The 71,288-nt window shown below is 31.7% G+C and overlaps 9 protein-coding genes across 9 annotated transcripts in view; 7 read left to right on the top strand and 2 right to left on the bottom strand.

Annotated features, from left to right (window-relative positions):
- Window positions 1-15,776: 15,776 nt before the first annotated feature.
- LOC11419358 (ATP-dependent Clp protease proteolytic subunit-related protein 1, chloroplastic) lies at window positions 15,777-20,386 on the top strand. Its single transcript, XM_003592441.4, has 9 exons — window positions 15,777-16,027; window positions 17,162-17,277; window positions 17,887-18,087; window positions 18,213-18,317; window positions 18,415-18,477; window positions 18,772-18,883; window positions 19,456-19,517; window positions 19,620-19,808; window positions 19,892-20,386. The coding sequence occupies exons 1-9, from the start codon at window positions 15,832-15,834 to the stop codon at window positions 19,967-19,969; spliced, it is 1,122 nt and encodes a 373-aa protein (XP_003592489.1). The 5' UTR covers window positions 15,777-15,831; the 3' UTR covers window positions 19,970-20,386.
- Window positions 20,387-24,065: 3,679 nt separating this feature from the next.
- On the top strand, window positions 24,066-29,540 carry LOC11413192 (zinc finger protein-like 1 homolog). Its single transcript, XM_003592439.4, has 10 exons — window positions 24,066-24,384; window positions 24,619-24,699; window positions 25,041-25,161; window positions 25,287-25,381; window positions 26,935-27,006; window positions 27,748-27,978; window positions 28,145-28,253; window positions 28,410-28,596; window positions 29,017-29,126; window positions 29,212-29,540. Exons 1-9 carry the CDS (start codon window positions 24,361-24,363, stop codon window positions 29,114-29,116), a joined length of 1,020 nt encoding a protein of 339 aa, XP_003592487.1. The 5' UTR covers window positions 24,066-24,360; the 3' UTR covers window positions 29,117-29,126; window positions 29,212-29,540.
- A 5,007-nt stretch (window positions 29,541-34,547) lies between these two features.
- LOC120577908 (uncharacterized) lies at window positions 34,548-36,067 on the top strand. The gene is made up of 2 exons (XM_039829834.1): window positions 34,548-34,660; window positions 35,426-36,067. The coding sequence occupies exon 2, from the start codon at window positions 35,445-35,447 to the stop codon at window positions 35,796-35,798; it is 354 nt and encodes a 117-aa protein (XP_039685768.1). The 5' UTR covers window positions 34,548-34,660; window positions 35,426-35,444; the 3' UTR covers window positions 35,799-36,067.
- A 5,930-nt stretch (window positions 36,068-41,997) lies between these two features.
- LOC11414108 (transcription factor bHLH84) lies at window positions 41,998-43,846 on the top strand. Its single transcript, XM_003592433.4, has 5 exons — window positions 41,998-42,492; window positions 42,631-42,861; window positions 43,156-43,221; window positions 43,310-43,375; window positions 43,469-43,846. Exons 1-5 carry the CDS (start codon window positions 42,088-42,090, stop codon window positions 43,562-43,564), a joined length of 864 nt encoding a protein of 287 aa, XP_003592481.1. The 5' UTR covers window positions 41,998-42,087; the 3' UTR covers window positions 43,565-43,846.
- Window positions 43,847-46,822: 2,976 nt separating this feature from the next.
- LOC11416220 (transcription factor bHLH139) lies at window positions 46,823-48,687 on the top strand. The gene is made up of 5 exons (XM_003592432.4): window positions 46,823-47,376; window positions 47,649-47,906; window positions 48,041-48,106; window positions 48,193-48,258; window positions 48,425-48,687. The coding sequence occupies exons 1-5, from the start codon at window positions 46,873-46,875 to the stop codon at window positions 48,521-48,523; spliced, it is 993 nt and encodes a 330-aa protein (XP_003592480.1). The 5' UTR covers window positions 46,823-46,872; the 3' UTR covers window positions 48,524-48,687.
- Window positions 48,688-50,551: 1,864 nt separating this feature from the next.
- On the bottom strand, window positions 50,552-57,168 carry LOC11412722 (vacuolar-sorting receptor 1). The gene is made up of 12 exons (XM_003592475.3): window positions 56,517-57,168; window positions 55,107-55,799; window positions 54,936-55,024; window positions 54,766-54,835; window positions 54,600-54,683; window positions 54,423-54,499; window positions 54,247-54,328; window positions 53,249-53,331; window positions 53,061-53,127; window positions 51,445-51,573; window positions 51,248-51,363; window positions 50,552-50,985 (listed from the first exon to the last, which is right to left on the bottom strand). Exons 1-12 carry the CDS (start codon window positions 56,824-56,826, stop codon window positions 50,887-50,889), a joined length of 1,899 nt encoding a protein of 632 aa, XP_003592523.2. The 5' UTR covers window positions 56,827-57,168; the 3' UTR covers window positions 50,552-50,886.
- A 7,721-nt stretch (window positions 57,169-64,889) lies between these two features.
- LOC11416223 (probable beta-D-xylosidase 5) lies at window positions 64,890-68,829 on the top strand. The gene is made up of 5 exons (XM_003592464.4): window positions 64,890-65,602; window positions 65,773-65,942; window positions 66,381-66,478; window positions 66,598-67,362; window positions 68,011-68,829. Exons 1-5 carry the CDS (start codon window positions 64,919-64,921, stop codon window positions 68,637-68,639), a joined length of 2,346 nt encoding a protein of 781 aa, XP_003592512.1. The 5' UTR covers window positions 64,890-64,918; the 3' UTR covers window positions 68,640-68,829.
- A 1,190-nt stretch (window positions 68,830-70,019) lies between these two features.
- LOC25485348 (uncharacterized) lies at window positions 70,020-70,761 on the top strand. Its single transcript, XM_013614529.3, has one exon. It carries the CDS (start codon window positions 70,121-70,123, stop codon window positions 70,460-70,462), a length of 342 nt encoding a protein of 113 aa, XP_013469983.1. The 5' UTR covers window positions 70,020-70,120; the 3' UTR covers window positions 70,463-70,761.
- Window positions 70,762-71,020: 259 nt separating this feature from the next.
- The window catches only part of LOC25485347 (uncharacterized), a 3,470-nt gene continuing 3,202 nt past the window's right edge, over window positions 71,021-71,288 (bottom strand). Inside the window, exon 5 of the mRNA XM_039829989.1 lies at window positions 71,021-71,288. This exon is cut by the window's right edge and continues 193 nt beyond it. The gene's annotated coding sequence lies outside the window, so the exon portion shown is untranslated.

Below are 71,288 nucleotides of genomic sequence, written 5' to 3'. Positions count from 1 at the left end.
AAACAGCATATTACGACCTCATTTTCAATAATCACTTATTCAAAACAACTTAATTATACAAAACAGGCTTAATATGACCTCATTTTGAAAAACAACTTATTCAAAACAACTTATTTAAGCAAAACAGGTTAACACGATCTCTTTTTCAAAAACAACTTATTCAAAATAGCTTATTTATACAAAACAGCTTAATACGACCTCATTTTCTAAAATCGCATATTCAAAACAGCTTATTTATACAAAACAGCTTATTACGACCTCTTTTTCAAGAACCACTTATTCAAAACAACTTATTTATAAAAAAACAGCTTATTACGACCTTATTTTCAAAAACAGTTTAATCAAAACAGCTTATTTATATAAAACAGCTTCATACGACCTCATTTTCAAAAACCTCTTATTCAAAACAGCTTATTTAATCAAAACAGCTTATTACGACCTCATTTTCAAAAATCGCTTATTCACAACAACTTATTTATACAAAACAGCTTACTACGACCTCATTTTCAAAAACCTCTTATTCAAAACAACTTATTTATGCAAAACAACTTATTACGTCCTCTTTTTAAAAAAACTAAATTATTCAAAACAGCTTATTTATGCAAAACCGCTTATTACGATCTCTTGTTTAAAAACAATTTATTCAAAACAACTTATTTATGCAAAACAACTTATTAAGATATCTTTTTTCAAAAACAACTTATTTGAAACAACTTATTTATCCAAAACTGTTTTGTATAAATAAGTTGTTTTGAATAAGCTGCTTTTTGAAAAGTGATCGTAATAAGTTGTTTTGCATAAATAAGCTTTTTTTTTTTATAAAAAAGAGGTGATAATAAACTGTTTTGGATAAATAAGTTGTTTTGAATAAGCAGTTTTTGAAAATGAGGTCGTAATAAGTTTTTTTTTATAAATAAGCTGTTTTGAATAAGCTGTTTTTGAAAAAGAGATCGTATTAAGCTGTTTTGCATAAATAAGTTGTTTTGAATAAGCGATTTTTGAAAATGAGGGCGTAATAAGCTGTTTTGTATAAATAAGCTATTTTTGAAAAAGATATCGTATTAAGCTGTTTTGCATAAATAAGTTGTTTTGAATAAGCTGTTTTTGAAAATGAGGTCGTAATAAGCTGTTTTGTATAAATAAGTTGTTTTGAATGAGCGGTTTTTGAAAATGAGGTCGTAATAAGCTGTTTTGTATATATAAGTTGTTTTGAATAAGTTGTTCTTAAAAAAGATTGTAATAATTTTAGTAATGTCTAAAATTGGAATTTTGAATTATTAAGAGGGCAAAATTGTTAATTTGTATGTTTAACCCCCCCAATTTGGGGGAATCTTAAAATTGAACAAATGAAGCCATTCAAAACCCCCAAAACATTTCCCTTGGTTTTTTAAAACTCGCAAATAAGGGTTTACACTTCATAAGCCTTTCCTTCCCCTCCCCTCCCCTCCAAAACACAACTCGCAAACAAAGCCTAAGGCTTTGTTTGCGAGTTTTGAGGGGAAGGAAAGGAAAGGCTAAGGAGGGGAAGGGAAGGAAAGGGAGGGAAGGGAGAAAGGAGGGAAAACCTTCCCCTTGTTTGGGAGTTAAAAAGCCAACAAGGAAAGGAGATGGAGGGCTTATGTTATAATTTTACTATTTTACCCTTTTTCCTCTTAAAATCAATACATTGTTATACTTCGTAATTTAACTTCTAATTTATTCAAAACAACTTATCGCATGAAAAACAAATTATTAAGATCTATTTTAAAAAACAACTTATTTATAATATAAAAAAAAAAATATTACAATCACTTTTTAAAAACAACTTACTTATACAAAACAACTTATTACGACCTCTTTTTAAAAAATAGTTTATCTTATGAAAAACAAATTATTACGATCTTTTTTTAAAAAATAACTTATTCAAAATAGCTTATTTATACAAAACAGCTTATTATGACCTCTTTTCAGAAAAACAGCTTAATCAAAACAGCTTAATACAATCTCTTTTTCAAAAACAACTTATCCAAAATAGTTTATCTATACAAAACAGCTTATTACGACCTCTTTTCAAAAAACAACTTGTTCAAAACAGCTTATTAATACAAAAACAACTTATTTATGCAAAACAGCTTAATACGATCTCTTTTTCAAAATCAGCTTATTCAAAACAGCTTATTTATACAAAATAGCTTATTACGACCTCATTTTCAAAAACCGCTTATTCAAAACAACTTATTTATACAAAACAGCTTATTACGACATCATTTTCAAAAACAGTTTATTCAAAACAGCTTATTTATACAAAACAGCTTATTATGACCTCATTTTTAAAAATCGCTTATTCAAAACAACTTATTTATACAAAACAGCTTAATATGACCTCATTTTCAAAAACAGCTTATTCAAAACAACTTATTATGCAAAACAGCTTAATACAATCTCTTTTACTAAAATAGCTTATTCAAAACAGCTTATTTATATAAAATAGTTTATTACGACCTCATTTTCAAAAACCGCTTATTCAAAACAACTTATTTATACAAAACAGCTTATTACGACCTCTTTTTCAAAAACAGCTTATTTATACAAAACAGCTTAATACGATTGCTTTTTCAAAAACAGCTTATTCAAAATAGCTTATTTATACAAAATAGCTTAATACGACATCATTTTCAAAAACCGCTTATTCAAAACAACTTATTTATACAAAACAGCTTATTACGACCTCATTTTCAAAAATCGCTTATTCAAAACAACTTATTTATACAAAACTGTTTATAACGACCTCATTTCAAAAACCTCTTATTCAAAACAATTTATTTATGCAAAACAACTTATTATGTCCTCTTTTCAAAAAATAACTTATTCAAAACAGCTTATTTATGCAAAACCGCTTATTACGATCTCTTTTTTAAAAACAACTTATTCAAAAAAACTTATTTATGCAAAACAACTTATTACGATCTCTTTTTCAAAAACAACTTATTTATCCAAAACTTTTTTTGTAAAAATAAGTTATTTTGAATAAGCTGTTTTGCATTAATAAGTTGTTTTGAATAAGCTGTTTTTTGAAAATAGGTGATAATAAGCTGTTTTGGATAAATAAGTTGTTTAGAATAAGTTGTGTTTTAAAAATAGATTGTATTAAGCGATTTTTGACTAAGCAGTTTTTGAAAATGAGGTCATAATAAGCAGTTTTGTATAAATGAGTTGTTTCGAATAAGCGGAGTTTGAAAATGAGGTCGTAATAAGATGTTTTATATAAATAAGCTGTTTTGAATAAGCTGTTTTTGAAAGAAAAAAATCGTATTAAGTTGTTTTGCATAAATAAGTTGTTTTGACTAAGCTATTTTTTGAAATGAAGTCATATTAAGCTGTTTTGTATAAATAAGTTGTTTTAAATATGCGATTTTTGAAATTGAGGTCGTAATAAGCTGTTTTGTATAAATAAGCTGTTTTTGAAAAAGAGATCGTATTAAGCTGTTTTGCATAAATAAGCTGTTTTGAGTAAGCCGTTTTTGAAAATGAGGTCGTATTAAGCTGTTTTGCATAAATAAGTTGTTTTGAATAAGTTGTTTTTGAAAAAGAGGTCGTAATAAGCTGTTTTGTATAAATAAGTTGTTTTGAATAAGCGATTTTTGAAAATGAGGTTGTAATAAGCTGTTTTGCATAAATAAGCTGTTTTGAATAAGCTGTTTTGCATAAATAAGCTGTATTATTATCATATATCTATCTTTTGAATACTTCTTTTAATCGTATATATGTATATTGTCTACCATATTCAGGTCCTTAATCGAGATTTCAAGGAGTTCCTTTGGCAATATGATTTTGACCACTTGGTTCTTTGCGGAAAACTCGGCAATCCGAGAACAACATGTGAGGTCAAATTTCATAGGATGATGTCAGCGGCGGAGCCAGACCTAAAATTTTGGGGTGGCAGCTTTAAAAATAAACTAAAATATATAAATCATATAATATACAATACGACCCATTTTGGTGTAGTTCATAAAAAATTTCAACAAAATAATACTAAAAACCGATCATCATATTCAAAGTGATGTTTTACGCATCCCGACTTTTCATCTTAACTTTTCCTGTTGAAACAGTTTCAAAATCAACTAACAATACATGGTTTCAATGTTACATCAATTCTAATAACTTTCAAATTTCATAACAATAGCCGGTTTCAATTTCATTGAAATAACATAAATGATTTCAAAATGAACCAATTTCACTTGATTTTCATAAACAGAAGACGATGATGGCTGAATTCAAAAGTTGAGCCAGGTTTGATAGATCTTTCTGATGGAAAATGCCATGAATGTTGCTACTTTTCATGACAAGTTGCTAGAACATGCTAGTCATATACAGAAAAACCAAACACTATCAAAAATAGAGGAAGATTAGCTCATCTAGACATGCTAGAAGTTGAAGATATGCTTACATTTTTTTGAATCAAATAAGCTTACATTTTCCATCTTTTCCACCTCTACTATTTAGGATTATTGATTACGTCCTCCTCTCAAAGTCATTGCCATACATGATTAAAATTGGCAAAGGAAGTAAGTTAAATTAACTCTAAAACAATTATTTAAAACCGAGGCTTTCAATTGGAATTCGTCTCTCACACTCAATACAATTATTTAAACACAAGTAACAGTTCAGTAGCAATCAGAGTTCATGTTCTAAACCATAATAATAAGCAGAACATTCATGTCTTCTGTAGTAATCAGTAGCAATCGAAAACTAAAAAAATTCAATTTCACATTACTAAAGAACATGTAATCATCAAATCAGAATTGAAGGAAATTACATTCAATTTCACATTACCTTACAAGTTACAACAATTAGGGTTTGTGGAGAGAGATGGATGGAGATAGCTCTCTAAACTAAAGAATCAATACAGAAGATTGAGGGGGGTGCGGCGGTGATGGATGGAGAAGAAGAAGAGTGGTCGCGGCTTGCCGGCAGTGGTGTGGTGGTGGATGTTGTTCGGTGGTTTTGCTTTGGCTGGGAGAAGAAAAAAGAGGAACGCGCATCAGATGAAAGAGAAAGGGGAAGAGGAAATGAAATTGAATTGGTAATATTCATATTAGTTAAGGGCATTATAGTAATTTCCAGTGTATAAATATTTATTTATTTATTTATTTATTTATTTTTAGAGATGTGGTGGCGGTGGCTCCCCCTTGCCACCCCAGTTCCGCCACTAGATGATGTCTTTGTTATCGCAACGCTGGAGTAGGGATAGGAACCTTTCTGCATTGAAAATGAGTTTGAATCCGGTGACACAATACGATTCAAGCTTTTTGATGGACCTTTCAGCCACCACGTTTACGTTTTCAAAATCGATAAATAAGTCATGATGTTGCGAATGTTTATGTTTTGTTATAACTAGGAACTCTGCATTATGGTTGCTTACTTTTCGTATCTATGAACAATGCTTCTACTTTGTTATTTCCCTTGATTTGCTCATTTGTGGCCAATGCTTCGATTATGTTATTTCTCTTAATTTGTTCAAGTGTGAAGGATGCTTCTATTTCTTTATGTTGAAGTATAATTAAAAAATGTATTTTATTTGCTATTCTATTCTTTTTTGTTTATAAGCCTGTGAATTTGACAGTTTAACATTTTAGTAGCGATTCAAGTTCAAATACTAATAAGTTTTAGCAATAAACAATTTTTTTAAAATATAACTCATTTAAACATATAACAAAGAATTTCAAAAACGCAAATGGCTGCAGTACACTATCTATATAATGACAATGGCTGCTATGTTAGTTTCTATGTAATACCTTAGCCTACAAGTTACAAGTTGTCAATTTAGACGACCTTCGTTTTCAGATTTAAGAAGGACATCAATGTTCCATGATTTAAACAATTCTCCTTTAGAAATTTTTTTTAAGAACATGTAATTCAACCCGTGCGAAGCACGGGTTTGTAACTAGTTTTGTTTCAAAATGTTTCTGTGCATGTTGGACTTTCAATTTATATTGGGATATTTTTGGACCTAAGCTTTATGCGTAGAAATTAAAGCGTTTGAAAATGGAGAACAGAGTCAATAATATATGAATTTAATTTAATCAAGTATCGTGATTGTTTGTGTACATGATAAACCACTTAATTGTATAACTTATATTAAAATTTTGGGTATGGTTTATTACATTTTGTGTTATTATTAGTTAAATACTTACCTATTTTTATTTTATTATGTAGAATATAAAAAAAATAAACATATAAAGGTGAAAAGGCTATCAAAGGCATACTTTTTTTTTCTATCTAGTATTACATTTAAGTTGGATTAAATAAAAACAAGAGCATTATTTTTCCACCCTATCTTATTCTCGTACGTTCTATTTTTTATTTACTTTTAAATACCATATGTTTTGATTATATAATCCAAATCAGATTGAAAGGTATTTTCGAATTTTAGAATAAAAAAAAAAACAAAATATAAAGAATTTGTGTCGTATTTAATATCAAATGTCTCTCCTGACAATCATATAATCCCGGCATAAACTACAAAGCAATTGCAAAGATTGTATAAGTGGTTAATAGTGACCATGACATCATAAACACTCCTATATTACTATAAAAAGAAAGAAAAAGTAAGAAATGATGGAAACTGAAGAATGAATGAAATTGTTGAAGCATGCAAAACTATTTAAAACCTTAAACCTATCCTAGACTGTAAATACAATCAAACATAACGTTTTCAATGCTCCAACCGACCAAAAATACATTAAACACACCACAAACAGTCAAACCTTGGGTGAAATGTCACAGTCCACACAGTCCGGGATGTTTCAAATTACATAATCTGAAACTGTCTAAATATTTACGGGTTGTTTAATCATAACAACCCCAGACTGTGTTTAAGTTTGATTTTTAGAGGGTTATCATGGCGAATGACATAAGAAAGAAAGAAAAAAAGGTCTTGCTAATTAAGGATTTAAAAATGGAAATAATTGGTAAGTTCTATGTGAAAAAGTTACTTTTTAAAGTTTCAATGTGTTAGCATTTCCCAAATAAAAAAGGTACAAAACACATTTAAATGACTTAAAACAACTTAATAACAGAAGTGATGAAACTTATGTAAAGGCGTTCGAAGTATTCCTTTGTACTTCATCCAGATGGTCTACCAACTGACATATTTCGATCGGCAGGTCAACTAGATCAAGTTCACAACAACCTCTTCGTAATCAGATATGCGACATATCTTGCGGAAGATTTTTCAAAGTTTTTTGTTGTGTTTTAAAGCAGATGAACCGAGCACACTAATTTATAGAAGTTTATGTGCGTCAGGGACCATAGAAACTGTCAGTGCAATTTGCACCGCACAAAAATTATGTGTTGAACCGGTTCGGAATATATAATGTAAACTTGACTTGCACCCTATAAACAACACAAAGTGTTGGACGGTTGCAGGTAAGACATTGATCTTCTTCTGCAATGAACGGACATAAACACCTTACATAAACTGAAATGTGTGATGAAGAAAAATTTAACACAGAGTGTTTAATTTTAGCGTTGTACATTAAATATATCAATTTCAAATACATCATAGACATAATTCAAGAACGTAAAACACGTAATAAAACAAAACATAACATATCACATATCAGCTAAACTAATTTCTTCGTCTGGTTCATTCAGCAGAGCCCTGATCTCTTCGTAATTCATGGGTCAGATCAAACTTTTCTGAATTTCTTCAATAAATCTGACAACCGTAGCGTCCAACTCGATCGATCCTTTAGTATTGTACTAACCAAATATCGAGAACATGGTTCTTACGTCATCGGCGTTCCTAAGCTTCATCCAATTGAACCACACGGTCCTGGCTGAGTCTGTTGATGAACCTCAATACTCAACATCATCCCCTCTCCTTATGTCTTCGTTGTTGAGTTGACGGTAGATTTGATCCAACTGATCCTTCAACCTAGAGAGCATGACATCAGTGCAAATCTTGAACAAATGGGGTGGTTTTTCCCCGTTGTAGTAAATTGCAGCTGGCTTGGTGTTTGGATCAATGACAGACATTTCAATGTTTTTTTTTTGGTTTACTGCTTATGATAATAGGCACACTAATTTATAGAAGTTTTAGGACAATGCGAACCACAAAAACTGTCGGTGCAATGTGGACCGCATAAAAAAATCATGTACATAAAAGTTTCAGATTGTCTAATTCGAAATATCTCTCAGCCTACAAACTACGATATTTGACTCATTATTAAAGCATTTTGGATTGTATTGGATTGTATTATCCGAAAATATCTGCAATATTTTTGGATTGTATAATCCGAACTAACTCAGAGTGTTGGACAATTACTTGCTCAGCCAGAGTACCTCACGAAACATGTTTTTCAAAGGGTTTTATCAGTTTAATGGTTGATCAGGTCATTCGAACACGTTTTTTGACCCATAATTATGAATCGTTGCACTCTATTCAACCCATTCTTCACAAATTTCCCATATAAATATCATTCAATCATTAACAATTTCTCACATCATCATGTCACACTCCATCCTCCTCCTTTCTTCTACAACAATGTGTTTTCATCTTTGAAATTTTTTTTATACAAAAAGGTTACTCTAGAATTTCAGAGATTGTATGAACGATCAACAATGATGGTGCCATGCTGCAAAGAAATGCGATCATGTTTGTGTTTGAGGTTGGTCTGTCTGGATACAAGGCTGCAAAAAAAAAAATGAATTGAACCTTAATTGCAGTCTTCCAATCATTCAACCTTTTTACTATATGCTTTTCTTGAATTTGAACTCTTTGCATGATCAAACAAAGTGTTAATTCAGGAAAAAGAAGATTAATCACAAATAACCAAACATATTAATAGTTTTAGTAAAGGGATTGATGATTGAATAAAAATAAAGGAATTTAAGTAGAAGACATAAGTAAATCAAAATTGCAAGTGAAACCATAACCCTAGGTCTCTATTGATTTACAACTCCGTATTTTTATCCTTCTTTGTCATTACTTTTACTCAGTTATCGAAATCATTCTAATGCTTGTTCGTTTGAATAATAAATAATCTTAATTAGTTTGATATTTGTTAATTAATCAATGTGGATACGATAATCTTTTATACTACTTTTATGATAGAGTACACTTACTGTAAGTTTCTTTTTTGGGCAACAATACCAAACAATAACAAATAAAGTTGTTTAGAGTGATTCTAAGAACGGTAATATGATTCTTAAATATATTACGTGATCAAGTCATAGTTGAAATTAATTGAGTAAAAAGTAACATAATGATTTTCAAAGCACATTTCTAATATTTATTTTATCAGTAAAAGTGAAAACATAAAACACCAAAAGTAAACAACCTTTTAATAACCAACACATTCAATTTTGATACATATCTAAATTATTCCCAATATTAATTAATCAACGCATTCTTTTCTTGCAATACTTGTCTAATATGTAAACTACAAACCATTGCAAGCTTTTTCTACTCTAGTCAAATTATTGGCTAGCAAAAAGGATATTGGTCGGAACACAGAGACCACAGGTTAAACGGTGTACAATAAGCAAATTTTTTGTTTTAGGAAAAATAACACGTTGTACAATAAGCAAGTTACTCAACTAGAGAATAATCTACTTCATATTGTTGATGCCTAAAACACCAATCGTACATGTGGGAACTTGTTCCATGAAGAGCTGGAAGCGTAATGCATTTTTGCAATTTTTTATCATCTCCTGAATACACACTGCATACTGCAGATAAAATACCGATGACATACACAGAGTTTCTCTCATATCCCCACAAGTTTGGGTTGTTCAATGCATAACAGTTTCTCTCGAAACCATTTGAAACATAAAATAATGCAATGTTGCCCAAAGTTTCTAGTTTGACATAATTCATGGTTGAGAAATCTATCTTGTATACATTCCTTATTTCCCCACATGTTGAATCAACCACTAAAAGTTGTTCATCACAATTAACCAACCTTGGGTATAAGGAAAAGGGTACATCAGGAGTACTCTTCAGCTTTAGAAATTTAATATTTGCATAATTCAAGTCGAGGACCCCTATGTTGGCATTGTTAGTGACAACATATATTATATTATGCAAAACTACAAAGTCAACAACCCTCCCTGCATCTCTCGTTGTCGAATAAGTAACCCAACCACAATTTCGAGATTGATAGACATGCAAACGATATTCGCATAAAATCAACAAGACAAATTCCTCGGAGCATTTGCCAAAAGCAAGCAAGGCACGTTCAGGTAAATAAGACGAGATAACTTCAAAGGTAGGGGTACTTATTACCTTCTTCATTCTGGTAAATAGGTTGATTAGCATAAATGAATTACTGATGTCCCCGGCCATGATTAAATATCCTCTAGAAGATGTAACATATGTATAGCGGAAGCAATGCTCCATCATCTTCAAGCAATAAACTTTTTGGTTAGGTATGCTAATAAAGGAAAATGATCCCCCGTCACGATACGAAATTTGAAGAAGTAATGGTTCTTGGGATTCCAAGAAGGATGCCAAGAAATTTCTCCGGCAAATTTTATAAAAAGCCCTCCAATTTTTGCTCACACCGGAAAATTCAAAGAGATCGTCAAAATCTAGTGTTTTGGATATGATATCAAGCACATCCCAAGGAAGTTCACCATTCTCTTCTACCTTCTTCACCTTTTTTCCTTTGTATTTATTTCTAATAAACATATGCCTTTTATTTATTTCTGAAACACAAGATATTTTATTGTTTATATGATAACATCATGGAAAATGAAGAGATGAAGGAATATTTACAACTCCTTTTTCTCCAAACAAAAATTGAGACCATAAAATACAAATATATGTGATCCTCGTCTTTTTTTAATAAAATGTGAATGCTAGCTTTTTTTTTTTTGTTATAAGTAAAGAAAAAAGAAAAACAAAGCCTGGTAGTATAAATCGAGAAAACGGTTGGACATCAAAAGTCATAGAACTAAAAGGCGAGAAACAAGGGAAATTGAGAAAGTTTGTTACTCTAAAAAGATATATATAAAATTACAACAAGTCAAATAATTTTAAAACAAAAAACATCGGTTTTTTTAGTAAAAAACAAGTGGGTGTACCTTATTAAGTTACACCTAGTATTTTTAAGTGGGCGTAAGTTAGCAGCTCTCACGCGCGCGCGCACATATATATATATATATATATATATATATATATATATATATATATATATATATATATATATATATATATATATATATATATATGTTCTTTTGGGCTGGTTTTCTCTATTTTCAAAAAATGCCCTCAATAGGGGTAGCTACCAAAATAAGTCAAATATGATTAGGACCAAGGGCAGATCCAGAATTATATTTTCAATATGGTTGAACAAGAAGCGACCAATATTCAGTTGCGAGACCTCTTAGGGGAATGTATTGGATTAAGATTCTATGGGATTTTAAAATGTTTTTTAATTATGAAAAAGTCTTGTGGTATTCAATCAAGACTTTTTGCAACTTAAAAAAAATCTTGTGGTATTCAATCAATACTCTTTGTCATTTTAAAAAAGTCTTGAGGTATTCAATCAAAATTTTTCATCACTTAAAAAAAGTCTTGTGGTATTCAAAATCATTCAAATTTCGAATGATTGTTTAATAAATTGGATTTTGATGGATTTTGTGGGATTTTGTAGTGTAATTTTAACAAGAAAAAGTCTTTCATGAAAAGATGAGATTTCTTGAGATTGTTTTTCTTTTAAAAGATACTCTCTCTCTCTCTCTCTCTCTCTATATATATATATATATATATATATATATATATATATATATATATCATTTCTCTCTTCGTTTCTCTATCTCTCCATTCTCTCTCTCTCTCTCTCTCTCATCCCCCCTCTCTCCCTCTCCCTCTCTCTATCTCATAAAAAAATAAAAAATTGTATTGATAATATTATGATAGAGAGTATGTCGTAATCAATGTTTCGCAAATCGAGTATTAACTCTCTGAGATTACTGAGTTTACGTTTTTAGGTAGAAAAATCGTGTTAACTCTGAGGTAAAATCGGTTTTCTGGTAAAATTGGAAGGTTTAACGAGTTTGACTGAGTTAACACTCAGTAAACTCGTGTAACTCGACCGATTTATAATGGCTGACACAATATTTTTTTTTGAAAGATTTGTAAGTGCTAACATAATTTTAAATATGTACAATTGAATTTTGTGGGAATAACATTTTTAACATATAAAAAATGTGTATTGAGAATAATGTGTTAAGAGTGTTTTTTAGTCCCTTAAAATCTTATAAAATCCATAAAATTCTTAAAATTTGAAAATCAACAGTAAAAGAATTTTTTATTAGTTTTATTTTTCTTTATTCAAACGCTAGAATTTATTTGTTCATTATTTTTATCATATTCACGCTTGTAAGTTTGTTCTTTTTTCCCAAAAATTCATTGAATCCTTTGAAATTTTAGAATCACATAAAATCCTTAAAAGTCTTTTACAAACTTAAAGAATTTTTTTTATTAAAATAGTCTTTTAAAATCCTAATCCAATACACCCCTTGGTGGCTGATTTTTATACTTTAGAGACCAAATTTCTGTTGCTAAATAAGAAATTTCTAATTTAAAAAAAAAAAAAATCTTGTGCCATATGGTGGCCGCCCCTGATTAGGACAGACATCAACCCTAATTATATCATAATAGATGCTCGGAAAGAATTAGCATCCATCCTTCCTAATGGTTAGGTAAAAAAGAAGTGCAGAAAAGCATTGACACACGAGACGTGCAACAAATAATGATAGACTACTAACCAGTGGTCTCAAGTTGAAACGGAAGTGTGATTGTATGCCCTTTGAACAGCTCTTTCGCTCTTGTCGTGACACCTCTTGTGTCAATTCTTTGAGCCTGGAAATCCATCATGACTTTTAAAAACTCATCATATGCACCATCATCGCCAACTCTAGAAGAATCACCAGAGAACTTCATCTTATCGTAACAGCGCAGTTTGTTATCAGTTGGTCTTTTATTCATACGTAAGTAATCCTTATATATATATATATATATATATATATATATATATATATATATATATATATATATATATATATATATATATATATATATATATTAAATTAGCAACTATCTATTCAAAATAATAAAACAAAAAGAAAAATAAACAGTGAACAGATGATTCTAACGAAGGAGGAGGAGGCGCATACCATTGGATTCAAAAAACAAAGGGAACGAGAAAACACAGACAGGGTTAACCGTGTTTCAGACTAAGTATATATAATTATATTAAAAAAAAATAAAAGAGTAAATATATAATTATATAACAATTTTCTAATTCTCCTTTTAAAAAACAAAAACAATTTTCTAATTCTAATTTATTTGCTTTGATTGTTTCAAAAAATAAATTTAAACCTAAAGGTCCGTTTGGTTCGAAAGTTTTGAAGGGAGGGGAGGGAATATTTTTAATTTAAAGTGTTTGGTTCAATTTACATAAGGGGAGAGAAGGAAAGCAAATTTTATTGTGCAGCCAAAATTGCCAAAATTATTCTTATATTAATTTAAAATCTCAATATTATTCTTATAACAACATTTGTTTTATTATTAGATTATATGTAATATTATCTTGTAACAACTTTTATTCCATATTATTAACAACTTTTATTATTACTTGTTGTAACAACCCTTTCACTAATGCATTAATCCATCGTTTATGTTGTTATTGATTACATCGTTTTATTTCGTTACTTTATTATCTTTATTGAAATAAATTTAAGGATAAAATAATAAAATAATTTTAAAATCCCTCTTATACCCTAGCGAACCAAACATAATCTTAATTAAAGTATCTTCCATCAATTAAAATGCCTCCCCTCTTACTTCTCGAATCAAACTGACCCAAAAAAAAATTAAATATGATTAAGTGTAATCCAATTTTTTTTTTTTTTTTTGTAGATGAAAAAAAACAAAGTGATGATAAGTTTGGGATTTAGATATGAAGGAGAAAAAATCGAATATGTGCAGTTATGATTAAAAAAAAATAATATATAAAAAGTTAGTTTTGTTTGAGATAAATGGAAAGGGGTTCAAAAAAAAAAAATGAAAAGGGGATTAGGGTTCTTGACTTGGAAAAACATCCGTGAAGGAATGAATAAAAACATCCGTGAATGATTCAAGTTAGTCTTTAATTTAAACAAATGTTAAATTAGTACCTTGAATGAAGTTGGAAGCGCAATCAGCTTCCGTAATTATGCCTTAGAACATACTCCTCCGTTCCTTTTTAATTGTTATTTTTAGAGAAATTTTTTGTTTTTATTTAACTGTCACTTTTAAAGTTCAATGCATAGTTAAATGCTCTTTTATGAATATTACCCTTAAATATTTATTGCGGAGAGAGAAACATATGAAATGAAATGTTAAATTAACAAGGTCATTATAGTAAAAGTAATTACAATTGTATCAAAATAGTATCATTTATTGATTGTCTTGATTTGTGTAAAATATCAAAAAGTGATAATTAAAAAGGAACGGAGGTAACAGTAGTTAGTAACTCATTCGTCCAATCATCTAGCAGGTTAATCCCCAAAATCGAAGAAACTAGTTCTGATTTATTACTCCAAACTTGATTGTTTATGTTTCAAGCACTACCAAAAACAATGAAGCTTTGATTTTGAGTTTAAGTATGCAATGGATCGAGTTTGTAAGTTTAGAAACTGATGATTTAAATAAAACAGATCCTGTCTCAGGAATCAGACAAAATAAATTATGAATTTTGTTCTATATTGTTATTTTCTTATGTAAAGAGGGGAGGGGAGAAGCTAAATTGTACTGACCTCATCTTTGTTTGGTGGTGAGTACTGACCTCATCTATTTTATAGATAAAATTACATTTTTACTCCTTTAACTTAACTTAATTTTAAATAGGCTAAATTACACTATTGATTTTCGTATTTTGATCAGCTCACGAAAACGGTTCTGTCTCTTTTAAATCAAACAAAACCGTCCCTAAACTATCATGTTTTTTTTTTTGTGCAGTTTTAGTCCCACCCCCTATTTTCAACTCCAGAAACGCAAAAAAAATAACAGTTTTAGTCGTACCGCATATTCTCAATCATAAAATAAACAAAGAATAAAACACGTGTGTACAAGAAAAAAAACATGTTACCTGAAATTAGGGTCTTAGAAATTATGATTTTTTGGTTAGTTTGCTCAATAAAGTAGATTACTTGTACCCAAGTGCTTTATTTTTTGTTTATTTTACGATTGAGCATATGTGATATGACTAAAACTGTCATTTATGAGAGTTTTTGGAGTTGAAAATAGGGGGTATGACTAAAAGTGCAAAAAAACATGATAATTTAGGGTCGATTTTGTTCGATTTGAAAGAGGCAGAACCATTTTTGTGAACTGGTCAAAATGCGTGGACCAAAGGTACAATTAAGCCTTTTAAATAATAATTTAGTTATTAATCTTTTGTTTCATTTCAATTTTGTCTTTTTTGACCAATTATATATGAATTTTCAAGCTTAAAATTTATGCTTTTATTTTTTTATGACCTCTCAATTTTTAAAAATTTATGATCTTTCATCTATGTTGACATATCATACAATATACTCTCTCCGTTTCAAAATGAATATCATTTTAAAAAAAAAATATTTTAAAATGAATATTACTTTACATATTTTTCAAAATAACTTTAAGTTTATATTTTTCTTATAAAATAAGAGGTGTTTAATAAAAATGTTATGTGTAATGATTATTTCAAACCACTCTTTTAATTGAGTAAGAAGATTTCCTAAAAAAAGAAAAAAGAAAAATTAGTGTAAGAAGATAATAGCTGGTGGACACATCATACCCTAACCAGTTTGGTTGCAATGTCTTCTTCGCTCTCACCATCACTCTCTTCACCATTCATCCACGATTCTTCAACTACTCGCCATGGAACTAAGCTTCTTCCTTTTCCTCACGCCACTGCCACACGAAAACCGCGATGCTTCAAGTCCTTTTCTTTCAACTGCTCCCTCGACCGCATCCCCAAGCAGTTCAGACAGGAAAATCTCAAAGATGGATGTCAGTTTTCACTCTCTCTCTTTTCTATTCCATTTTTTCTAATTCTAGTTTACTCTTTTGGATTATGTCTCGATTAGTATAGTGATTTCTGAGATAAATTAAATGAAAAAAAAATGCAACTTTTAATCTGGGTCTGAATTATTTTAGGGATTTTGTTTATGTGTGTTGCAAAACGAATTTAGTTATGATGTTGTTATTAGTGTTTAATTTTATCATAATTTTCGTTTTTGCCTCCATCAATTTTATTGGGGAATTGATTTTTTGTTTATGGATTTATTAATTAAGTAGAATCCTACAGTTTACATCTGTTAAGTTTCAAAAGTAAAAATTGGACTAGTATCCTCTTTATACCAGTAGCAGATTTTACTGAATTATGTAGATAAGATTACCGTTTCCTTGTGGAAATCAGTAGTGCAGAAGATAAGATTATTTCCTCCTCTGTGCATCCTTGTACCTTAGATGAGTGGCGGGTGGAACTTGTCCTGTGTTGGGGTCGATAGTGACGTATGAGAGGGATTGTGCTAGGTCTTGCAGCGTTGTGGGGTGTGTGTGTGGGGGGGGGGTTGTCTGGCTACCGTTTTCCTCCTCCCCTTGTGAGTGCTTTGGTTGTCGATGTAGTTTTTGGAACTTTGCTTGGCCCGTCTTTGTTTCCTGTTTAGTTTATGTTGATGTTCTTTTCTTGATGTTATTTTGTTTTAGCTTTGGCCTTTTGTTTTTAGTTTCGTCAAAAAGAAGTTTGTGAATTATCAGCATAAGTTGCAGAAAGGGAAAATAGTGAAACATCATGAATTTTGCTTGTAAACAAAATATAGCCATATAGGGCAGAGTTATGTGAAGTTTAGGCTAATCTAATCACACTTTCAGTGTTTCTAAGATCTACAACGCGAACAAGGGGGATTAAACGTTAAAGTTTACTTAAGAAGATTTGGGAATAGGAATTGGGTAATTGTTATTATGTAAGGCTTGAAATTGGTGCATTGCAATTAACTTAGATGAGAAAATCAGGAAGGTAGAGGAAAACTAACCCAAATGATAAATATATTCAAACAAGTTATTTTTAAAGTTCAATTGAATAGTTTGAAACTTGGGTGCCTAGCCCTAACCTTGACATTTTATCTTATGTATCATATGCAGTGATGGACAATTACAAGAATGCACCACAATTTCTATATGGTCTTAATCCCTCGCAAATGGACATGTTCATAAATGCAGACAATCCTATGCATCAGATGTCTGAAAGAGTTACAGAGGTTCTCATCATTTATATCCGACTTAATTGCATGTTTGGTCCCTTATGTTTATTTTAGGTTTCAAGTTGGTCCTTTATGTTTTAAAAGTTTCAAGCTGTTCCCTTATGTTTTAAAAGTTTCAAGTTGGTTCAAAACGTTACTCACATTTGAATAAGTTAGTCCCTTCCGTCACTAGACCGTATAAAGATTTAGGTTAACAATGTGGGTGATGGAATTTAACTTATTTAGAAAATCAGTTTTAAAACATTTTTTTTTAATTTTTTTGTTTTATTAAACTCAATATCATGTCGCGGAATGGACTAACTTATTCCAACGTGAGTAACGTTTTGGATTAACTTGAAAACGTAAGGGACCAACTTGAAACTTTTAAAACATAAGGGACCAACCTGAAACCTAAAATAAACATAAGGGATCAAACATGCAATTAAGTCACTAATATAAAGGGATCAAACATGCCTTTATATCCTTTCGATATTTTGTTAAGTCACTAATATATTTTAGAAATTTGTCTAATTATTGATTGTGGAGTCACTGTTGCAAAGCGCCCAAATTTCATCACCGCGTGTTTAACTGTTCAGAAATGTTCTTATAGTGTTAGTGATTTGACAGGAAAGCATTTCATCTGCCAAAAGTTATTTGGCTCATAGTGGGATGGGTGGTGTATCTAGCATGGATACTAATGCATCTTCAAGACACAGCATGAGTGTTAGTATGTACAGAGGAGGTAGGGGAACAGGAAGGCCTAGAAATGCTCCACCGGATTTGCCTTCTTTGCTCTTGGATTCTCGGATATGTTATCTTGGTATGCCGGTAAGTATCCTGATATGTTTTGTTTTTATCTCAATCTTGGTCCTTGATAAATTCATCTTTTTACTGCCTATGTATGTAAATATATTTTGTGCTCATCTTGATTTTCCCTTTTACGATTCGTACAGATTGTACCAGCTGTGACAGAACTTATTCTGGCTCAACTTATGTGGTTGGATTATGATAACCCTGCCAAACCTGTTTATGTATATATTAATTCGTCTGGAACTCAGGTAAGTGTTAAAGTCATTGTTCTAAAATTTCTCCTTGTAATGTATAATATGTGGTTATTTATATAAATGGTCTTTCTTTCCTCTTTTTCCGGATTAGAATGAGAAGAACGAGACCGTGGGATCAGAAACTGATGCTTATTCCATCGCTGATATGATTTCTGTAAGTTATCATGAATCACACACTCGTTTTACCCACATCACAATGTTGTGTTTTGGTTTATCACTTTGAAGTCACTGTAACTTTTACTCTTACTAATATTTTTTTCCCCTTTCAACCTACTCTTACTAATACTTTTTCTGTAAGTTATCATGAATCACACACTCGTTTTACCCACATCGCAATGTTGTGTTTTGGTTTATCACTTTGAACTCACTGTAACTTGTACTCTTACTAATATTTTTTTCCCCTTTCAACCTACTCTTACTAATACTTTTTCCCCCTTCCAACCTATAGCATATCAAATCTGATGTCTACACTGTGAATTTGGCCATGGCGTATGGCCAAGCAGCAATGATTCTGTCTCTTGGAAAAAAGGGTTATCGTGCTGTACTGCCACATTCATCCGGTAAGTATCCTATCTGGTTAAACTTTTGAAAAATATTGCTTGATTGCTCTTGAATCTGAATACTGAATGATTTGTGGATCTGTGCTGTATTACATGAATGATTTGTACAATAGCTATGTACAAGGCTGAAGGAATCAATCCCAAATGTTTAGGGATTAGTCTTAGAATCAGCTAAGGAAGCTATCAAATCAAATCACTTTCTCTACTAATTTGAACAATATTATAACAGTTTCTTACAATTATTTATCATGTCTTTTTGAAACTACCATCCAATGATTCCTTCTAGGTTTTATAAATATGATTCATGAATATTTTTTGGAGAAAGGACTAAAGTGTTCATTTCTGCATTGAGTGTTAATGTATAGGCTCCAAAGTGTTCATTTCAGTGTTGCGTTTGAATTAGGGAATAGGGATATTTCTTCCGTTTCGGTCAGTTTTTTGTTTTTTATTTTTTATAAAGTAGCAAGATAAATTATTGTATACATATTTTTATCTTTACATCTTCAGAATGTAAGGATGCACGATTTTAATCATTGTTTTTTCTTGCGGGTTATAAAATTTTTCTATTTCAGCAAAAGTATTTCTCCCGAAAGTCCACAGATCAAGTGGTTCTGTTGCAGATATGTGGATTAAGGTATGCAAACTGTGTACATGTTTGTTGTCTTCTTTCACTGTATTGTCTCTATTATTGTTTTGGACATTCTATTTATTGATTATATTTGGGAAATGCATACAGGCAAAAGAGCTGGAGGCAAATTCTGAGTATTACATTGAGCTGTTGGCAAAAGGAACGGGGAAGTCAAAGGAAGAGATTGCTAAAGACGTCCAGAGGACTAGATATTTCCAACCACAGGATGCCATAGAATACGGACTCGCTGACAAAATAATGCATTCAATGGATGGGGAAAATGCATATAAGAAGCGGGTAAGAAATATCATTGATATAAATCTTTATTTTCCATAATTATTTCATGCATTATATTTATTTATGATTACTTTCTTGATCAGAATTATGATGAAATACGTGCTCAAAGAGCACTGCGGAGAGGTGGTGGGAACCCTCAAGCGGCTCCTTCAGGACGTTAGGTAATTTCACACAAAAACATTAAGTCACTTGTTATGTTATGCATCCAATGCCTTTAAAGGTTGGTGGTTTTGGTTCAAGTCGACGCCTAATATAGAAAGGTCAAGCAGATATCTTCACATATCAAGACGAAATGGAAATATCACCATCCACCAGTTAATGTTTAGAGTCTGTATCTGTACATTGGCTCTGGGGGTTATCTGTTATGTACTTGTATTACTTGAATTACCCGTGCTTTGTTTCAACTAGAGAAAATGACTAGGCCTTGAGGATTATTTTCTGAAGTTGTAAATAATCAAACCGTTATCAATGTGATGATGAATGAACTTCATGGTTGCATTAGAAGATTCTATACACCTTTGTTTCATTATACTTATTACATATTGGGTTGAAGCCTAATGCACACCTTGTTCCCCGTATTAGAAGATTCTATACATCTTATTCTTATTTCAAATGTTTATGCTGGGAATAGTAATATCTTTTTTGTTTCATTACGTGAATTTCACCAAAGTGGTAATTTCTGCCATAAAAAAATAAACCTATTTTAATTTATTATTATTATTTTTTTGTATTAATTATAGCAAGACCAAGAATTGTTTCACCCATAAATCGTACTTGGGTTCTTTTGAATGATTTGTCGTTTGGTGGATCTTATTAATAAAGTGCAAAATTTAAAAATATACAGTTTTTATTTTTAAAATTAGTTATCCAACTACTAGAGGAGGCCAACAAATCATGCTACCTTTAGCATGATATTATTTTTTGAGAGCAACAAAGAAAGGTGTAATTTATTCGATCGTTGGAATCAAGCCAAGAACTTGCGATATCTAATGGTGCTGGGCTATAATTTTGACATGGTGTAAGCCTGCTCAAGGTACTAATATAAACAAGTTTTAACCGTTGCCTACAATGATGAAAATGGTTGGTTCTTACAAGCACTTAACGGATGACAACATCATATTCCCAATGTTCGTGAAAGTGAAGCAACGAATATGTCGTGCAATCTGGAGGCTTAATATAATTCTAAATAAATGAGTGTAAATTTTCTCTTTTTTCTTTTGGAATGATTTCTGCAATAAATTTAAGTGTGGGATCTCTCTTAATTTAATCACAATTATTCTCAAATATGGACCCCCTCCTGGGTTACTCGTAAAACAAGGGATCTAGTGCCTCTCCATTGAGCCAATTATGACGCACCGACCTTCATGAACTTTGAGGTAATGTAGATTATAAAATTGTACTCACTCCACCTACAAAATATAAACACAAGCGAGTAAAAGAAAATTGATGTACGTGGACCAAATTTGGAACTAATTACATCAATTTTTCTTATATTTTATAACTGATGGAGTAGTGGACAAATTGTTAAATTTCTAATAAGGGTATCATCTTGGCTTGTGGCATAATTGTCTAGATTTGACATATCCTCTTGGCTATGCCTGAAATATTGAGTTCACTTTGTGTAAGCGTTCACCAATTAGATAGAGTTGCTTATTAAAAAATAAAAATTAGAGTTGCTACAAGTTTAGCTATCCATGCACTTTTATTTTAAGCCCAACGGTCCCAATGCTATATGTTGCCGAAAAAATGCACGAATCGTGTGACAAAAAGTAAGATATATGGAGCATTTTAAAATGAGGACTGCTATTTCATCATGTAACGTAAGAAACGCAATGAAAAGTCAACAAATATCCGAGTCCAGATCTGCTCCAGTACTTAATTCCTCCATTTTCCTATTCCTTTGGTTGGATGTGTGACAAGTGGCATGTAAAAAATCAACGTTCGAGATTAAAAAAATTAAAACAAACATTTCATTGTTCCCCTTTTCTCAATCGTACACCCTTCTTCTTCTCCCTCCCACATTTTCGGCTTCCCTTGCGCAGCTTAAGCGCCACCATGAATGAAAATCACTCCGCCGTGATCCACCACCACCGTGTCTTTGTTGTTCATGAAAACTACAATCCCTCACCATCTCCGCTTGTCGTCTCCATCACCGTCATATCGCAGCTATCATCACCGTGATCTACCGTCACACCGATGGGTGTTTCCTCCGCCATGATGTTTCTTTCCTCTGTCGCAGCTATCATCGCCGTCATCACCGTTGCATCACAATTTTAATTCCATCTTGGAATTAGCTTCTAAACTCCCACTGTATATTCCCCTTTCTCAATTTGGGGTTCAAATATCAATTAGAACCAGAAGTGATGTAATGTTATCAATAAGAGTTTAGAACAACGATACAGTGTCCACGAATCGCGGCGGAATTTATGGTCTTCGTGACGGTGATGAAGCAGAAAACGTGAGAGCAGGAAGGTACGGTTGTGAAGAAGAAAGGGAGCATTGGATGGAATGTTTATTTTTCTTTTTTAATCTCAGCCATTGGTTTTTTACATGCCACTTGTCATACATCCAAGCAAGGGACTGGGAAACAGGAGGAATTAAGTACTGGAGGAGATCTGGACTATCTATATGCTATTTGACACAAAACAAAAGTACTGGTGGATGAAATAGCATAAAAAAGAAGCGTTTGTCGCTTTCGTGCTTATAGTTTTTGTAAAACGCAACATTTTCCTTCGAGATTTTTTTTTTACCAAAACAAAGTTAATTATTATATTAATCAACCAATATTCAATACAAGAAGGATAAAAATCAAAGATACGGTGACTAGCCCAAGAGTAGGCCGCTCTAGTTAAAGTACGAGCAATCATGTTCGTTTGTTTCCTAACAAACTTCATCTTGAAGTTGAAATGTAAAGATAACAGATAAATATAATAGCATAGAATTCTGTATCACCATCGTCCCAAGACTATAGAGCTTGCAATAGAGTAGCTGAATCAGACTCGAAGACAACCCGATCCCATATATTCACATAAGCAAAGTGAATGACATCGAGTAAGGCTATTGTCTCCCACTCCAAAACTGTCATATTTGCTCGCTGCCATTTCATTTGAGCCCGAATAAATTGACCACGGGAGTCTCTAACACAACACACAAAAGATGTAAGATGGTTACGGTCATGGAACGTGGCATCCGCAGGGTTATCAAAACGTAGGTATGGGCGAATGCCTATGAAATGCAACACGAAAAATCTTGGGAGCTATATCAGATGTTTGAAGTGCCGTCATGATAGCTACAAAGACATAATGTTAGGGGATGAAAAGAACACTAGAATGACTTGATGCATTGTAACACAACAATGTTATATTGGAAATGGATTGCAAACTAGTCATTGATGGTGTCAAAAAAGACAAACATAATGTTTTTGAGTATGTTGTAATCTTGCCAGATTACAAAACTCTCCTCTCACATAACAATAATTACATAGTTGTGTTTACCCGACGCTAAAAAAACGATAGCGCTCATGCTCATTCTTAGGAAGCATTATCTTTGCCATTCAAAAAATAAAATTTAGAAAACACTTGCTAAGGAACCAAATATGATAAAGCTATATCGAAACTTGCATAATCAACTTCTTAAAAGTGTAAAAAATAAATTTTTTTCTATGCAATTTTTGTGTGGCTTTTTTAAAAAGTGTCCAAGAGGCATTCATTACATAACATTAAAAATAATTACTAATATTTACCAAAAGAATTAAAATAAAAGACAAAATTACACTCGTTATGTCTTAACTTAATTTTAGGTAATGATGTCATCTTTTATCTTTGACACGTTATTTTTATCTTTATGATCAATTTGCATATCGACTTTCCAAATTCAATTATACGATTTTATTTTGATATGAACTCTTAATGTTCAACCCTATGGGGGTGCTTTACTCATGTTTTCATAAATATTTAAAAATCCATATGAAAGCGGACCAAAAGACCAAAGATGATGCAAAAAAGGATTAAAAAAAAAAAATCATTATTTGATTGAAGTTTTTTTTTTTTTTTGTCAAGTTATTTGATTGAAGTTAAGAGATGATGAATGTAATTTTACTAATAAAAATAGAAAAGCTATACAGGATACTAAGACCAATTTTCAAACTCGGTTGGTAGGAACAATGCATGATATATATACATGAAAGATAGGTTTGCGGTTGGAACCCGGAAGAACACGAACCCGGTCTATATATTTTTTCTTTCTTTGAGTTTCATAAATTAATTAAAAAAAAAAAAACGGATCTCAGCTCGGTAAGAAACGTAGAAGAGAAGAGAGGGGGTTTGGTTTGGTTATTCGCAGTGAGCTGATCCTATTTGATTTTCAACAATTTCTTTCACTTAATCAATCTATCTCTTCGCAATTATGATGATTATTTCATGATTTAATCTAATCTATTATATCTCCTTCCAATTATTTTTTCTCAAAAGTTTTGTATCCATATATCATATATTTATATCATCAGATTTAATTCGATCATATCCCTCAATCAATCAATCAATCAATCAATGCAATGGTGGTCTGCAAATGTCGCAAGGTATCTCTTCTTTTCTCTTCTCAAAACCCTAAATTCTCTTTGCTTCATCTCTGTTAGCTTCAATTATAATATAGATCGGGTAATTTGTTTTTATCATCAATTCAATTCAATCAATATTTCCTGATTCTGGCGATCTACGTCATTTTCTATTTTGCATCATTCAATTTCCTCTGTTGATTTGAATTACAAAGTTAGAACTAATGGAATGTGGTTTTGGGCTTTCTATTAATTTAGGCTACTAAGCTATATTGCTTCGTTCACAAAGTTCCTGTCTGTGGAGAATGTATCTGTTTCCCAGAGCACCAAATCTGCGTGGTAAGCTATCGTGTTCATTTCATATTATACATTTCCTTAGATATAATATAACGTGTTTTGTAATTGTCCGTTTTCACTCATAATTACTAAAACTCTGCTTAATTTTCAAATATTTATATACATAACGACAATCTTACGCGAATCTTTGAAAACAATAAATAAATTAATTGATAATAAGATGGTTTCTGTCTGAAGCATCAAATGAACCGTTATTTCAATTTCGAGGGTCTTCATTTATCATCCCAAGCAATAACGAAGTTTGTGTTTTTCTCCAAATATGGTTGTACTGAGCTGTGGTGTTTATGGGGTTAAGCTTTCATTTGTTTTGTCGTCTTTCACAGATACGGACATATTCAGAATGGGTTATTGATGGGGAGTATGATTGGCCGCCTAAATGCTGCCAATGCCAAGCCATTCTAGAAGAGGGGGGTGGATCTGAAACTACTCGACTCGGTTGCTTGCGTATGTGGTTTTGCTTTTGTATTCCTTTGAAATAAAACCTTTATAACTTGAACTCGTTATTACATATTAAAAAGGGAAACCTTGTGCAGCAATTGATTACATATTATAAATTTAAATTTGTACAGATGTTATCCACACAAATTGCTTGGTCTCTCATATCAAGAGCTTTCCTCCACATACTGCCCCAGCAGGATATGTGTGTCCTTCATGTTCAACTTCGGTAAGATACAGCTTCAAATGTTTTCAGTCTTTCTAGCAAATAAATTTTTAGCTCAAAGTAGAGTACCTGTGTACATGCTTTTAACGTATATAGTCGTTATGTTATGTGGTTTTATTCAGTTATGTTCAAACTTCAAAACATCGTTCATGGGGTTCTAGGTTTCTTGAACAAAGTGTACAAACAGGGAAAGAAAACCAAAATGTTATGTTATTTTCCCTTATTTTTTGTTCTTTCTTTTTCATAATTATTGAGAATAGATAGAAACACCATAAAGAAGATTGCTAGTGTCTCATTTAAAACCTTAAGCTAATGCATAAAGAATATATAGGAATTACTCTGAACTGAAAGTTAGTCCCTTGATTATCTAAAACCTCAAGCTAATGGTTTGTCCTAGCGAATATTGTCATGACTTGTTGTACTTATATAGGAATTACTCTGAACTGAAAGACAGTCTCTTGATTATCTATGTCGTAAAATCAGAAGTCTGGTGGTGTCCAGGTTCCTAGAACTATTGTGAAGTGTTGCCCAATTTCCGCCATGGTGTTACCCCATTGTGGATTTTTTGCCAGCCTCCATAGGCCGCAACACCTATTATATCCGCCATGTATCTACCATAGGCGGCAACGTCCTGTTTAGAAGGTGGATTTTTGGCTGGCCACCATATCCACTATGTTATCCACAGTTGATAACACTGATGGTACAAGCTGAGAAAAGAAAACGACACACTATATTCCCAAGTTCTCAACCCCACTCTCTTCATTTTATTCATTACTTTTTAAACAAAACTTAATTGTTGAGATGCAGATAGAAACTTCTAAAAGGATATTGCTATTCTGATAGGACCCCACTCTCATAGGCCCAAAGGTCCAAAAGCTTTCTGAGGCATTAGGAGGGAGTTGTAGGTGGGAGTCTGAATTAGTAATGGCGAGAGAAAAACTCACTCCAGTAGTTATAAGGAATAGGGGATAATGGAGAGGGGTATGGTGTTGGAGACGAGAGTTAACTCTGGCTTGGAAGGGTTTCACCCCTTTTTTCATGTAACCCTCTTTCATAGTGATGCAGTAAACAGTAATACACATTCACAATTTTGGATAAACTTTGTTCTATCATATTCACGAGTGCCTTGTTACTTTATAAGCATTATATTTAAAGACATGCCTTATGGGGCTTACATGAAAAGTCTAATAGAAGCACAGTATGTATTTGAAAGGATATGACCTGTTTGAACTGTTATTGCAATTACGCTTTTAATACATTATAAATATGACCTGTCGAACTAATATTGTAACCATGCTTTTAATGCCTCGTTGCTTTAAAAGTATTATTTAATGCCTTGTCTTCGATAACATACATGAATAGTAGTTTAGTCAAATAAAAGCACAATATGTTTTTGAAAATTGAAACTCAATTATCTACATACATTATACATATGACCTGTTGAACTAATATTGTAATTATGCTTAAATCTTTGAGTTTTTTTCATGTATTGGTATGGAAACAATTTTTTGTTTTTTTTTGTTTTATGTCTCATGTGGGTGAAACAACTCGTGCAGATATGGCCTCCCAAAAGCGTGAAAGATTCGGGATCTCGTCTTCATTCCAAGTTGAAGGAAGCTATCTTGCAGGTAACTTATGAGACTGGTACTATTTGGCCGGGTCTCTTTTTTTCACTATTTTTTTTCTTCCAGATTATAATAGTGTATATTTCTTGATATACAAAAACCAGAAAAAACTTATCATACACTGGTGTTTCAAATATTTCATTTTTCAGAAAAATATTTCAGTCCCACTATTATGGAATATAAGTTTGAAACGATTGGGACTTAAATGATTTTTAATAGAAGAATGTTTATAATTGTAGAATTCCATAATGTCTCTGGTCTTTGTCACTTGTTAGTCTTATTGATTCTTAGCAAAATAATATAATATGGGATGTCAACATTCTTCACTGTCAGGACTTACTGAACCTATTACATGAATTTATGTTACTTGCAAATGCATGTACTATCAGTATCATAGATTCTTATTCATCAACACTTGTCCTCTTTCCCACACCTATCGCACTTTAGTTCAGCAACTTAATGATTTCTGCGGATATTCAGTGTTTAGGAATGTATCCATCTGGAAAACTCGTTTTTGGCATCACACCTGATTTATTTATGAAATGGCGAGTGCTAATATTTGTGATGCACCACAGTCCACAGATCTATTATTATAGTGGGAGATTACTCTGGATCTGTTGCCTTTTTTATTACAAAAGTGCATCTGATTTCTCTTGTGTTACTTTCCTATGCACCACAATTTCTTTCCTCTTCTTTTTTCTTATTATATAATTTTTTCACAAGTTTTTACCTACTTTTGTGTAGACTGGCATGGAAAAGAATATCTTTGGAAATCATCCAGTTTCGTTGTCAGTGACAGAATCACGTAGTCCTCCGCCTGCTTTTTCTTCTGATCCATTGATTAGTAGGGAAAATCTTGGAAAGTCAGTGTCAGCAGATGGATCAGAACTTTCTAAACTTTCAGTTACAGATATTGTGGAGATAGATGGTGCTAATTCAGGAGGAAATTTCATGAAAAGCTCAAGTCCAGTTGGTGTAAGAGGATATCTTTAAGTGCGCTTATTCTGTGTTTGTATCTATCTTCCATTATAATGAGTAGACCTAAATTTTTTTTCTTGTTTTATTCCAATGTGAATTGCAACTTTGTTGTGCATTTAGTATTTTATCTTACATAATTTTGTTTTTATTGCAAATAATTTAGCCTGGTGCTACCACAAGGAAGGGATCAATCCATGTTGACCGACAAAACTCTGAAATCTCATACTATGCTGATGATGAAGATGCAAATCGCAAAAAGTATACAAAAAGAGGTGATATTAGCGTTTTTGATTGAATTTTGAATATTTTAATTTGCTTGTTTAATATTTGACATGTCATCTGCTGTTCATGCTGGCTTTCTTTGGTCTTTTGTGCTGAACTTGTCTGGTTCAATTTATTAATTTGAAATTTCCTCTTTGAAAGTGTAGGTCCATTCCACCACAAGTTTCTTAGAGCATTGCTTCCTTTCTGGTCCAGTGCTTTGCCTACTCTTCCAGTGACTGCACCTGCAAGGAAAGATGGATCAAATGCGACCGAAACCTCAGAAGTTCGTACACGACATCAAAAGTCATCAAGGATGGACCCCAGAAAAATTCTTCTATTGATTGCAATCATGTAGAGCTCTTTCCTCTTCTTGTATAATACACATAATGATAATAGGAGAAAAGATGAAAAATCACGAATCTAAAATTTGTGCAATTAAAATTATGTTTGAGTGACTTGTAAACCCTCGTGAGGAATAATGTTAAGGGTGAAGAGGGGAACTACTGGTTAAGTGAGATGGCATTTTATTGCCTGTGTAGTATATATCCCATGGTTAAAGGAGCTTGTAGGTTGTATTGATGCAAATTGACACTTAGAAGTTACATTATATTCACTTCTTGCTCTTAGAGAAAAGAAAAGAAAAGAAAAAGAGCTATGATAACTCAAACATTGATGCTTCAGTTTCACTATCCTGTATATAGAACTGTCTGTTCCAATTATGTAGTCTACTGCTAGTTTTTAACTGATGAAGTCGTTATTATCCATTTGCAGGGCGTGCATGGCAACTATGGGTATATTGTATTACAGACTAGTACAACGGGGTCCTGGGGATGAGCTTCTTAATAATGATGAATTGCATGGAGTGCCCTAATTCTCACAAGGTATTTGGCGGCTCTATTTTTTATATTGCTTGTTACCGGTGCTTCAACTGCTTGCTTATCTGTTTGGTTTCTTTATTTGGAATAGAGTCACTGTTTTGGGCAAACATACAAGTAGCTGGTTGATAACTTGTTATTTGAATACCTATGTCAGTGACGTGATACATGCCATCCATATTTGCTCTTTGCCCTCAGTTTTGGTGTCCATTTGAAATGTAATTGCAGATTCAGATTTATATGTTGTTCACTTATTTGGATTATGTTGTAATTATCTGGAATATTACAAACCTTGGAGCTCAATTTGTCTCGACGGTTTCAAATATAATTTGCAATTGCATGTTATTAGTCAGCTCCAAATTTACTACCTGTGGTTGTTTCATACAGAACAAGTTCATAGAAGTTATGGTTTTTTTTCTTCTTTCCTTTTTCAAATGTTAGTATATTAATTATTATGTTAGAATTTTTACCCTCACTAGGGTTTAAACCCCAGTTCTGCAACTCCTTCAACTCCTTTAACTCTTACCTCAGATAAGTTGAGCGACCTAAACCCCTCTTTATGAGGTAAACACCATCTTTGGTAGAGGTGTAATAAAGGACATTAGACTTAGTGTTGACATCCTTAACGCTCTGGTTTAGGATAGGAGTAGGACTTCTCTTGAAGCAGTATTTCAGTTCCTTCGGGAAAAAGAGAAGCAAATGTTTGGTAGGACGTTTCATTTGAGCCTGCAAATCATAGGCAGGCAGTAATTAAGATAATATAAACAAGAATATTGTGAAGTTGACATTTAGGTGCGCGTTACATGTCGTAAACAGGAGTGTTATTCCGTATAAATGTGATAGGATTATAACAATATATAAACGGGACTGTTTTTTTGGAAGGAATATAAACAGGACTGTTATTCCCTATGAAAGTGTTAACAATATATTTTATGGAATGACATATGTATAACCATTTTTGGGACAAAAACAACATAGAGAAGGAAATGGGGAGAGAGTAAGAGCGCAATGTGATTATGAGAGAGTTGTTTTTAAAGTTGTCATTAAATAGTTGTATATTTTTTTTTTCCTTATATTCTAGACTTTTTAGGCATCAAGTTTACACACCCCTATCTCTTGGCCAACCCCAATATGCTTCATATCTTTGACAAAAACAACTCTGTTTAATCCTTGTCGAATTGGTTGGATCCATTTACAGAGGCAAGCTCATCCCACGATTATTTTCTTTTTAATCAATCATCAATTTAGTTTTCAAACTACCACTTTCTATTCAATTTAGTCCTTAAACTATAGAAATATAAATTATAATTTTTTTATTAAAAAAATGAAGAAATAAAAAATATAATAAGTAGTCTCTAAAAGATTTGGAGAGATAGGAGACAGGAACGTAGAGTATAGAGTGTAATTTTAGCAAAATGTAAAGTATTTCTATTATATAGGTAAAAGTTCGTGATCATATCATAGCACAAGCTACACAGTTTAAATAAGGTTTATACATAGAAATATAAAAATATGTGAATCATCGAATTCAAGCTGAATGGTTGAAATAGTAAATAGTCTTAAATGCCTTATGTGATGTGAAAGATCACTCAAGTTGAAGGATTTTTTTTTTATCAAACAACTGTAAGAGCGATGATGTTGTATGAAACATAGTGTTCGGCGGTGAACATTATAGTATAATTTGATCCATGTAGTTAACCTCACTTAGATGGATAAAACTTGGTTGTTGTTTTTGTAGTTTTTAAAAGATTTGAAATCCGTCAATTTAGTCTCTAAACTCTTGATATCAAGAAACTAGTAAAAATTTATATATTTAGAAACTATTTACTATATTTATATAATTTAGAGAGTAACTTAATAAAAGAATGATTAAATTGATGATTTATTCCTTTTTCGTTCATTTACCTGCAAAACTCAAATTTGAGACATTGCTTAATAGAACCAAGCTCCTCCCCACTTTGACCAACAGTTGTAAGTAGTTGTCATTTTTCTTTGGATCTTAGATTTCAAAACCCAAACCCAATCATATAATCATTTGATGTATGAACACCGTTAATTTGGATGATAAAAATATACCAATAATGAATGATTTAGGCTGTTGTTACATCACTATTATAACAGTCATATAAAAAGAGCATCATAATTCTCTAATAATGAATGATTTGGAATGAATGCGCATGCAAAAGAGTTGAAGGAAATTTTCAGTGTTTCTTTTCTCCTAAAAGTCAAATGTTATCGTATATGAATATGGCCACTTATCCAACCTTACTACCTCTTCAGAGGTCATATTATAAAAGAATATGAAAAATCTCAGAATTGACACACTGTTGATATATAAAATATATGCTTGTTTATTTGACCATCGGTATCATGTTTTGGTTTCATACGTAGAAACTTCTTTAATTAGCTTAACATCTGAAAAATTGTGTGCTCAAAGTTGAAACAAATACATATACTAAAATTGTACTTTAACCTGTACTAATTTAAACGCCTTTAAAAATTGCGAGAAGTTGGCAAGTCAAATTATAATAATCAATCTGGCCCTCTTCAGGTCTTTTTTAGTATTTCTTTGCTTGATCAAACAAAAAATTAATTTACATTTCTTGAATTGAAATTAAAAGAAATTAAGAAAGAAAAGAGATCATCAAATTCAACCCAATATTAAAATGGACATTCGGTTTGAACTTCCCTTTTTGACTTCGTGTGGATTTAATTGTATAGTTCAAATCATCCAATACTGTAAGAGTTAAATGGTTGACAAATAAAATGTCAATCCTTTTAAAAAATAACCAAAAAGAGTTTCAACTTTCAAGTTAATGAAGTCAGACCAGACATATATCAAAATTAATATAATAACTTGAAAAGAAAGAAGAAGCAAAACTAATTGTATAATAATTGCAATCCATTTGAGTTGATCCACTAATACTTTGACATTGGAGTGTGTTCTTTCAAATTTTAGGTTTGATTCTCGACGGTATCAATTTTTATAGGCCAAATTCATAGAGTTATACTCTAGCTTTGGTTTTAAATGAGGCCATATATTGGACCGTCTGATTGGTCAATCCTTAAGTCGGATGCCGAGTTTTAAGGAAAAAAAATAATTGCTGCCTTCATTGACTTGCATTGCCTTCGGTTAGGAGGTTTTTCTGGTTCCAGCTGATGGACCAACTACACTTAACAAACCAACAGAAGAAGACAAGAAAAGAACATAGCATAAGTGGTGTTAGTTCCTTCTTCCTTCAAGTAGCTCTAGGTTCGAGATTTTTGAAGGGGAAGGGAAGGAAGGGGTGTCAAATTCCTTCTAACACCATTTTTATCCCCCTAAATTGAAGTTTTTTAGAAGAGAGGAAAGCTGTGATGTTTACATTTTTATTTTTTTTTGGTTTCATGTTTGCATTTTTATTATATTCGCATAATTATCTTCAATTTTATTTTAGAATTCTAAAAATTGTCCTTACTAAAAAGTTTTAAGATTAAGTTTTTTCGATACTTGTATGCTGTGTGACTTCATTAACTTGAAAGTTGAAAGAACAGAGATTTATTCACTTGAAGCTTTATCCATGGTGGATTTGTTCTTTAGAGCAGAAGATAGAATCATCAAGTTTTTGATGGGTTTAAATGAAGATTATCAAGGTGTAACATCACAAGTATTGTTAATGGATCCTTTACCTCAAATAAATAGAGTTTTCTCTATGGTAATGCAGCAAGAAAGAAAGATACAGTACAATGTAGTATCATCACCTACGATAATCAATTGTTAATCTCATATCTTGCAAGAGGTTTTTTAGTAATTTATGTTGCTCCTTTACACAAGTCGTGTTTTTCTTTTAGTAATTTATGTTCCTCCTTCACTTTTTTTTTTATTTCTTATTTTTTGAGTGTTTTTTTTGTTTTTATTTTATAGAAGAACAATCTCTATTATAATTGATAATAGCATCCGCAAGCATAAAAAATAGTCATGTAAAAAACACAAAAAAATTCATATTCTAATCAATAATATAAAAATACAACTTCAAACGAATATTTTTATTGACATTTTACGTTGTTATTTTTCTTACAGAGAATGTTTATAATGTTTTTTTAAAGAATAATAATTATAAAAATAGAAAAAATTATTTAAAAATAGGGATCAAAAGTAGTGATTGAAAATTTTATAGGGACTAAAAGTTGAAGAAAGTTTTTGGAAGAACTGAAACGAAATGTCCTTATATTTATACGGATCCAAAATATATTTAACTTTTGAATAAATGAAAATGATGTATTCAACTTAAAATACCTGCAGTTTTTTAAGAATATCTAAAAAGTTTAAAAAACGTTTATTTTGCATTTTTGCCATCCTTCGTAACTGGTGTCTGAGGTATTTTAAGCATCAACGAATTGAATCATTTTTTTTTTTTTTTGAGAGAAACGAATTGAATCATATACTCGACTTTGATGTACTCAACATTTATTTATGCTTTATATAGTTAGTTATTTAATTTGGAGTAAGTCATTTCTGTTCCCTTCCATTTTTTAGAGGGACCACCTTCTACTTCCACTTTTTACTTTCCCCCTGTTTACAGGTGATTTTCATTCATTCCCAGTTTTATGTGACATTCTTTATATTTATTTTAAAGAAATGTAAGCATCATCTATAATAGAATGTGTATTATATTATGAGTTAAATATGTTTTTAATCCTTATATTTTGCGCTCCTTTGAAGAATTGTTCCTATATTTCATTAAATGTTTTTAAAATCTTCACATTTTATCTATGTTATCAAAATTAGTCCTTGTTGTTAATTCTTTAACGGAATGCTGATTTGACAGTTAGTGAGTCTTAATTGTTTTAGGGTTAAATATGTTTTTTGATTTTTACATTTTGCGTGATTTTGAAAAATAGTCCTTACATTTTGGGATCCACTAACTGTCACATCAACAATCCGTTACAGACTTAAGAGCAGAGATTAATTTTGATATCGGAGATAAAATATGAGGATTTTAAAAACATTTAATAAAATGTAAGGACTATTCTTAAAGCGGCGTAAAATATAAGGATTAAAAACATATTTAACCATTATATTATACAGAACCCTCAAAGTATAGACCTGGCACTTGTTTACATTTTTTTCTAAGGATGAACAGGTAAGATTTTAAGGATAAACATATTATAAGATTTTAAGGATTAGCATGTAAATTAATTTTTAAACTTGTTTCCATTTCTTGTAGACTAAACATTTTTTTAATTTGAATCCTTCATCCTTGAACGAAGGTTTTAGTAAAAAAAAATTATCAAAAATATATTTACAAATTTGATGGTAGATTTTTTTGTTACAATTTATTAATCAAAAAAAGAAAAGAAATCAGATTCTAAAAATGATAAAATAATTTTTTCTTGTGAAATCAATTTAGAATTTGATCTCTTTTCTCTCCATCTATCTCTATTAATCTCACTTTTTATGATCATTAAAAGTGTCGTATTTATTTTCCTTCTGGGTTTTACTGGGGATTTCTGGTTTCTCATCTTCAACATTTTACTGCATCCAATTCCAATTTGAAACGGTTTGTCTCTTCCATTCTTTTATTTTACATTATTTTTGTATCTTTTATTATAGTATTTGATATACAGTTTTGCTGTTGGATTATTTGTGTTTAATTTATTAATTAAATCAAATTCAACTATGTCTCTTTATCGGTGACAGATGTCTGGTGGTTTTAATGAAAGCAATTGGATTTTTGACAATATGGCCCTCGACTATGATAACTTAACTATTTTCGAACAAAATGTTTACCATCAACAGGGATGGACTAATTATCAGCCATTGAATTTTAACACCGGGTCTAGTTTCGAACTTCATGAGCCGTTGAACTTTGGCATTGTGGCTCACACCACATTGAACGATCCAAGTTTTAGTCTATTTATTTGTGCAAATTGGATACCAAGATTTGGTTGTTCCTTGTGTTAAGTGTTTGTTGTGGTGTTTTTGGTAACACTATTTATTGTCTTTTCTGTGTCATTCTGATACTTAATAGACTTCAAATGTTGCTCAGTCGAAGTGTTGAACTAAATTAATGCTGCAATGTTTTTGATACATATTATGAATGTTTTCCTTGGTGTTATTTTGAAGTAATTATATGAATTATTGTTTCTGTCCCCAATTAGGTAGCTCTGGCCTATTAACTTGATGTGGCCATTTATCTTCCTGTGGTCTAGCCTATTAACTTTAATAAATTTGGACTGATGTCCCTAATTCTTGTTGTGGAAATACTCCTGCTTATGTCAAATTATTCTGTACATTATGTCTGAAGTTTCTCTTTGTTATGAAGTGGATATCGAACTGCTCCAATGCATGTGGCAGAAGCTGATCAAGCTCACCTTGCTGGCCGAAGGGGCCGTGGTGGCCGTGGGCATGGGCGTGGTCATGTTCTTATGCCTGTGGTTGAGGGACCATATCCGCAACATCCAGAAGCCGATCAAGCTCACCTTGCTGGTGGAAGGGGCCGTGGTGGGCGTGGTCGTGTTCGTAGGCGCTATGATACACCTCTACCACCAATTGAACCCGTCTTTGATTTTATTAGGACTCAAGTAGCCTCTCTTGAGACTATGGTTGACAACAAGGTAGAAACTAAGGTGAAAGCTGTTGTGGATCCTAGGTTCGATGCCCTAGAGCATCTCATCCGTAATGTTACCCGCAATTAAAGATGTTAAGATGTTTCTTAACAATTTAAATTTTGCTTTTGAACGATCTTTTCTGTACTTGTTGAAATAAGTTTTTGGTTGTGTAATATCTCACGGTACGAGACATTTTTCTTGTGGTTGAACTAAAATAGTTTCTTTTCCTGATGAGGTTTAGCATGGGAAAGCTACTTTTTTCCCAATATGGGAAAGTTAGTTTTTGATCATTAGATCAAACCAAGAACACATCCTTATCATACTCCTTCATCACTAGATTTTCTTCTTTTGTCTTCAATCTCACAACCATCAATCAAGACGGTTATATTCCCAAGGCTAAAATATGCTTTTGCTCCCTGCAAATATGACGGTAAATTTTTTTTTTTTTAAATTTCATCCCTGCAATTTTTTTTTTAAAATAGTCCCTGCAAATCATGATCCAGAGACTATTTAAAAAAAAAATTGTTAAGAAAAATAATTATTAATTGTAGGGGAACTAGTATTCTTTTGTTTATTATCTGGTACAGTATGTATTATTCTACCAAACTACTTAAAAATTGATTCAATATCAATGATTTGAGTTTAATGAGTTGAATCGAGTTGTTCGTGAATAAATTATTAAACGAGTCTAACTCGAGCTTAAAAAAAAAAAAAAAAAAAAATTCGTGTCAAACTCGAGTTTGAACGAACCAATTCTTATCGAGTCGAACCGAACTCAGACAAGTTCGATTCAATTCGACTCAGCCCTATAATTTATGAGAGATACAAAACAAATATGAGAATCTCTTTATCACCATGAACCAATTTTTTTCATCTTCCACAACAGTACCAGACTAAAGAAAACCATAAACTCCTACATAAACCCCTCTCTCTGTTCTTAATTCTTATTCTTATTCTTATTCTTTGATTTGTCCACCTTACTGTCCAATGTTTCCGTCTTCGATTCCGACTCAGTTCTTCAATTTTATTCTTCAGCCGGGATACCAATTTGTGTGTTTTTCTTGTGTTTGTTTGTTACTGAGATGGATTTATTTGGACTCGGAAGATGAATTTTATTTTTCCAGATCTGGTTTAGTTGATCAAATTGAAAAGTGAACTCACCCTAAAAAAAAGTCCCTGTCAATCGTGGAAACATCTATATATATTGTGGTTCAATTTATGTTTAAATAAATAATTATTGATTTAATAATTTTGAATGGGTTGGTTAGTATGGTTTCTGGGTAATATAGATATTCTGTGACGTATATGGGTTTTTTCTATTCGGTTCAATGTTATTAGATTATCCAGTTTTAAGTCTCAGAATACTTTTAATACTGGGTTGGTGATTATTAAGCAAGGTTGAAAAAGACAATAAGCTCTTGATAAGTTAAATTAGAACTTGAAAAACTGGAAATTACAAGGGTTGAAGAATCTACAAGTCTCATAATGCTTATGGAAATTGCAAGGGTCGAAGAATCTGCAAGTCCCTTAATGCTATGTATAATTTGGTTGTATGCTGATTTTATGTGTTTCTACCAAGAGATTAGCACCAGCACTGATCATAGTGCTGATATCTTTTCAACTATAAGTAGAGGAAGCTATTCATGTGATTTGGGAACAAATATTGATTCCTTGTCCATGTTTTTTTCCATGGAAGATGCCAAATTTAGTCCACAAAATTTGGATCATAACTTAACAAAAAAGATAAACTATGAATGCATTAATCATGAAGGGTCATGTTTAGTTCTTGTTGACAACAATTTGCGGGATGAGAGGGAGCATGAAATGATGACAAGTTCTGAACCTACTTCAGAAGAGGACAGAAGCTAAAACTTGGGAAACCCTACAAAAAGATTTAGGAGCTTACTAGAGGTAGAATCATAATACACCCTCCTATCATTTTCCGTTTTCGTTTTAAGGTTATTTCTCTATGAAATAAATAGTTAAGGTATTATTGACGAAAAATAGTTAATGTTAAATTAAACTTTGAAAATGACAAATAAATAAAAATAATTTTTTCTACAAAAAAAAAACGACAGTTAAAACAGGTCGAAGAGAGTATCAAGTTTAAAAGCTACTACGTCCAAAATATGCTACTATGAGCCACAATGAAGAGGGCCTAACGTGGCATGACTCTTCTCTGGAGCAAAATGGAGGAAAACCTTCAATTCTAAGCCCAAAAGAACATGAAGCACCTAAGTTATGTAGAAAATCAAAGGCAGGAAGTGGTCCTGCCACCGATGCACAGAGCATTTATTTATGCAAGAGTAAGTCCCCTTTGAAGGACATTTCTTTAGTGCGTATTTGGATTCAAGTGAATTATGCTGAATCACAATATGTTATCATGATTTTGGTAAATGTTACACTTTAGATTTCAATCATTTTGCCATCGCGATTTCATCAAATTCATCGTAATTTTAAACATGCACTTAATAAAATCATGATGAAGAATAGTGCGTACATGCCAATTAAACCACTGTATTGGTAACATTTTCTTTGCTTTTAGTTAAATGTCTCTCATTATAGGTTTTTTCCTCATGTTTTGTGCAGAGGAGAAGAGAAAGAATAAATGAAAGATTGAGAATCTTGCAAACTCTTGTCCCAAATGGAACTAAGGTAGCTTTCTTAATGACAAACAATATTGAACTATTACTCAATAATTGGTTAAGATGGTCAAATTCTCAAACTTTTTTTGTTTGTGAATTGTAGGTGGATATTAGCACTATGCTTGAGGAAGCTGTCCAATATGTGAAGTTTTTGCAGCTTCAAATTAAGGTAACTATTTGAGAAACTTCCAATTTTCAATTTCTTATATGCAAAAGATAAATATTAATTCATTGTTTATTTATTTATTTGGATATGAAACAGCTTTTGAGCATGTGGATGTATGCTCCAATTGCTTACAATGGAATGAACATTGGATTAGACCTCAGCTTTTCTTCTCCAACAAATTAAAGGAAGATGAATATGTGATCATGATAGCATAGTAATTAAAGAGGATATAATTAGTTTATTTGTATTATTAAGACTAATTCATGAGATTTCATATTTAACTCCAGTTCAAACAAATACAAAAATTTAATAATTTCAATAGACAATGCATATAGTATTACTTTATCTTGTAATTCAAATGTTTTTAAAAATTGTGAAAATATGTAGGCAAGTCAAATTATAATAATAATAATAATTAATCAGTTTACATTCTAGAAGTGAAATTAAAAGAAAGAAAGGAGCGCATCAAATTCAACCAAAATATTAAAATGGACATTCAATCTGTTTTGACTTCATGTGGATTTTAAAGCAGTTCAAATCATCCAATAATGTTATATGGTTGACAAATGAAATGTCAATCATTATAAAAATAAAAATAAAAAAGAGTTCCAATGTTTAAAGTTATTGAAGTCAAACATCATACAATATGATTCATACTAGCTAGGATTAAAACTATTACAATATTTGTGGCCTTCATTGACTTGCCTTGCCTTCGGTTAGGAGGTTTAATTTCTTGTTCCAGTTGATGGACCAACAACCCTTAACTTAACCCAACAGAAGAAGACAAGAAAATAACATATCATTGGCGGTGTTACTTCCTTTTCTCTTAATGTTGTATTGAAACATAAAAATGACAATTAAAGTGAGAAAAAGCTAACTTGTACCCTTAGACAAGAATTTTAAAAATAGAATTAAAAAATAAATGTGGCTTTGAAATGATAAATTTTTAAGTTTTTAAGATTATAAATACACAACTTTCAAGATTAAATTTCTACATTTAGTTTATTATCTTGTACCCTTAGGTACAAGTTAGCAAACAAAATTATTCTCCAAGTAGAAAACTAATTCAAATTAAAACCCTGTTAAATTCTATCAGAACGGATAAGGTCTTTAAAATTAGTCATTCAAAACCAATATAAATTGTTGAAATTTTATATATATATATTGAATGAGTTTTTATCATAAAACCAATTTAAAGCGTATCCAAAACACCTTAAATTAGAGGTACCTAAATTTAATATGTAATAGTATCTCGAATATAATTCCTTGTAGAGAGAACTTATTAAAAAAGACAAATGTTAACTTGTATCCTCAACTCATAATAGAAATACACATATCAAAATGCGTGCATTCAACTTTTTAAAAGTTGTCCTATTATTGTGTTTTTCAAATTGCTCTTTTTAGATTGTTTAATATATGCTCCAAGGGCATAAGTTAACATGACTCAAAATTGAAATAAATTATTTTTATATGAAAAAATGTAAAAAAATTACCTCAAAATTGAATGAATAGTTAAATAGATTGAATTAAACTCAAAAACAATAGTATTAGTACTTAACAAATAGGAAATGTGAAGAAAAAAAAAATCAACGGGGTTGAGTCTTAGTAGAAGTAGAAGAGATTAGTCTTCATATTTATGAAAATGCTATTTCTAATGAGAGAGATAAACATAACGAAAATTTCCATACACAATTGGCAAGTGTTTATTGCATGATTTATTATTCACTTTTTATTTTTCAGCCACATCTCCATTGTGGAAAATAGTGCATTGGGATTGACTGGTCTTTATTCTTGAAGAGATTGTGATACTCTTTTTCTAGAGATATAACACTGTTCTTATATTTAACATAAAACACGTCTCGAATATGATTATTTTCATGGAGAAACATATGAAAAGAAATTATCATTAAAGCGTTTCATGCAAACGAGCAACATAAATTGCGAAAAACTACCTCTTGCAATAGAAGATTGGAGAAATTGGTTAGTCCATTCTCATCTGAACTATGAGATTAGCAGTTGTTAATCATAAAAATATTCTCTATTTGCACTTCAATTCTAATATAAACCTTTCTTTTAAAGGCCACGTGATAAAAAATTAGTTGTAGCAAATATTAACTGGTCAGAAATAGATAACTAAATACCAATGCCAACTGTTTCATAATCATATATATCATACATAATCATAATATTATAATGGCAAAAATGAATACACGGGAAAATTCCTACCAATTGATCAACAATATATTTTTTTCCTTCCGAAGTCGTGCCCCTGCCGGCTTATAAAATATTTGGCTATTTAAAATTTATATGTAAAATCAAATTATGTAATTGCATGCAATGCCAGAAACAGAGTCATATATTTATTTTTAAGGCTTCCAATTAATATAAATAAATAAAACATGCAAGAAGAAAAGTGTGACCTAAATGGTTAATTAGTAAACTAAATAGAGCCGTATATATTGAAGCAGAGTTAAATTGTCATACAAACACGGACATAAATATGGATATTATATAGATACTGACATGTTGACACCGCTAATAATTTTAAAAAAATCATATAATTCAGTGTAATTATATATGTCGGTGTCGTGTTGATATCGAACACGACGTATGTATGACACCGGGACACGCCTAATCTAAAGAGTGGTTGTGCTTCATTTTGTGAGTGATTTAAATGTCACGACAAGCCAATACTAAGAGTAACTGGATGCACATAATCCAGGAAAAATATATGTTAAAAACTGTTAACAAAACAGGATCTTAATTAGGTTGAATGAGCTTGATAGGATTTCAAACTGCTTAGTTGGATACTTGTCTACAGTTGTCCAACAACAATAACGTCATTGTCAGATTCAAATAATAAAAATACAATTTGTTAGAATGTTTGACAGGCACAAGACACCACCATGCCTAAAACTAAAGCCCTTCTATTGTATTTCACACAACCACCACTATATCATACCTATTCAAATCTTTTAATGTATTACCAATATTTCATCATTGTGTTTATTTTTAACTTGATAGGAGGATGTTAACTTAATTTAAATAAATTAATGTTAATTTTGATGAATTTGAAGATGAATCTTTTTTTTTTTTTTTTTTGAATGAATCATCTGGTATGACTTTTGATAACATACATACATGGAAAATGTTTAGTAACATTGTTGATATTTTGAAGCATAAAGGACCAACTTGACACATAAAATAGATAAAAAAAAAATTGATTTGCAAATTTGATTTAAGTTAAAGAATCATGTAGTAGTTTTGCCTATTACTTTAATACATGTCAAGGCATTGAGATGGGTCCTCCCTCTAAATTAAATTATATTTGGTCTCAATTTCAGGGTACTAGTACTTTGTCTGTTCCTAATTCTTGCCAATTATGAAATGGGATCTTTTTCTATAGGTGAATCCAATCCCATTTTGGCATTACCTTAAGTTGTTAGGTATAAATATACCACTAATGCTACTATTTTTTCATATCATTAAAACATATTGAAACAAAAACAAGAGTACTCTCATTTTTCATAGGTTTCAAATCAAAAGTCATTAAAAAAAAAAAAAAATGGAACCTGCTCAATTGATTTCTGAAGAATGGGATTCTCTTAGTGGACAGTACACAGCTGAGGAAGCTGACTTCATGAATCAGTTCCTTAGTGGTAATAAAAATACAAGTTTTGGCATGCCATCTTACTTTCCTCATGCTGATTTTATGTGTTTCTCCCAAGGGAGTAGCACTACAAGTAGTGGAACCTACTCATGTGATTTGGCAACAAACTTTGATTCACTGTCCATGTTTTTTTGTTTGGAAGATGCCAAATTTAGTCCTCAATATTTGGATGATAGCATAAGCAAACACATAAATAATGACATTATTGATCATAAAGGGTCATGTTTAGAACCTTCTTCAGAAGAAGATAGAAGCACAAACATGGAGAACCCTGCAAAGAGATTTAGGAGCTCATTAGAGGTACAACAATAATATCAAGTTAAAAAGCTAATGCTTGTTAACTAGTGTCTTATGCTAAAATGTATGTCTATTTTTAGTTTTTTACTTATGTTGTTTATTTGTGTGAGATTAGATTGTGATCATGGTTTTATTATGTAGGTTTCAGAAAACACGAGGAATGTTAGAAAGTGTCCAAAATCTGCTTCTATGAGCAACAATGAAGAGGGCTTAATGTGGAATGGCACCAACAACCGTTTTTCACATGTTGACTCAATCGGAGGAATAATATCTTCAAGTTTGAGCCCAAAAGAACATGAGGCACCTAAGTTGGGCAGAAAATCAAGAGCCGCAAGTAGTCCTGCCACTGATGCACAGAGCATTTATGCAAGAGTGAGTCCTCTTGAATGACATTTCTGCAATAGAATCATGATGAATTATAATACATTCCATTGTTGTCACCATATTAAATTTTGTTTGGATAAACAACTTAATTAAGCACTTATCGCATGCATAAATGCATATGTTTTCATAATGTGAACATGTCATATGTTTTCCTAAACTCTCGAAAGTGTCACATGTCGGTAAATAAGTTCAAATAAGTCAATACAAAATGTACTATATTCTTGTCTTTGCTTTTAGCTAAATATGTCTCTCATGAAAGGTTTACTTTCTTTTGTTGTGCAGAAGAGAAGAGAAAGAATAAATGAAAGATTGAGAATCTTGCAAACCCTTGTCCCAAATGGAACTAAGGTAGATTTCTTAATCAATTAATGGAAATTGAACTAACAATTGGTTAAGGTGTACAAATTTTCAATTTTTCATTGTTTGTGAATTGTAGGTAGATATTAGCACTATGCTTGAGGAAGCTGTCCAATATGTGAAGTTTTTGCAGCTTCAAATTAAGGTAACAATTTGAGAAACTTCCATTTTTCAATTTCTTATATGCAAAAGATAAATATTAATTCATTGTTTATTTATTTATTTGGATATGAAACAGCTTTTAAGCTCTGAAGATATGTGGATGTATGCTCCAATTGCTTACAATGGAATGAACATTGGATTAGACCTCAGCTTTTCTTCTCCAACAAATTAATTAAAGGAAGATGAATATGTGATGATGATAGCATAGCAATTAAAGAGGATGTAACATTTCATATTTTTTGTTATTTGTATTGGAGGCTTGCTAACTAATCAAGGCTCTTGTGGCTGTAAAGTCAATTCTAGAACATACTAAAATGATGGTGTCAAAAAAATATTTGCTTATCATTAGCAAGAGTCACATACTTCAACAATAATTAGTCTGTGATTGAAAGCTTAATCAAACAAACCTCTTTATATTTTTGAGCAATGAGTAAAAAAATATAAAATCGTTGAACATTTGTGTCACACAAAAAAAGCAACAATCTTCAAGCACATGACATTATGAAACTAAGTACACTTTTTTTACATAAACACACTCACCATTATATTTTTATTTTTAAATTAATAATCGAATTTCGTCAGTGTTAATTTATCTCAGTTGGTAGGGACATTGTATAATATAGGTAGGAGTTGGAGTTTGAATCCGAACACCCCACTTATTTACCTTAAAAGATGAATTTCTAACCACAAACCTACTTGACGGAAAAAGATACTCGAATTTTTGCAATTAACATTAGGCATAATGATGATTTATTCATGAACCAATGATTGAAATTATTATATATCTGTTAAAATAATTTTCATGTTTTAACATTAAATTTTTCATTAAGATCACAATATATATGACGGAAGCAAAAATATCCCATCATATATTTTCTCCTTTTTTCACATGTGAAAAAGTTTGTTACTAGTTTTGAGTGTATTGAAATCCATAATGACACTGTACATTTCAAGTGAGAAATGGAAAAATAATTTAATTTGTATGCATTGACAGTGTCATATCAAATTATGTTATGTATATATTTCTAGAGATATTTTAAGAACTAATTTTAGAAAGCAACACTATGGTGTGATGTGATTAGATGCCGCGTAACAAAATTTATGGTTAGTGCATAAAAAATAATCCCATAGAAAAATTGAGTGAATGCTTAGACAATTTTCACATTTACAGGTACGATCATTGTGTCACCTTAAGGATCTTTGAAGCTCCAATATATCATATATGCCAAGTCTGATATAACATATCCCTTTATATACATCATATGTTAACCTGTTTTTTGGGGCTTTTATTTTTCCTTTTGATATAATACTTGAGATCTAATCTCCTGTATATATAATATATTTTTCCATTAAAAAAAAATACGTTAATCTGTCTTTTGTTGCAATTGAGAAAATTTGAGAGGATGTAACTGAGATTTCATTCCAAGGGTTGAACTCATGATAACTTTTCAATGATGAATCATCTAAACTCTAATTTAACAATGTAATTTGTGTTAAGACATTGCAATCTTAATCTTATTAAATGAGTTTGGATCTAATTGTCAAAAACTAGTTCATAAGACGAGGATGTTCAAACACATATATATACATCAAATAGAAACTTTGAGGACTCGGCGTAGAATCGACTACAAAAAATTCTTTTTTTTAGAGGACAATAAATCTTTTGTACCACATTATTTTCATATATTTAGTGTAAGAGAGATCTTACAGAAGGAATAATCTCTCCTTGAATCACACGTAAACAGATTACTAATCAATAATCAAGTTAGAGTCAGAAAGAATATATAGAGAATATATGATTATAAGTCAGAATTAATCTTCATAAATGATTAATTAACTTTTCCAGCCTACTAAAAGTACTGCATATCTAGATTATTAACACGATTACCACAAATAAACTAGACCAATGATGAACTTGTATCATATCCATCCACGTATAAATATAATGGGCTTGTGAAAATCTAAAACTGAAATGTAGTAGGTTTTTAACAGACAAAAACACAGTAAGCAGATTGTGTTGTCTAGTTTCAACCATTCAAGACAGTTTTGTTTTAGAATTTCAACTCAGACAGACTCTTCACCACGATCTCAACTAAGCCGTCCTATATCATACGTCATATTCATTCATTTTATCTAACAACACATTTGCATATATATATATATATATATATATATATATATATAATCTCATTTTTTAAATGCAAATCCCACGTCTGTCTCACAATTGACAGATAAAGTTGTACATCTCTCTCATCCGTGTGGAAGAAAATTTCAGATCTCAAATACTTCTTATAATTATTGCTTAATGTTTGAAATATTTCTGTCTCAAATCATTTGTGACCTTATAATATTGAGAGACTATTAATATATTTTTTTATTCACTCATGTTTTAAAACCGGATTGAACCAACTAATTCAACTAGTTGAACTGAAAACCGACTCGGTTGAACCACGGCCCGTTTAGCCTTCTTTTCATTTTTGTATTTATTTAGATCAATTGAACTTTGATTCAAAGGTCTCATCGGTTCGATATTTGGTCTAATTTTTAAAACAATAATATCGAATACGTAAGTTAATCCTTGTACCTAACTCCTATTGTAATATGGATATTTATGTCAAAACAGATTATATTACCTTGAAATTTAGGTAATCAATGTCTTTCTTAAGATGTGTGCATAATTTTTATTTTTTTTTAAATGGTAAATGTTAACATGTTCAATCAAGTGTGTATAATTTTAAGATGTGTGCATAATCTTCGTTATGTTAATATTTTTTCTCTCGTCATGATTCGAACCCTTGACATTTAACTCAATAACTTATTTACTCCCTTAGTTCAACCAAGTGTGCATAAACTAGATGTAGAGATACGGGTGGGAATAGGTCAGACCATCCGGTGAAGGTATATGGTTTGACATACTTAAAATTTTTTCGGCCTAACTCATTTAGTATAAAGTTTGGCCTCAAGCTTTTTAAAAAACTTATATATTTGACAATTTTTATTGGCCTCTTAGTCGTTTTAAAAGTAAGTCAAATGTTCTTTTAAAAGTCTTAACATACAATAGACCGTTAAACAGACTATTGGGTCGAGTCAAACTTTTAAAAAGGTCAAGTCATAATTTAAATAACACTTTTGACGGATAATAGTCCAGGTTCGGACTTTAATTTTTTTAAACTAAGTCCGGCCTATTTAAGCATTGTTTGGCTCGGCGCAGTCTATTCTCACCCCTAAATAATATCAGACGAATGGGATAACTTGTAAGTTGTCCCATCATAGACTTGTGCCTATTAAAATAGTATATAGGACTTAGTCAGATGCTAATTATTGGCAATTATGATTCGATATTTTTTTATATGGATGAAGTCAATTTGCAGTGGTATGTTATTTGTATTTTTAGTTAGCTATAAATACAGTGCATTGACAAGTGAAGCTTCTTCAAGAAACATAATTAACAAAGAATACAAACCATACCAAGGAAAGAAAATGGATTCTGGTGAGCAAAGTTGTGAAGAATGGAGTTCTCTTAGTGGATTTTACACAGCTGAGGAAGCTGATTTTATGGGCCAGTTACTTAATAACTTCCAAGTTTCTGAGCACCATTATGGAAATTTCAATTTAGAAATTCCATCTACATCATGGCCAGGACATGAATCCAAAATAGTGAGCATGAATAGTAGTTCACATTTTCCTCAAAATGCTGATAATAGTAACACTGATGTTTTTAGTTTTTTACAAAGTAGCTCCATTTCTGATACTAGCAATATATTTCATAATACAAATGGTGGTAACATCTGTTTGAATGATCATGTAGCCAACATTGGTTACATGAATGCCAATATTAGCACTTATAGTGTTCAAGGTAATGACAGCCAACAGATAACTGAAAACACTTCTGAAGAGTTTGGTCAAGATGTTTCGGAATCCGCGAAAGAGGCTATCAAGAACAACCTGGAAAAATCAGGAAAAAGATCTAGGAGCTCAATGAAGGTAGGACAACACATATCACGTTTTTCTTTGTAAATTACTCCCTCCGGTATTATGTATAGGCAAAAAGGTGCGTGTGTTAGTCTAAATTTAGACCAAATACATGTTTCTATTTGTTTACATTTAAGACCGGAGGGAGTAAGTCACTTCCTGCTTTTTTATAGTCCTGGTGATATTGTGACAAGCATTTGGTTTTCTAGAAGAATTGATTCAATGTGTTTAATTTTGTCTGGCTCTCATCATGATTTGATAGTTTTGATTTAATGATTCGATAGGTACAAAAGAACAAGAGAAATGTGAAATCTAGGAAGAAACCAAAGTCGGCGTTCAAAAGCAACGCTGACGAGGATGAAAGTCATGATCTTCAGGAGCAGAATTTGAGCTCAGAGGATGATGATTTCAATGCTTCACAGAAGCTAAATGCAGGAACATCTTCAATCTTGAACCAGAATGATTCTCCAGATTTGAAGTTAAAGGGAAAATCAAGATGTAATGGAGGATCTGCATCTGATCCACAAGGAGTCTATGCAAAAGTATGTCTGCTAATTGCATTTCCTAAAAATACCATTGCTATTAATTTTAAGTCCTTGAATTTTTGTCCAAAGTACTGTGATTTTGAACAATTAGAGGATTAGATCTCAAGAGATTTTCATTTTGCAAAATGCAGAAAAGAAGAGAAAGAATAAATGAAAGGTTGAAAATCCTACAAAGCCTGGTCCCTAATGGAACCAAGGTAGCTTTCTCAATGAAAATTCAACTACTTTAAAATAATTGATTAAGATGCAAAAAATATATAGTTTTCTTACTCATGAATTATAGGTGGATATCAGCACCATGCTTGAGGAAGCTGTGCAATATGTGAAGTTTTTACAGGTCCAAATTAAGGTAAATACATCCATATTATAGATGGATATCAGCAATCATGAATTATAGGCCTTACTATGAATCCAAATTTTAATTCAGTGCAAAAAAAAAAAAAAATCCATATTATATATTTTTGATATATTGAGACTAATTCGTGTTTGTTCATATTTTGATTTCAAATGAACAGCTTCTGAGCTCTGATGATCACTGGATGTATGCTCCAATTGCTTACAATGGAATGAACATTGGACTAAACCTCAACATTATCCCAACCGAACTACCATAGATATATAGCAAACAATAAAATAGGATGCAACAGTTTAGAGCTGAAGCTGCATGCCATATTGGCATGTTTCTATTCTATTCATTGTTATTTTAGTAGCTGCATTTAATCCTAAGAATGTATAAGCTTTCTGTATTTCTGAACCATAAGACATCATTTTGAGTTGATTTCTTGACTCCTTATTTATGGTTTTCTGACTATTGAAGTTTGGTTTCACTGTTTTACTGGCTTCTAGTCATTGGCATCCTACCTTATTGTATACTTCAATCAAAGATTCCAACTTTAGTTTGTACTTTCCAAGCTATGGTCAGAATTGAGTTTGGCATTCAACCATAAGTGAATTTAAGATTAACTTTGAAGTGAATTTCTTCAAGCTTGGTCATACTTGCCTAAGCCTAAGGGTGCATTTAATCTACTAAAAAAAAAAAAAAGACAACTTCAGTAAAAACTTGTCTAAAGGTGCGTTTAATCTACTAAAGAATAAAAGAGATGACAACTTCAGTTGCATAGTGTTTAATTTTAAAATTGTTCTTGGGACCGGACAAATTTGAGGGCAAGGGACTAAACAAAATTGAAATTATTGCCCATCAATAAACACATCACAACTTTTTGCCTTTGCCTCAAGTACAAAAATACCAAAATAAATTTTTGTCCACCAATCATTGTACAAGACAAAAAGTTGTTCAATACCTTAAATGTTTATCATTTGATGTTCTATCTTGCACCAATATATTTTGTCTTGTATTGTTTTGTCCGATACCTACATTTTAGCATATCAAATGCACCTAAGTCTATACTAAAATAGAGCTATGTAAACAATGCTGTTAAACATGGATGTGTATACATGATGAAAGATAGAATCACTAATTCCATAATGCATCCCAACCTCACGAGATTTCTTTGTAAACCAAGATACCCCACGGTCAAGACTAATTCATCAAGGTGACTGAGATGCATTTACAGGATTGATCCCTTACAACATATGGCTTTCGATAAGTACCGACCATATATCAAACCCTCAACCATATAGTTAAAGAACCCTGGCATATATGTTTGTGTCACACCATGTTAGTAGTTATCTAATCTCCCTACTACTTTAATCCTCTTTTCAAGCCGCATCCACAACTAAAATACCCCTAAGAATAGTTTTCGGAAAACATAGAAACTTCATATTGACACAAGTAATTTACATAATTGCTCCTAGCGGCAGTTAACAACCGTTAGCCTAAGCGTCGGCAGTTAACACCCGCTGGGACCCAGCGGCAGTTAACTGCCGTTCACACCAGTTAATAGAAAACAATGGCATTCTATACAAGTTGGTTTTGTACGTGGAAGACAATCTAATTATGTTTGATGACACTCCGGTTAAAGAAAACGAAGAATTTGAAAATGTTCTGGAACATTTAGATGATTTGATTTTGTTAGATGAAATATGACACTTTTTGGTCGATACGCGCCGACGTATTTTTTGGGATATATAATGTAATGACCAATTTTTCGGATGATATGTAACTAACCTTTAACTATATATATATATATATATATATATATATATATATATATATATAGAGTTTCGTATTTATTAGTAACTAATGTACATTATGTGTAATGCGTTGCATAATGTGAAAAGTTTGACGAATTTCAAACAATTGTGAAACGTTAACGCATTATCGATTTTGTGTGATGTTATCGAATAATTGATAACCTATGAAAAGTTGATGTTTGTGATTGCTGGATGTTGTTGTTTCAGTTTGATTTTCTCCGGAATTGCCGTTTGAAATTATAGGTAAAACATGACAAATTTCCTAAACTTGGTTCTTTTAACTGGTGTGAACGACAGTTAACTGCCGCTGGATCCCAGCGGATGTTAACTGCCGGCGCTTAGGCTAACGGTTATTAACTATCACTGGAGGCAATTATGTAAATTACTTGTGTCAATAGGAAGTTTCCTATGTTTTTTCGAACAAATTTGTCAGACTACGCCAACCAAGAATAAAATAAAATAAAGAGAAAAAAGCACACACCAATAAATGGAAAACAGTGTTAAAACATAAACCTGTACTAAAAGCAAAATAAGTTACAATCATGAGTGGAACAAGATGTCACAAATCAGAAAACCTAAAAAATCTACTGAAATAACTTAAAAGTCTGTCCTAAATTCAGTCCTTTCAAGTATACAACTTGCTACATTCCGAATAATACATGACATCTATCTAATTCTCAGCCTTTTATTGTTCATATGATACAGTCTATTAATTAAATTCAATGCTCAGAATTCTGAAAAGTGAAAAAGGTACAAGGTATGCCACAACCAGGTCTCATTTCTCAACACACAACTCTGCCAACAGGCTGACATGTTTTCACTTTCATGCTCTTTCATCGTTGACATGATTTACAACTTCTGATTGGCTGTCCAAGGGCATATACTGAGCCATGATGGCCCTTATTTCAGAATCCATGTATGACTGCAAAAATACAAGAAAAATACAGTTAATTTTAGCCAATCAAATACTATGAAGTGATTTAAGAAAGACTCTTGCTTCTCCACAGAATTTGTCGAATACACTTTCATGTTTCTGAATTTGATTTTTAAACAAAAAAGCTGGTATCGAAATTAATGGATTTCATAGAATGTCATAAATCTTGTATAAACATAGAAAGGAAAGAAAAAAGAAAAAAAAGGCGTCATATAACATCACCAAACAGGGAGAATGCAACCAAACTTACCCTAATTCTATATTTGTAGACAAGGTATGCCCCTGAAGCGGCCAGAACTAAGCCGACTACAATGACCCAAAATGCAGCCCAAGCAGACTTTCCTCCTTCCTGACTGGCAGTTTTACCTGCAGAATACCAAAAAGGAAATATAAAAAAAGCTTATTCAAATGTTTGAGTATGAAAAAAATGACAAGTGTGTAACTCACTTATGCATGCATCATGGTCCCTGATATACAGAAGATCCCCACTGCAACTGCAGTTATAGCTTCCCCAGGTATTCTTGCAGCTACATTCAGGGCACTGACAAGCTTTCTTCTCCTTGCATTCATCAATGTCTGTGAGGAATAAGCACAAAGGAGTTCAATGTCAGATATTCATTTGTTCTTCTTATGATGAAACTTTCTAGGGATCATCAGTGTCACAAATTTGAGCAGAGGGAATATTATGATTAGTAAACTAATGAGCGAGATGTAGTTAAAATATCACCACCTATCCAAGAATAACTTACCTAGAAGCCAACATTTTACTTACTGAGACAGCAATATGTCTTTCTATTTTAAGTCTTTTTATTATAAGGTGTTCTAAGTAATTTCCATTACTCTTTATGTCTTGATAATCCCTCCGGACTCAAATATAAGCAAAAATAACTGATTACGCACTGATTAAGAATGGTCAATAGTAGTTTATCTCATTTAATTTTCTTGATGTAATAAAAAAATAAATTACATTCCCATTGAAAATGCTGTACATTAGGATTTTAACTTAAAACGATACTCCCTCCGAACTCAAAAATAAGCAAAAATAACTAATTACACACTGATTAAGAATCATCAATGGTAGTTTTATCTCATTTAATTTTCTTGGCGTAACCAAAAAACAAATTACATTCCCATGAGAATGAAATTTGAACTGATGGGAAGGGTATTTTGGGAATGATAGCATTAAATATGGTAAATTAGTTATTATTTACTTATATTGTAGACCACCCAACATCACTTCTTTTTTACTTATATAATAGCACATATTTAAAGAGAATGTAACATAGTCGTTATATAAAAACAATAATAGCATGTCTCGCAAACCAGGCTTCAGCTGGTTTGTGTTAAAACTTAAAACGGGATTTTAATCTCAAACATCAGACTGAGTGGAAATAAAAAAAGAAAAGTTGCTTTCATTTGGGTCTTCAAAGAAAAATTGAAATAAACTTGTCAATGACTTTGAATTTTCTAAACACAACATGCATAACTTGAAATCAGCCTCTGCACCTCTGACTTAGAAGCTCTCATATATCTTCTCCATAAATTATGAACTTGGGGTTTTTTAATACGCCAAAACCTTGTCAAATTGAAAAGCTTCCACAAGCTAAAAACTAATCCAAGTTGAATCAAGTCAATAAAGGTACTGTTGGAGATGTATATGTTGTATTTGATGGCATCAAAACATTATTATGGGCTTGGTTTGTAACTAGAACCGAAACCAAAGTAACCAACGTATGCATCAATTTCTCCTCTTGTTGTAATGGGATCAAGTACCCCATGTACTCCCATTAATGAATTTTGCTATAAAAAAGAAGTCAATAAACCATGGATTCTACTAATATTTTACACGTATTTGTAAAATAATGAGAATTTCCACTTACATGACAACAATATTAAAAACAAAATTTGTTTCCAAAAAAAATATTAAAAACAAGACCCAAGATTCTATTTTGGGTGTATGTACTTAATGCTCTGGATAACCATAATACTTCAAGGTTCACTCCAGCAAAAGCAAATAAATAAATAAATATGTAAACCAATAAAAAAACATCTAAATATCTCACCTGCACAATTTTTAACACCGTCACCTTTAAACCCTGCAGGACACTCGCATTTAACCGCTCCATTATCCTGTTCATGAGGGTATGAAAATTTATGTCAGGATTCAGTTCCAATTATGGATTAATAGACCAAAAAAATTTCAAATACTTAAGATTCAGTTGGTGCAGTGCCAAGAAACTTGGTAACTAACCGAACAAGCAGAAAATGCATGTCCATTCCGAGCTTCATGCCAACAACCTCCATTGTTTATCTTGCACCTTCCAGGTCCACTAGCTGTAAACCCAAAAGAAACTAGTTGAATAAAACTATGAACACACATTATTAAAAAAAGGTTAAATTACTCTATAGGTTCCTATATTTTTACTGAAATTATAACAAGATCTCGATAATTTAGAAATTTTCAACAGGATTCCTACATGTTCAAAAATGTTCTTGCAGTATAACTAGAGGCGGTTTTCGAGTAAACAATTTAATTTAGTAGTTATTCAACAAGTGTTCATGAGTATTTATGCATAGGCTGTTTCACAGTCGAAGAGTCAATCAGGATAGAGTTAACATATCCTCTGCATATATTGTTTTTATAGGTTATCTTGGGAAGCTTACGAGTCCAAATAATAAGCTCTTCCAAACAATTGCAGCAAAAGGGCTTATATCAGAATACAAGTCCAAATAAGCTCTTACAAACACCACCTCAAATTTCAATTAGGCCCCAACTTATTATGAAGTTATACATTTTAACGGCCATCAACTACTAGAGATCTATTTGTAAAAATAGAAGTATAGTGATTTAAAAATGAAATGGAACAGAAGAAACTATTCAAAAATAAAATGAAACTATAGGAGCCTAAAAAGTAATTTAACCTTAAAAAAATACTTAAAAGAACAAATCATCAACCCCTCTTCCCTAATACACAGAACTGATCCCAATATGTAAATAATGATCCCTGAACCCCCTCTGTCCATTAAGTGAAGTGTAACAAATTTGAAAAATAAAAATGAGGCGGCATGATTCATGACAATATCTTTTATTCCTTGGAAGAACACAGATCAATGTTCACAATGCCAAATATGAATCATCCCAAATCAATCTTTGCCATTTTCTTCAATTACAAGTAACGTGTACAGAGTTAGATAATTTTTTTATGACATTTATACAAATAGAGAAGTAAGGGTTATTATGTATTTAACCTTCACAAGTCGTATAACCATCTCCTTTGAACTGCACACCATCTACCAAGGGGCATTCACATACTCGCCCACGGAAAGTATCCTGAGAAAATATTCACATATATAAACATGAATATAGAAAACTGGAATGCAATTTGCTCTCTTATTAGATACCTATTTTCACTTAAGTACAATACCTTGCATGCAGTTATGTTAGCTGCTTTATCCTTCCAACAACCACCGTTGTTCTCCAAGCATTCATTTGTCTCCACCTCTGCCAAATAAGGTTTACCAATCAAAAAGAATCAGGTTTGAAACTAAACAGTAAACAAAAGTATATATTTCCCCCATGACTAAAAGATAGTAAAATTTACCACTGCTCAAACAAACAGCTGGTTCAGTAGTTTCTTCAAAACCAGAACAAATAGCTTTCATAACAGCACCTTTCTCCAATTTTCCTGCAGAAACAAAATTGAATAGCACTTTTAAGAATTGAAAATCCATATCAATATCTATCAGAAAAGCATATATAGGACAAACCTCGATATTGTCGACTGTTGACAACTAGAGTAGGCAATATGGTAACGTCACCTCGTGATCCCTTCCCAACCTACAAAAACTAGTTTGTTAAAGATCTATATAATAACAGTAATAATCTTGTACAATCAATTAAACGGCCAAATAAATAAATTAAAGTAATAAAGGAATACCTGGGCATCTTGCTCTTCTTTCAAAACAGAATTTTCAGAATCGGCATCTGGATCTCCCATGCACCTTTCAATCTTTTTAATATCAAGACCTGCAGATATTGAATAATCATAACTGAGAAGTTGTTTTCAAGAACCCTAGAAAAACATCAAAAGCAATGAAGATTCACTTGCCAAGTGATTCAATGACAGCATCTGCACATTTCTTATTGTATTTTTTCTCCTTCATTGGGCACCTAATTTGAAAATCAGTAACATAGTCCCACCACACCCAGGGCTTTTTGGTTTCATTTGCAACCTTGAAAACACATAACTGCCTCAAATTTTCAATAACCACATCTTTCCCATCATAACCAGTGCTGAAATCTTGCTCAGGATCTGGGGCACAATATCTTCCATGGTTAATGCACTGAGACTTGCACTGCTTACTTAACGTGAATGCCTGAGGACAGTACCAAGTAATATAGTGGGGTGTAAACTGGGCATAACCACCTTTCTCTAATATTTGTGCCGCACCCTTAAAATCCTTCACAAATTCCATCAACATATCGCATTTAACTCCACACTCATCATTGCTGTTGGTCCACAGCTCATACTCCACACGATCATCTGGGTGAGGGACGGCCTCTCTCCAATCAAGATTTACGTTAACCATATCCCCACCACTTATGGCTTTCTTTAATTTTTCACCAAAATTCTTTTCAATGAGAGCCGATGGTATTGTTATGTTCTCTATATATTTTGCAGATGATCCATCCTCCTCAGGTGTGTCCATGGTTATTAATTTTTCTTCAATATCATCCGCAACAAGAACAGAAGAAGCTCCAGCCTTCTGGGCATTCCACACTTTCAAAGCAAAAAAGCAACCTGCAACAAAAATGTAAAAGACAGTATGAATACATAGTACATTTTAAAACTTCAAAACTATTGGCATAAGTATAGCATGCAGCTCCCATGCTCAATTTCTCGGCACTAGTTAAAAAACCCAAATTTAAATCCATAAGTACTCAATTATCAACATAAACCTAAAGAACCATCTCAAACAACCAATCCATTCAAACAAACTAAAGGGACACCAAGACCCTGTTTGGATAGACAACTTAATTAAGCGCTTATAGCATAAACGCTTATCATATAAGTGCCTCTATTTCTATAGCAAAATAAAAAAATAAAGTCAAAACTTAAGTTTTTTTCATAAGCTACCTGGAAAGCTTATGGAAATAAGTTAAATACAGCTTATAGACATGCAAAAAGCTTAAATGAGTCAATCCAAACAGGCCCTAAGTAAAACTTTGAAAACTTAAAGACTAAATCTAGCATGCAAAATTTTTGAACATTAACACTTAACAATAGATAAACAAGCAGATTAGCATAGAAAAAAAACAAGTCTTCACTAACCAAACAACAAGTCAGTAACACTAAACAGACAAAAGCAAGCAACTTTAAGCTAAAAAACAATCAGAACAATTCAACTAACAGCAAAAGAATTTTGTAGAACAAACTAAATCCAGCAAAAAAAAAATCTCATAAACAAACAAATAACAAAATCACACAATAAAACAAAATCAAGTTTGAGAATCATACTTCCACGATCGAGCAAAACAATAGTGGGAAGAGCACCAGGCTTAGATTTAAAGGAAATCCCAGACTCATCAAACTCTTTACAACCCTTTTGATTATCCTTTGGATACACAACGTTCCCAGCCATGCTACCACCGTATTGAGGAATCCCAAAGTTACCAATCGCACTATCGTATGTTCCCTTGATACTATCCGGTGAAGTCACCCTCAAGCTGTTCTTCTCCACCACGAATTTCGCCATTGATGAAGGCGTCAACGATAGTAACAGAAACCCTAACAATAAACCCATTGAAGAAGAACTTCGAATCTTCATGAATTTTTATTCTTCTGCTAATGGGTTTTCGATTTCCTGAAATGGGTTGGTTTCAGAAATTGATTCTGTTACGGAGAAGGATAAAAATTGCAGCTTTTTTAATTATAAAAGGAAAAAAGTGGGATTTATTGTTGTATTTTTACGATGTTTGAGAAAGGAACAAAACAAAAGGAAACTATGGTTGTTTCTTGGTTGAGTTCCTTTGTTTGTTGGTAAAGAAAGTAACAGAAGAAGGACAAGAATCGCACTGTGAAGTCTATTAATAGTCGTCGTCGTCGTCAAAGTAGCTTTAGAGAGAGAGTATTTTCTCACTCTAAATCTATCTCATGTGTGTGCAAGTCCACGGGAACAAACAAATTATTCCAAAAATGTTTTTTTTTTTTCTTATGAAATGAAATCTATATATAATGTGTGTTATGTAGATTTTTTACGAATATAAAGGTGATACTATCTTGTAATTTAATCTTCTTTTAATTTGATACATGTATTTTAAAAAAAATTACATCATCAATACATATCATTTAATCTCATTTTTCTTTTTCTATCAAAATAAAATTTTATTTTAACTTTTTTTAACGAACAATCAGGAAGCTACGTGTCACTTACATGAAGTACTTTTCATAAATAATTTATTTTTTAAAATATATAAATAATATTTTCATAAAAATAAATAAATATTTTTATATAAACAAAATTTTCATAAAAATAAATAAATAATTTTGATTGTACTAAGACATTACATATTATTTTTCACACAAAGAAAAAAGGAGAAAAGAAGCAAATACACATCGATCAAAACTTGGTTTCGCCTTGTTAATAAGGGATTTCCCTTTGAATGATGCTCTTTGCATCATTCTCTTTTGCCTAAAAAACAGAGATTCCTCAACTCATCCTTCCTTTTTTTTTTTTTTTTTTTGTATCCCTCATTAATCGTTTTAGATTATTGTTACTCATATTTATAGGCAAGTAAACCAAGTGTTAGTCTGGTTTGCAGCCAATGCCCTTTGAATATATATGGATATTGTCCTCGTGAGTTTAACTCAGTTGGCAGAGATAATGCATAATATATGTAAGGTCTGGAGTTCAAACTCTGACCACCACAAAAAAAACATATGATTACTCATTATTTAAATCATCCATAAACGAGCTCTGTTAATATTTTATAGCATGATATTTCCATTGTCTATTTTAATCATCATTCTCCTATGTAGTTTGGCTTAACAAGCCTCCTGAGCCAGGATCAAACTCTCCATGAGATTTTTAGTTACATTATTTATAGCTTCTTTTGTCAAAAAAATAAAAAATAAAAAAATAAATAAATCTCCTTTGTTTTTGAAAAAAAAAATTGGTTTTACCATAAAATGTGTTCATTTGAATTAAGAGATACAATGTTTTCGGGGTCTATTATGTTATGTTTTATGGATTTTGATGATTTGTTCAATGGGTGGTCTTGAATATGAACAAAAAATGTGAAACAAAGTGGACAAATTTAGAAAAATATCAAAGATATAAATTTTGTATTGAAAAATGTTTAATTTATTTTAGAAAGAAAATTTAATTAAATTTTTTTCAATAAAGATTTGTTCTTTTATTTATAAAAACTTAAAAAAATGGTCACTTAACTTTCGATTTTCATTAATATCATTCAGTGTTTTACTTTGCTCCAAGCTGGTTATGCTCGATTATTTCTAATTAGTGTTGGTTTTGGTTCTTTGTATTTTGACGGCAACTTCTTTAAGTCTTAGCCTAATACTCTTTGTATGAATGTAGAGCTACATTGATTTAAGGCAAAATTACAACGGAAGTCCTTTAAATTATTTAATTGTAATAAATTGATTATTTAAGTTTTCTTTTACCATTTAGGTCTTTTAAGTTAATTACTTGTAACAAGCTAGTCTTTTAAGTTTTTTTTCATATCATTAGGTCCTTTAATTTATATAATTGTAACATTTAGGCCCCAAATAACTGACATTTTTAATATCTGAAATCCTCCAAATTGGTACGGTTAAATAACATAAAAGACCAAGTTGGTATGAAAGTGACTTAAATTACCAACTTGTTACAATTAATTAACTTAAATGATCTAAGTGGTACAAAAAACTTAAACAACTGATTTATTTCAATTAAATAACTTAGAGGACCTCTGACATAATTTAGCCTTAATTTAATATATGTTTCATTTTATCTTGTCTTCTGTAAAACATATTGTATAACATTATGTCATTCAATTTTTTTAATGAAACCAGGCTAGCATGTTTATCATGTGTCCTCACTTCTGTTTCCTTTGGCCACTGATGCGAGCGTGGATCGGGTTTGATGGTGTTGACATTCAGGTTATTCATGATCGCCTCAATCAGTCTATTTATTATACAGGTGGCCTGAAAGCACGGCGTAATTTTCTCATATGACTTTTGTGCTCCTGGATCTTGTGGAATGAAAGAAATAATCGATTGTTTAACAATCAGGAATGCGATAGTTATCAACTACTTGAAAAAGTAAAATATTATTCTTTATGATGGCCGAAAGCTAAACAGTTTACTTTTGTTTTTGGTACCCAAACGTGGTGGTCGAACCCCCCAATGTGTTTGGGTATCTGCTAGCTCTATTTTGTTGTTTCTCATTAGACTGTTTGTATTTTTAGTAGTCTCTTTGACACGCCTTATGTTGAAGATATAACTGTGGTTTTGTTAATATAATTCATTTTAGTTTGTTAAAAAAAACTTTTTACTCCTATTCATGTACACCCTCCGATCACTATTATAACTTATAAGCAAAAATTAATTTTTTAGGTTTATTCAATAAATGAGTATGTGGTCTTTATCTTTATTTTTTTCCGCTTAGGTCTTTTATCTCTTATAAAAGCACAAATACATCATTTTTCTCATTTTTTTTATTAAAAAAAATACATAATTTTATTTTTTAAAATATCTTTTTATTAAAAATGAAACAAATCCAGAAATATGATGAAGATGTTCATCATCTTCATCTTCTTCCTTTGAATTTTCATCATCTTCATTGAATCAAAAAAATTTCTACACAAATATATATCCAAATATCATGAATTAATGTATATTCACCTCAAATCTTCTTTCAAACACAAAAACCAAACCCCTATAGAGAAAGAGATTTAGTTTCATCACAAAAAAAAAAAATTAGTTATATAAATTGTCACGCTGTATATTATTATTATTATTTTCTAACTCAATATTCAAGCCCGACATAAAAATAACCCCAAAATTGTTAGCAGCTTTGCACATCAATTTTGTTGTTTCCAGAACAATCTTAACTTTCGTAAAGCCTAACCCTTCCGCCAGTGACTAAGCCTTCACCATCCGCCTTGCAACATTTGTGAAATTAAGGTTTTGATTTTTGTGTTTAAAATAAGATTTGAGGTGAATATAACATTAATTCACGATATTTGGAGATATATTTTAGTACAATTTTTTTTTTATTTAAAGAAGATGATGAAGATTTAAAGGAAGAAGATGAAGATGATGAACATCTTCATCATATTTTTAGATTTTTTTTTTCAATTTTAATAAAAATATATTTTTAAAAATAAAATTATGTATTTTTTAATAAAAAATGCGAAAAAGATGTATATGTGCTTTTAAGAGAGATAAAAGATCTAAACGGGAAAAAATAAAGACAAAAGACCAAAGTGTTACAAATAAATAAGATAAATGACCCATAATGTAATATTGCCTTAATTATATTTAGGTGTTCAATCTTAATTAATTTACACTACATGATTGGCTTAGAAATTTATCAGTTATATTCATAAAATTTATTCCTCCCATTTTGATTTTTCAATTTTGTCGCTCCCAACTGCCGTATTTTTCAATTTTCGTGAGAATCGTCATGATTTCAAATATCGTGAGAATTGCCGTTATTTTCAGTACAACGTCAGTTATGATGACTTGATTTTTCTTTTTGATTTGATTTTTCTTGGTTGTGAGTAGTTAATTATAACAATTGAGTAAATCATCCGTTGTAATTTGAGGGTTGCTAGCAGGTGTTGCCGCTACGATGTTGTGGGAGTTTGCTAGCATTTTTTTGGTTGCTGCTGAAATGGTTATGTGATAAAGCTTTTGTTCTTTTATTTGGACTTAAAGGCTTTTGCTGATAGTGAGACAGGTCTATGCGTGTTAACATATTTTATTAGGTTTAGGTTGGCTGCTTAAATAAAAAAAATAAGTCACGATACCTGACGCGGTTCTAGAAATAACGACAATTCTCATGATAATTGGAAGTTGCGGCAATTTGAAACGACAAAATTGAACAATCAAAATGGGAAGAAGAATGAAAAAGAAACAAAAATTGATCAATATGGAAGAATAAAAAAGAAGAAATTTGAAAGAAGGAGATGTTTTTGTTCTCACGTTCGGGGTTCTAGAATGGAAGAAATTTTATGAATGTAAATGATGAATTTAAGGACATCCAAATGAAAGAAATTTGATGTAAAATTTTATTTGTTATAAGTCTTGTAGTGTAAATTAATTAAGATTGAACACCTTAATATAAAAAAAAAATTAAATCATTTGTTGTTTTAAAAAAAAATTAAATAAAAATTAAAAGTATTAAAAGTTACATTATAATTAAGATTAACTCTCCTTCAAAAAATAATAATTAAGATTAACTCTTTTATTTTTAGAAAAAATATACTCATTTATTTGACATTTAATGTTACCTATGTATATTACATTTTGATTGGTTGATATCATAAGAGGGTAAATTATCCTCTAAACAAGAGAGGATAACGTTCACCATTTTTTTTTAGGTACATTTCTTATATGTTTATTTAATTGCACGTGTAAGACGTTTCATATTTAAGTGATAGCAGAAGCAAATGACGCGTTGGAGCCAATCAAAAATTGACAAGTTTTCGACATGACTCGCATGACCTGAGCATATATCAAAGTATTAATATATCTTTTTGGCATTTTCAATAAAAAAACCATATAATACTTCAAAAGAAAAAACGTATGATATAATAATAATATACTATGTACGATTATAATACAATATATTGTATATACAATTGTTTTACCCACTTATCCAATGATATGATGTCACATTAATTATTGATTAATATGACAATTTATATGTTTTTATATTGATTAACTGACGTGACAATACATATGTAAAATAATTGTACTTCGACAAAATATACTAATTAAATTCATGATATAAATTTTCTTCATTCAAGTGATAGCCAAGCAAGTGGCGCATTCGAGCCAATAAATATTTGGCAAATGTTTCACAAGGATCACATGGATCAATCCCCCGTGACATGTTTAATTTAACACATTGAATAATGCTAATAATAAGCGCATTTATAGTCCCTAAAACAAAACAAGCTCATTTATAGGTCTTGACGCATAGAATTAGAACATTAACGAGGAGTCGTCAGTTAGATTTTATGATCAACACATCATTAATTAGATTTTATTCGTCAGTTAGAAGTCGTTGAACTACTACAAAAGGGACAATTTGGAGGCTAGCCGTTCAAGTAGCTTGAAGAAGCTCCAAAGTGTGTTGGTTGGACCTGGTGTGCTCAAGTCCAAGTATATTTGAGCCTTTTATGTGCGGGTTTTAGGATCTTGGCCGGTCTATAATAATAACCTATGTTATGTTTTTAGTCTCTTTTTAAGAGGTGTTAAAATATTTATTTTTAAAACGGATATATCTTTAATGTGAAAAGATTCATACGCTTAAAACGAGGTTTAAAAAATTTGAGGGCCTAAAACCTTTGTTGTGGCAGCCCCCGAGCCAACCCTCGTCTTCCTTAATCGAAATGATATATTCGTTGGTATCAATATCAACAATCGATTTTTTTCTTTTTAACTAATCAACTATGGATGCTAATTGGTGTATTAATTATTTTACACAAATACATATAAAATACTTACATGTATTATAGGTAACTAGCCAAAGAATAAAACTAACATGTCCGTATATATGTTTTTCTATTTGGCTTAAGGGCTTGTCTTACGAGATCAACAAACTATCTTATAAGATTGCAGGACTGAAAAATACATCTTTGATAACAATTATTTTAGCACAAACTTATAACTTACTTTATTAATTATAACTTATTTTTAGACGTTATTTCAAATAACATTTGACCTTATAACTTATTATTTTTTCTCCCATGGTTACCCTTATTTAAGCATAACAATGGGACGGGGGTGGGAACATGTTTTACCTTCTCTGTTCCCACACTACTTCCATTTACTTATCTGTTAACCTACCCATACCTAACATGGATGAAAAATCGAATCTCATCCCCGTCTCCGACGTCGGGTATCCCCATCCCACAATGTATAATTTTTTAAAATAAAAATGAAAGTATTTTTCACCCAGAGCGCAATGTTGTAATACATTAACCAGCAAAGAGATGATGACGATCAATGACTATGATGATTGAGAAGAGAGAGGCCGAGAGTGTGAGATATTGAAAGAGAGAACTATGACAAGTGAATGTCATCTGAAAGACTGATGTATGTGAAATAATTTAGAGTTTGAGTTTCTATTTATATAAAAGCGGTAGTAAATTGATTTTCTACATTCGCGACGAGTTTGGGTATGGGTTCGGGGTGGATACCTATATCCTCGTTACCCGTCCCGTACCCGTGTTTTAAAATCAGGAAAAATCCAAACTCAGTCAAAACGAAGAAAACCTGTTAAATTAAATTTGGTTCAACCGGATACCCTCGTGTATGAGTTTTGTTGCCATAAGGTGGGGGAGAAAAATGGAGCATTGTGTAACTTGCGTGTTCTCCCCCACCTCTTATTCATATTCATGTGTAACTTGCCCTTATTCATATTCATGTGCAATGTTATTTTTTGTTAACCTCTATGCAAGAGAGAAAGAAAGGATTTACGAACTACGAATGTGATGAATTGATTCGTATTCAACGATGAGTGTTATTGAGCTAATTATACACATATATTGTATTTATGCTATGAGTTAGTTGTTACACATATACATTGTATTTATACTATAAATTACTTGCGATACAAGTTAACTTATTACAACTTGCTATTCAACTAACAACAGTTAGTTACTCTATGTTCTGAATTGGATCAGGATCAAGAGTATGTCTTATTCTTATATAAGACTTGTTTCACTAAAGGCTTGTTCCAAAATTACAGAAAGGAAATTATCATACAAACATTGTTTAAATTAACTATATCATGTTGGATCATTTTGTGTGCGGGCCAATTACCATTCTTTTGCCAAAGAAATCATTTACGTCTCAAACATCCTAATACTATAATATATCCTTTTTTATAATATGATTCCTTAGCATTGAAAATATAAAACATTTTTACACATGCGTCCAATCAAATCACTCAATTGTGCCAATTTTTTAAGTTAGTTTTTATAATATCTCCCAAAATACCAATTTGGCATTTTTGAATTAAATGCATATGCAAAAAAAATTACCCGTACTTGAAAATTAATCTCTAAAAACCAAATAAAAGAAACGCATTCAAACGACATTTCATCGAATTACATATTATTTTTTTCTTTAAAACAATCAAAATAAAACCGAGCTTCATACTCTTTTATTTTTAAGATTAGATAAAATTCCCCCCATCAAAATCTATCCAAAGTTCCAAACAGAACCACAAGGGTCTACATTGTATATAGAGATCATTACTTGGTCTCTAACACTAGCTCTTTATTAGCTAATCATATTGTAAAACGTCATTTTAACTATCTATCCCATTCCTAAGTAAAGCACCATGTTCATAATTTCAGATGACAAACCATAATTAGTATGATTTAATAAAATATTCCAGCAAATCAACCATTGCATGCACTATCTAATATCTCTATGTTGGACCATATAGTAGCACACTAGTGGTGCCATGCAAGAGATGCTTTTGTTTCGTTTAAGCATTCTTGAATCATTGTGTGTGCATTACTTCTAGATCATATCTCAATTCACAAGCAAAACTAACTTTTATCATGAAAAAGGAAACAAAAAGAAACACACACACACAATATTAGGTACAAACTTTTAGTATATAAATGATCAAGCTTATACCATGTCTCCAACATAACACAAAACTTGTAAACATGAAAAATCATCTTTTGTTCTTATGCATTTTCTTTTCATTTTTTATTCTTCCAATTACTAGTCAAAAACATGCATGTGACAAAGGCTCTCCTAAAACTAGCAACTTTCCATTTTGCAACACTTCACTATCTTATGAAACCAGAGCCAAGGACTTAGTGTCACGCTTAACACTTCAAGAAAAAGCACAACAGCTGGTAAACCCTTCTACCGGCATATCAAGGCTTGGTGTTCCTGCTTATGAATGGTGGTCAGAGGCACTTCATGGTGTCTCTAATGTAGGACCAGGGACGCGTTTCGATAGCAGGGTACCCGGTGCTACTAGCTTTCCAGCAGTGATACTATCAGCTGCTAGTTTTAATGAAACATTATGGTACACAATGGGACAAGTTGTGTCAAATGAAGCTAGAGCTATGTACAATGTGGATCTGGCTGGTTTGACATTTTGGAGCCCTAATGTGAATGTTTTTCGCGATCCGAGGTGGGGGCGTGGACAAGAAACTCCAGGGGAAGATCCTTTGGTTGTTTCTAGATATGCTGTAAATTATGTCCGTGGACTACAAGAAGTTGGTGATGAAGCAAGTGCTAAAGGTGATAGGCTTAAGGTTTCTAGCTGTTGTAAGCATTATACTGCTTATGATGTTGATAATTGGAAAGGCGTTGATCGGTTCCATTTTGATGCTAAGGTAATTAAGATAACAAAATTAGACCATGAAATTTAATATGCTGCCAAAAATGCATAAGCAATTGGATCATTATGACAGAATAACTTAACTATCACCGAACGTGTTAAATATTTTTTACAACTGCATCCAATCATATATCACCATGTAGATATTTACGGAGATTTTCGCAGGTGACAAAGCAAGACTTGGAGGATACTTATCAGCCTCCATTTAAGAGCTGTGTGTTGGAGGGACATGTTAGCAGTGTCATGTGCTCCTATAATAGGGTGAATGGAATTCCTACATGTGCCGATCCAGACCTTCTCCAAGGAGTAATCAGAGGCCAGTGGGGTCTAGATGGGTTTGTCTCTATCCCTAACCAATCATTTGATTCTTTTCCTTACATGTCAAGCTAACTTAAACACTACAACAATTTATACCTTTATACCTAGATAGCTATGAGAAACTATATACTATCTTAGTCCCTAAATATAGGATTTGGTTGACTAAATTACTAGAATTGGGAAAGTTGGTATAGCAGTATGAAATTTGTTAAGAGTTAGTAGTATTGTTTTACAGGAAAGACAACTAATTTATCTTTCTATCATAGTATTTATTACAGGTTGTAGAAAAGGATGTAACGTAATTAAGAGTATGTTGATAAAAAAAATAATTAACGCAGTTGAAAATTTGAAACGGTGTCTTATAAAAAGGGATAAGGAAAAATCTCAACATAATCTTATATTTAGAGACAGATAACTAAAAGAAGCTCCCTGATAACTTATACTTTTTTGTACAGATATATTGTTTCAGACTGTGATTCAGTGGAAGTTTATTACAACTCAATTCATTACACAAAAACTCCTGAAGATGCAGTGGCTCTTGCACTGAAAGCAGGTAATCAAGTAGAACTGAAGTTGAAACTACAAAAAACTTCTACAATTTTCCGATTGGAAAGAAATAAAGTTATGACTGGTTTTGGATTATTAAATGGTATGGTCTCATATATCATGCAGGTTTAAACATGAACTGCGGTGACTTTCTTAAAAAATACACTGCAAATGCTGTAAACTTGAAGAAAGTAGACGTATCTATTGTAGACCAAGCCTTGGTGTACAACTATATAGTCCTAATGAGACTTGGCTTCTTTGAAAACCCAAAGTCACTTCCATTTGCAAACCTTGGTCCATCTGATGTATGCACTAAAGAAAATCAGCAATTGGCTCTAGAAGCTGCGAAGCAAGGAATAGTTTTGCTTGAAAACAACAAAGGAGCTCTTCCTTTATCAAAAACTAAGATAAAAAATTTGGCTGTGATTGGACCGAATGCAAATGCCACCACAGTTATGATTAGTAACTATGCCGGCATACCATGCCGCTATTCAAGCCCTTTACAAGGACTGCAGAAGTACATTTCTTCTGTAACTTACGCGCGTGGTTGCAGTGATGTTAAATGCAGTAATCAGAACCTTTTTGCAGCAGCAGTTAAGGCTGCAGCCTCTGCTGATGCAGTGGTGTTGGTTGTTGGATTGGACCAATCTATAGAAGCAGAAGGGCTGGATAGAGTTAACTTGACATTGCCTGGATTTCAAGAGAAGCTGGTGAAAGACGTGGCTGCTGCTACTAAAGGAACATTGATTTTAGTCATAATGGCAGCAGGCCCAATTGACATTTCTTTCACTAAAAGTGTAAGCAACATAGGAGGGATATTATGGGTAGGTTATCCTGGTCAAGATGGAGGAAATGCCATAGCACAAGTAATATTTGGAGACTATAACCCAGGTATAGATTTCTATTAAACTATTAAAATACCTACATTTATCTTTACATACTTTGTTACCTAGTACTGTTAAAAAAAACATTAATTGATCTGTTAACTAAACTGAAAAAAAATGAAGTGTGCCTGATAGTTCACGAACTTAACTAAACCAATCCGGTTTGCTTTGGTTCAGTTTGTGAACCATTTGTCATAGTTTGGTTTTTTTAAACAACTCTAATATTCAATCTGGTTTGCTTTTTGATTTTTTCAATTGTCATAATTATCAATTAATAATAGCAATTTGACACACTTTGATTCATAAAGAATCAGTTTGGTTTGAAAAAGTATAATTCGGTTTTGTGTAAAGGTAGTTCGGAACCACAGAACCAGTGAACAAACCTTCATACTGGTTCGGGACAACAATTAACGGTCTGGTTCAATTTTACCTTTAGCGGTTTAGTTTGGTTTGATTTTTCTTCCTGAACTGAACCCTGAACAGTAATAATGTTACCACATACTCCTTATGGTCTCAAATATAAACAAAAAAAGTCTATATACAACTAATCCAAGTTTATACCAAACACATAAACTTTTATTTTCTTATATTTGAGCTCGGAGGAGTAATGTTTACACTGCATTTTTTGGACTAACAGTGAAAAATTTATTTATAGGTGGTAGGTCCCCGTTTACATGGTATCCACAATCATATGTCGATCAAGTTCCAATGACAGACATGAACATGAGAGCCAATAGCAGTAGAAATTTCCCTGGAAGAACATACAGGTTTTACAATGGGAAATCCCTCTATGAATTTGGCTATGGATTAAGCTACTCCACATTCTCCACCCACATAGCATCTGCTCCTTCCACCATAATGCTCCAGAAAAACACATCCATTTCAAAACCACTTAATAATATCTTCCTTGATGATCAAGTAATTGATATCTCCACCATAAGTTGTTTCAATTTGACATTTTCGCTTGTGATTGGTGTGAAGAACAATGGACCTTTTGATGGATCTCATGTGGTGTTAGTGTTTTTGGAGCCACCAAGTTCAGAGGCAGTGAGTGGTGTTCCATTGAAACAATTGATAGGATTTGAAAGAGCACAAGTTAAGGTTGGGAAGACAGAGTTTGTGACAGTAAAAATTGATATATGCAAAATGCTAAGTAATGTTGATAGTGATGGTAAAAGAAAGTTGGTGATTGGACAGCACAATATTCTGGTGGGAACTTCTAGTGAAAAACAAGTTACACACCACATTGATATTACAAATGGAGAAGAATTTATGTCTGAGTGAAATTAATTAGTAAACTATGCTAGAATTTATAACCATAACTATAGTATATTGGTATCCACTAGCTACTGTTATAATGTAGCAGTAAAATAAAGTTGTTTGAGTATGGTGGTAACATTACTATGTGGTAGTGTAAGGGGCCCTATGCAAGGCTTAATTGATTTTAAACTAATATATGTATTTATAGAAAAATATAATGAATGTTAAATTTATAATTTTCTATACCTTAGGGACTACTTATCATCAGTTTAGAGAATATATAAACTGAAAAGAGTGATAGTTTATAGACTAAATTGATGATTTATTCGCAACTAGTCATCATTCTCATGCTAAACTTTGACCGTGAGGGGAAAAACTGAGACATGATACAATTTCCCTTCCCTTTGGTTATTAAAGTTCAAAACTTTGAGATTTATCTTGGATTTTTATACTGCTATCTTTCAGGTTATTTTAAAATTAAACAATACAAGGAATTTGATAAAACAACAAAAGAACATCATAGCTTCCATGTCAGTACTAATAGTAATAATGCACATAAAACAATTGTTCTGTTTATGTAATCATGGCTCCCATGACAAAGATTTGTATTCAGCATGTTGTGAGTTCAAAAACTCTCATGACTAATTTTTTAAGGTTTTAGTAAATATAATTTCTTTTGTAAGTGCTAGCTAGCTTAATGAACGTGGATTGAAGTAATTCATATATATATATATACAATGAATGGTGATACATGTACACCCCCACGTGGCAATACACCTCTTACACCCACACAAAATCCTGACATGTGGCAAGGAAAAGGGAGAGGAGATGAAAGAGAAAGTATGGTTGTGAGATGAATTTACCAAAATATCCTTAATGCATGGGGTGTACAATAGGGTGTATGATTAAAGGGTGTTCATGTAACATTTTCCATTTACATATATAAATCTTGTAAAATTAAGAAGTTTGTGGTGGTGAAGTGGATACGTGGCTATGAAGTTTGTTGCTGGACTGAACTATCTTGCTTCATATTTGATCTGTTCAGCAATATCATAGTTGTTACTATACGCGCAATATCAAAGCCGTCTAACTTTACTTACATTCAAAACTCTATCCATATATGTGAGCTATCAAAATCAAATTGCATTTCCATTTCCAAATTCCAACTACCCTAATAATTGAATATTCAAAAGTACTTTCCTTTTCTGAGAAGCATAAATGTATTCGCAACATCCGTGTATATCAACTTTATGTATTTATATATTTAAGAAATATACTAATAATGATATTAATAACGGTTATATTTTGTCAAAATAGACTCATGAAAGGATATGAATGGAATATTTTGCGTTGACCCTTGAAAATCTTTCATGGCACTCCAGCAATATAAATATGTCCTCCTTTACAACTTCATGTCATACAAAAAACCAAAGTTTACTTCAAGGCTTCAATAATCATAGTCAAAGGTTGTGTTCGTGAAAGAAAGAAAGAAAGAAAGAGAAACAATGGAAGGTTTGATTCCATATCTTATCCATGCCATCAAGAAGCAGAAACCTCATCACCACAGCTTCAACAGGAGCTTTTCTCATTCTGGGAGCGTAAATCGTAGTTACCACATGTTATTGGAATCTGACTCATTAACAGGATCCTCTCATAGAAGAACCAGGTCTGATTTTCAGCAACCCACAACTGAGTTCTTAGAGCACAGATTTGGTGTTGATGGAAGTTTGGTTAGCCCAAGAGGCATCACTGTGACAGCTCTGCCTCCGACCACTGCCAATGCTGTTGCTTCTTATGCTACCCAACCACCCTCAAAGAATTTCAACAACGTTCGCAAACACAAATGATATATATATAACATCCTAGGGGGTGTTCAACTTTCCATATTTCAAAAGAAAAAGAAAAAAAAAAAAACTTTTGGGACTTGTAGATTTTGATTTTGTATTTCTCTTCTCAGGTTTGATTCATTTGATTAAGATGATGGGTAAATCTCATTTGTCTATTTGTGTATAGTCCTATACTTCTGATCCTGTAACTTGTAAGTTTATCTCTACACTAGAGGATTAACTGTAATGAATACAATCTTTTGTGTGCTACAATGAATGGTAAAAGATTTCAAGAGAAATAATTATCTTTCCTTTAATTACATGCCTAAAATTATGAGTACTACTTAGATCTTTCAAAAGGGTTCACTTCTTCCAATATACGTCAACAACTACTTCAAATACAACTTTAGTTGCTTCATTACTTTAGTTATTAGGATTTTTCGTTATAACATTCTAGCTCATTAAAAAAAAATCATCAATACTACTTCAAAAATAAAAACGCTTTCAAAAAGATATGGTTATTTTTTCGTACACTAGATTATTTATAAAATTTGGTAAAAAGAGCGTATATGTAAGAAATTTTTTGAGAGAAACTCTACATCTCCTTGTGTTTATATTATAACATTTCATACATACTTGCACATAAGATATGGTGAAAAGGGCTTATTTATAAGGAGGAAAAAAAAAGAAAAGAAAAAATCAACGTCTCCACTATTATGTTTATGTTATGATGTTAACACTTCGGTAATATATATATATATATATATATATATATATATATATATATATATATATGAGGCAGAATCCGTTGACACCAGGTGTAAGTCATTGACTTACACCAAATCTC

Source organism: Medicago truncatula, chromosome 1, assembly GCF_003473485.1.
Source record: "Medicago truncatula cultivar Jemalong A17 chromosome 1, MtrunA17r5.0-ANR, whole genome shotgun sequence".
Taxonomy (NCBI): Eukaryota; Viridiplantae; Streptophyta; class Magnoliopsida; order Fabales; family Fabaceae; genus Medicago; species Medicago truncatula.
The sequence above is the reverse complement of the archived record's forward strand: the minus strand, read 5'-3'. Positions and strand labels throughout refer to the sequence as shown.

Excerpts from the sequence above, each read along its gene's own strand:
- LOC11419358 (XM_003592441.4), top strand. The coding sequence starts at position 15,832 with ATGTCTTCTTCGCTCTCACCATCACTCTCTTCACCATTCATCCACGAT. Across the intron at positions 18,318-18,414 it reads TTAATTCGTCTGGAACTCAG|AATGAGAAGAACGAGACCGT; the intron begins GTAAGTGTTAAA and ends TTTCCGGATTAG. Across the intron at positions 19,809-19,891 it reads AAAATGCATATAAGAAGCGG|AATTATGATGAAATACGTGC; the intron begins GTAAGAAATATC and ends TTTCTTGATCAG.
- LOC11413192 (XM_003592439.4), top strand. The coding sequence starts at position 24,361 with ATGGTGGTCTGCAAATGTCGCAAG. Across the intron at positions 27,007-27,747 it reads TGAAGGAAGCTATCTTGCAG|ACTGGCATGGAAAAGAATAT; the intron begins GTAACTTATGAG and ends ACTTTTGTGTAG. Across the intron at positions 28,254-28,409 it reads CAAAAAGTATACAAAAAGAG|GTCCATTCCACCACAAGTTT; the intron begins GTGATATTAGCG and ends TTGAAAGTGTAG.
- LOC120577908 (XM_039829834.1), top strand. The coding sequence starts at position 35,445 with ATGCATGTGGCAGAAGCTGATCAAGCTCACCTTGCTGGCCGAAGGGGC.
- LOC11414108 (XM_003592433.4), top strand. The coding sequence starts at position 42,088 with ATGGAACCTGCTCAATTGATTTCTGAAGAATGGGATTCTCTTAGTGGA. Across the intron at positions 42,493-42,630 it reads GATTTAGGAGCTCATTAGAG|GTTTCAGAAAACACGAGGAA; the intron begins GTACAACAATAA and ends TTTATTATGTAG. Across the intron at positions 42,862-43,155 it reads CACAGAGCATTTATGCAAGA|AAGAGAAGAGAAAGAATAAA; the intron begins GTGAGTCCTCTT and ends TTTGTTGTGCAG.
- LOC11416220 (XM_003592432.4), top strand. The coding sequence starts at position 46,873 with ATGGATTCTGGTGAGCAAAGTTGTGAAGAATGGAGTTCTCTTAGTGGA. Across the intron at positions 47,907-48,040 it reads CACAAGGAGTCTATGCAAAA|AAAAGAAGAGAAAGAATAAA; the intron begins GTATGTCTGCTA and ends TGCAAAATGCAG. Across the intron at positions 48,259-48,424 it reads TTTTACAGGTCCAAATTAAG|CTTCTGAGCTCTGATGATCA; the intron begins GTAAATACATCC and ends TCAAATGAACAG.
- LOC11412722 (XM_003592475.3), bottom strand. The coding sequence starts at position 56,826 with ATGAAGATTCGAAGTTCTTCTTCAATGGGTTTATTGTTAGGGTTTCTG. Across the intron at positions 55,800-56,516 it reads TGTTTTGCTCGATCGTGGAA|GTTGCTTTTTTGCTTTGAAA; the intron begins GTATGATTCTCA and ends TTTTTGTTGCAG. Across the intron at positions 54,329-54,422 it reads CTAACATAACTGCATGCAAG|GATACTTTCCGTGGGCGAGT; the intron begins GTATTGTACTTA and ends ATATTTTCTCAG.
- LOC11416223 (XM_003592464.4), top strand. The coding sequence starts at position 64,919 with ATGAAAAATCATCTTTTGTTCTTATGCATTTTCTTTTCATTTTTTATT. Across the intron at positions 66,479-66,597 it reads GGCTCTTGCACTGAAAGCAG|GTTTAAACATGAACTGCGGT; the intron begins GTAATCAAGTAG and ends TATATCATGCAG. Across the intron at positions 67,363-68,010 it reads ATTTGGAGACTATAACCCAG|GTGGTAGGTCCCCGTTTACA; the intron begins GTATAGATTTCT and ends ATTTATTTATAG.
- LOC25485348 (XM_013614529.3), top strand. The coding sequence starts at position 70,121 with ATGGAAGGTTTGATTCCATATCTTATCCATGCCATCAAGAAGCAGAAA.